The sequence below is a fragment of the Lactuca serriola genome, chromosome 1, assembly GCF_051521515.1.
Source record: "Lactuca serriola cultivar US96UC23 chromosome 1, Lser_US96UC23_V15, whole genome shotgun sequence".
Lineage (NCBI taxonomy): Eukaryota > Viridiplantae > Streptophyta > Magnoliopsida > Asterales > Asteraceae > Lactuca > Lactuca serriola.
The window spans coordinates 40,460,083-40,532,171 of NC_136408.1; the positions used below are offsets into that span (position 1 = coordinate 40,460,083).

At 39.0% G+C, this 72,089-nt stretch overlaps 2 protein-coding genes, 2 long non-coding RNA genes and 1 pseudogene across 4 annotated transcripts; all 5 read right to left on the bottom strand.

Moving 5' to 3' along the window:
* Nucleotides 1-8,545: 8,545 nt before the first annotated feature.
* On the bottom strand, nucleotides 8,546-12,417 carry LOC145054056 (receptor-like protein 1; annotated as a pseudogene).
* A 446-nt stretch (nucleotides 12,418-12,863) lies between these two features.
* LOC145054065 (cuscuta receptor 1-like) lies at nucleotides 12,864-18,034 on the bottom strand. Its single transcript, XM_079002198.1, has 9 exons — nucleotides 17,547-18,034; nucleotides 17,146-17,308; nucleotides 16,980-17,086; nucleotides 16,498-16,653; nucleotides 16,163-16,237; nucleotides 15,877-16,035; nucleotides 15,726-15,765; nucleotides 15,308-15,480; nucleotides 12,864-15,171 (listed from the first exon to the last, which is right to left on the bottom strand). The coding sequence occupies exons 1-9, from the start codon at nucleotides 17,986-17,988 to the stop codon at nucleotides 12,953-12,955; spliced, it is 3,534 nt and encodes a 1,177-aa protein (XP_078858324.1). The 5' UTR covers nucleotides 17,989-18,034; the 3' UTR covers nucleotides 12,864-12,952.
* Nucleotides 18,035-19,303: 1,269 nt separating this feature from the next.
* Nucleotides 19,304-22,768, bottom strand: LOC145084809 (uncharacterized). Its single transcript, XR_013699243.1, has 4 exons — nucleotides 22,491-22,768; nucleotides 19,856-20,206; nucleotides 19,607-19,762; nucleotides 19,304-19,534 (listed from the first exon to the last, which is right to left on the bottom strand). It is a non-coding gene; the product is annotated as an uncharacterized LOC145084809 (long non-coding RNA).
* A 5,025-nt stretch (nucleotides 22,769-27,793) lies between these two features.
* Nucleotides 27,794-29,585, bottom strand: LOC145068122 (uncharacterized). The gene is made up of 3 exons (XR_013688931.1): nucleotides 29,225-29,585; nucleotides 28,640-28,710; nucleotides 27,794-28,539 (listed from the first exon to the last, which is right to left on the bottom strand). It is a non-coding gene; the product is annotated as an uncharacterized LOC145068122 (long non-coding RNA).
* Nucleotides 29,586-31,553: 1,968 nt separating this feature from the next.
* Nucleotides 31,554-36,476, bottom strand: LOC145054071 (receptor-like protein 1). The gene is given in 7 exon segments (XM_079002207.1): nucleotides 31,554-33,256; nucleotides 33,259-33,789; nucleotides 33,940-34,086; nucleotides 34,327-34,459; nucleotides 34,492-34,721; nucleotides 35,282-35,479; nucleotides 35,979-36,476. Coding segments are annotated over 7 exon segments (3,384 nt in total). The 5' UTR covers nucleotides 36,448-36,476; the 3' UTR covers nucleotides 31,554-31,580.
* Nucleotides 36,477-72,089: the final 35,613 nt, after the last annotated feature.

Here is a 72,089-nt window from a genome sequence, read left to right on the forward strand (position 1 = left end):
GGTTCTGTGTTATGGCGGTTGCCGCCAGAGTCTGTAATGCATATCAGGGAAAGTGTGTGTGTAACTATCTATGATTGTCTTCGGTGCAGGAGTAGTGAGCTTAGTATGGCATTGTAATGAGAATGAGAGTATATGGTAAAGCTACGGGGAGTCGTAGTATTCACCAGTCAGAGGGAGTTGTGATGCTACGGGGAGCCATAGTACTCACACGTCAGAGAGAGAGAGAGAGAGAGAGAGAGTAGTGATGTTACGAGGAGCCGTAGTATTCACCCGTCAGAGCGTGTTGTGATGCTACGGGGAGCCGTAGTACTCACAAGTCAGAGGGAGGGAGTCGTGGTACTACGGGGAGCCGTAGTACTCACTAGTTAGTTGGCGATGTGATACTACGGGGAGCCGTATTATCACTAGTCAGAGGTTGTCGTAATGTTGCGGGAAGCCATAGTGCCCACTAGTTGGCTAGAGATTATGATGATGGAGTGTTCTCTGATGAGTGCATGATGCAGAAAAGTTTTAGGCTTGAGTAGCCCTAGTGTTGAGTTTATGGAGCCAGTGGTTAAACTAGGGCGAGACTGGGGTCTCCGTCTCTGTCAGGAAGGGTCAGCAAGGCGCGCGGGAGAATATGTGCAGCAGACGCCAGAGGTTAGAGCTGAGTCGATCTTCGGTTGGATTGTACTTTTATGAGAAAAAGGGAATTTCGTGACTTGCGTGTTTCTGGGCCGTGATAGTAGTCACGGGGAGGAAGTTAGTGAGATATTTTGGATCATGTGATGTGTGATCCTTGGGGGTTCAGCTGTGGGGCCAACAGCTGACCTGGTGATCAGTATCGAAGATGAATATGAGAAATGAGCTAGAGTTTGCCTTAGGTGATGTCTGTGGACACTTCGGAACGAGCGAACGATTCAGACGCTCGAGGATATGCTTCAGGCATGTGTATTAGATTTCGGGGGGGGGGGGGGGGGGATTGTGGCCTGTAATTGCTCTTGGCAGAGTTTTCCTACAACAACAGCCATCATTAGTGCATCGGTATGCCACCCTTTGTGTTGTTGTAGGGAAGGAGGTATCAGACCCCATTTGCTGGGGAGAGGTAGGGCAACGTGTGATGGGAAGTACAGAGATCGTGCTTCAGACGTCAGAGCAGATATAGCAGGTCATCCAGAGGTTGTTGACCGCTCAGAGTCGCTAGAAGAGTTATGCGAACAGGCGTCGATCCTAGCTTGAGTTCCAAGTCGGCGGCTTTGTGCTCCTGAAGGTCTCTCCTTGGAAAGGAGTGATTCGATTCAGGAAGAGGGGCAAGTTGGGGCCCCGATATATTGGTCCATTCCGGGTGGTCGCGAGGGTAGGCAGGGTAGCCTATCGTTTGGAATTGCCAGTAGAGTTGGGGCAGATTCACGACACTTTCCATGTGTCGCAATTGCGGAAGTGTATAGCTGACGAGTCGGTGGTAGTGCCATTAGAGGACATTCAGGTGGATGCAAGCTTTAACTACGCAGAGAGACCAGTCGCAATTGTGGACCGGAAGGTCAAGGTTCTGAGGAGCAAGGAGGTACCCTTGGTTTTGGCTTAGTGGCAACATCGGAAGGGGTCCGAGATGACTTGGGAACCAGAGCGTGAGATGCGTGAGCAGCATCCGAAGTTATTTGCAGAGCGAGACTTCGAGGGCGAAGTCTAGTTCTAGTGGGGGAGAATTATAACAGCCCGGATTCCCAGGTATTAGTTATTTTGTATCTTGTTGGTGATTTGTGAGGAGACTCGGCGAGTTGGAGCCCAGACTCGCCGAGTATGATCGCGGTTATGGGTGCGGGTTCGCGTCCGGACTCGGCGAGTCCAAAAGTGGACTCAGCGAGTCCACGCTGTTTAATGAAACCCTAATTTCCAGGGTATGAGACTTATTTAAAGCGGCTTATGGCCGTCATTTGCGGCCACCAACCCCAGAAAGAACCCTAAAGAGTCTTTGAGCGTTTTGTGAGAGAGAAGAAGAAGATCCTTGATTATTTGTGGGTGTTTTGCTTATAGAAGAGGACTAAGGCAAGAGGAGACCAAAGAAGGTGCTAATCCAGTGATTTCTGAGCTCAGAGACTTCATTTGAGGTAATCATTCGTTCCTTTCTCAGTCCTTGGTGTAAATCTTAGAGATAGGGTTTCTTTGTGGCCTTTTTGGAATGATCCATGGAGTAAATGGCCTCTTCTCGTGTTGATGCTTTAGATCTGGACCCGAAGAGGTCCAGAGACCCTTTTCCCTTAAGCTTTATGAGTGTTAATGGAGGCCATGAGCTTAGAATAGCATTCTAGAGACCATATCTTCAAATAAGGCCTTTGAACCTTTGCATGAGCATCAAGATAGTAACTTTACATGATGTATGAGCTTGGAAGGACTGGATCTATGAGTTATTGGAACGGATCTGACCTCAGGAGTGAGTTTGACTTGATGCATGGCATAGACTCGCCGAGTCTGAAGAACAGACTCAACGAGTAGCATGAAGATTATCCATAACCACTCAGCGAGTGGTCTTGCCGAGTTAAGGGGTTGACTCAGTGAGTCAGGGAGAGTCAGAGAGGGTTGACGGGTGGACTGAGTCAAGCCGGAACTCGCCGAGTTGTTCTTGAGACTCGGCGAGTTAAGTCGTGGTGGCCCCGCGACTCATGCTAGGTGGAACCCGTCGAGTTAGGAAAACACTCGACGTGTCGAGAGAGGATCCCAGGGAATCAGTGGACACGTGTAGACTCGTCGAGTCACCCTAGTGTACTCGCCGAGTCCGGTTAAAGTTGACTGTTGACCATGTTGACCTTTAGGGTTGAGTTCAGTTGTATTTATGGGTGTATTATCTTGTGTGATTAGGCGGAGGCTAGATCACATTTGTTACGAGGCAGATATTTACCGAGAGACGCGAGGTGAGTCTTCTCACTATACTTTACCTTGAGTAGGTAACCAGAGTTATGTGATAGAGTATTGGTATGCTATGTATGTTATGTGTTGCACTGCATTATTTCTATGTGATTTATGCTATGCATGCCATCAGAGTATAACCTGAGGGTTCACAGAGCTTGGGTGCACGGACCCACAGAGTTATAGCCTTGAGTGGCTAATATGTGTTATATGTGGTATTTTGGGGAACTCACTAAGCTTCGTGCTTACAGTGTTTTGTGTTATGTGTTTCAGGTTTCTCACAGGATCACGGGACGACACCGGCTTGATTGTACACACCAGCGAAAGAGTTATATTTCGAGGATCCTGGTTTATTATGCAAGTGAAAATGGAGTTATGTTTTGTAATTTGATCATGAATGAGATTTTAAGAAAAGTGTTTTTTAAGAATTAAACCATTATATTTAAATGAAAAATTGTTTTGAAATTTACGGCATTACAGAAATATATCAATTGCAATTTAATATCATATTTATGATATTTAATACTTTACATATATAAATATATGAATATTATGTGGTTTTTTAATTTTAAAATTTGAAAAACCTAAGAATTTGACATGTAAATATTATTTATTTCAAAAATATCACAAAATGATAAGTGTTAAAACTCATGAGAGATTGATATGTGGGAAAATGGATCTTCATTTATTATAGATAATGATGATGATGGTGGTAGTTTTTTTTGTCATGTGTCATCATTTTATGTCTTGTAATTAATATCATGTCACTAGTCAATCTATTGATTTTCATTTTAAATTTTAAAATTTCTCATTTTAATTACATTAAATTAATAACATTAGAATAAAACATAAAAAAATTATACAAATTACAATAAAATAAATTTTATACAAATTATAGGATGATATAATTTTACGTATTTATTTGAATCAACGATTATAATTTTATATATAACTAATAAAATATATCTTAATTAATAAGTTATTTAAAATAATTAATTAATAGTTTTGAGATTTTATTTGTAATCGTGGTTCTCACGGGTTATAAACTAGTTTATTATATAAAAATGCAATAAACTTTGTTTTTTAATTTTGAAAAAATTGTAAAGTTAAATTATATGGTTTTGATCTAATAATATTTTACGATGCAAAAATGGTCCAATTTTAGATATCTTGTGTAATTTTTATCCAAAAATGTAAACTTTAACATTTTGTTTGTTAACTTTTTTAAATCAAAATTTTAATATGCTAGATAATCGATTTATCAAACACAAGTAAAAACCAAGCAAAATAATCCACTAATATCGAAATCCACACATAGTATCAAGGATCATCTATGCTAAACAAAAGTCTGAGGTTATTAACCTATAACAAGAACAAAAAAAACAGCTAAAAGCGATATAAACTTTACTAAACATGTTTAGTGAAGTACAACAATTCCTACACTTCAAGTCTCAAATATGTATGACTGCCTTTTATGGAACAACGTTAAACCATGTCAAAGCACAACAATTCCTACACTTCAAGTCTCAAATATGTATCTCGGGTCTAAGAATACAATGATACAACCTTGATCAAAACATCACTCATGAATATGATCCATAAAGTGATTTTGATGAAGGTCTGGTTAAATACTTATTTTACTAATCAAGTACCTACGAAGTTGGTAGCAACTCTTGCTATTCTCATCTCCATGATAATCAACCAGTCCACTCATATTAGTCTTACCTCATAGATGCTCTGTAATGCCCGCAGATTCAGGCTAGTCAATTTAAATATAATAAGCGTAAAAATGATTATAATAGAAGATTATTTAGGATAAATAATATTAACCAAGTTAAATTATATGTCATAAGGATTATGTCCATATAAAGAACGCTAAAATCTGACTTTGTATGAAGAAGTTATGCTTCTTCGAAGTTTCATGATTAAACCGATACGACTCTGCGTATCGTAAAAAGTAAGATTTTAATAAATTACTGTTTAGCCTTAGTGATCTAAATGAAAGTCGTAGTAGTCGTTAAACCGAGAGCATGCAGATAGAGAACGTCTAAATCTGACTTCAATAGAGGAAGTTATGATTTTTCTAAGATTTAACATAACAGTATACAACTCAGAAATCGAATTTTAGATTGATCGATTTTTAGCCGAAACAATCTAAACGAAAATTAAAGATATCACTAATAGGAGTTCAATGATATAAAGACAGTCGAAAACGGACGCCGGATGAGAGAGTTACTCATTTTATACAGGCTTTAACAATCTAAGCCTGTGTGAAATAAATAAAGTCAAAATTAGTTGATGAAGTCTAAATAAAAGTTGTAGATCCCATCGATAGCTGCACATGGATATAAAGAACGTCAAAAACAAAGTCCATATGAAGAAGTTATAAAAATTTGAAGTTTTTAAATTCGTTGCGCGCATGTACGCCTCGTACACATTGTTCTAGAAGCCAGTCACGCCGCCCCAATAGAAAGCCGCCACGTGCTAAGCCCTTAGAGGAGGAGTAGCGACTAAGCCAGTGTGCGGCATGCATGAACCTTTGCACGGTACGCAAGGTCGTTTCTCATCCTATAAACAGCGGCGTAGCCAAGATTTTGTTTTAGGGTATGCCAAATATTATACAAAATAAGAACGAGTGGAAAAATTCTTCAAACAATAACCAAATGTAAGCATATATGAATTTTTAACTAAATTGTTTATTTTAAGTTTCACATGATGTCGTCTTACATCATTAAAATAATCTAAAATGGAGTCTAATAAACGTAGCCAACAATGTATTCTCTTCTACTAATTTAAAGTTTTGAATGGAATAGGCTATATCACAATCCTAATTCCTTTTATTTAACAAAAATATATATTGTACATACCATATATATGTGACCTTAATTTCGTATGGGTGGACCAAGGTCCACTCTTGCCCTATATTAGCTATACCCCTGCCTATAAATAGCTGATCTGAGTTCATTCATTCCACACACCAATCTTATTCTCTCCCTCCCTCTCTCCCTCCCTCTTTCTTTCTTTCTTTCTTTCTTTCTCTCTCTCTCTCTCTCTCTCTCTCTCTATATATATATATATATATATATATATATATATCACTACATTTTGGTCAGAATTTTCTTAGATTTAGGGTATTTTGGCAAGTTCTAAGGTCCCTAGGAGCCTGATGTCTAGTAGCTATCAGGTCGGAGCTCTACCAGTGCAATTTCCAGGTTTTCACTTAAAAGGTCTATAAGTTAAGCTACACTCCATCGTTTTTAGTGTAACTTATATTTATGGACACAAGTCGTTATTATGAACCTATAAATACGATTTATCAATAATTCCAAGTTGTTATACTGATTGATCTACTTACGAGAGAGGTGTCTAGAATAGTCACGTTAGCTTGGTTGTTGGATTTCAGAAAAGCTATTATGTTGAAACGGTGCTGTCTCCCAACTATCCTGTCTGGCTGATCCTTACTTGATAGATCTTGATGTAGACATTAGGATTAGTGAGTGGTCTAGACTATAATTATTATGATCACCGGGATTACGAAACTAGACTAAAACTTAGTACTTTATGTATCTAGGTCTTTTCAAAGTACGAAGCGAAGCGTTGCCGAAACCGTCTGTCACTTTTATCAAGTGAGGGCATAGTCCATTTCATGAACATGATTTTAATACAAGTATTAATTAAAGTATTAAATATATGTTAAAGTGTTTATATGTGAGCTATATTCTTATTGTTTGGAATATGTGTTAAGAACATATTTGATAATATATGATATGTGAACCAAGTATGGTTCTATATACGTTAAGATAAACATATTATTGCATGATAATAATAATAATATAAGTATTAGGAGTAGAGCATCATACTCTTACCAAAGATAAAATAAGACTAACATAAACTACCTAAGTTAATATTAAGTAGTATCTCCTTAAGAATACGTGTGAGATATACACGAAGAGTAGAGCTCTGACATTCGTCCCTGGTCTGAGAGTATGGATTAGGTATAGTCATGTGTCACTGGTCCGAGAGTATGGATTAGGCATAATCATTTGTTCCTTGTCGAAGAGCATGGATTAGATATAGTCTCTCGTCCCTAATTCTAGAGTATAGATTGGGCATAGTCATTTGCCACTGATCCGAGAGCATGGATTAAACATAGTCCTTCAATCCTGATCCAGGAATATGGATTAGTTGAAACCATTCATTTTTGAATTCGAGAGTATGGATTATGTTGTTGTATAGGACAAAATGTATGGATCGACATGATAAGGTAGATTGCTTATATGAGAGATATTTATATATTGCGAATTTGATATATATATATATATATATATATATATATATATATATATATATATATATATATATATCCCTATGTACTCACTAGGTTTCCCATATGACATAATCAGTTTATTTGAATCACAGCTTATTAAATAAAGATACTCAGATAATGAGGTATGAGGGATTCAAGGAGATGTAGACCTTTAGTATATTGAGACATTGTAAGTCTCCGTTTATGATTATGTTTTTGTATTGACAATGACATCTTGAATTTTATAAGTAAAATACATTTCTTTGATAATATTATTATCATGTTTTGTGACAAATTCTGCATTATTAATCTTTTAAAAATAATACTCTGATTTAATAAGCGTTAGAAAATCAGTCTTTTCTGGCCGTAAAAATAAAGATGTGTGTCTATCATATTATAGGTAATACACCTGAATTGACACAAGTACTATTACATTTTAGGATAAGATGTCTAATTTGTTTTTTATGTGCTAAATGATTCATAACATGCTTTAAGTTGCCTAAATTGCAATTTTAGATTTAAGATCTGCTTTTGATCTAGGATTAGGTTTATATGTCCAGGTTTCTAAACATTTAATTAAGGTATTAGAATGACATAACTTTTTGGAGTAATAAGAAGGATTACCCATCTAAACATTTCCTATCTATATTCTCGTCTCGATACACTGAACATTTGCTTTGGTATACAAGTCATCATGGGGAGAAGTCATAGTAGATTAGGAAATGGTAATGGAAATCAACAACCTAAGCCTCCTGTAATTTCAATTTTTAACCTGAAAATTTTTTAAATCCTAAAACTACAGCTAACAAATTTCATCAAAAGTAACTTAAGATTTATAAGTTGTCTTCATATTACAGCAACCTGTTGCAAAAATTAGAATACTAATTTGTCGAAAGTTATTATAAACAAAAACTTGAATACAAATTACCAATCTTAACTTAATTTTATAGGCACTTGGTTTCTAATTGTTATAGTTATGTATATGTATCTTAAATATTTTCCGACTCATGGAAATAAAACCAAGTTAAAGCTATAAACCTATTGTAGAACTATGGATGGGCAGTGACATCTTCACTAATTCTCTCAAAGATAGTGGATTCAACAAAATATAAGAGAAACCCGGTGTTTATGCAATTATATCTCAAGGTTGAGGGAGGATGTATCATCCAAAATGCAGAAAATATGTTGTCTAAGTTACTGGAAATTGGCAGACTATACAAAATGGAGCAGAAACATAACACAAAATCCATGTGCACAATGAAGCATAAATAAAACAGGAAAATCATATGTACAATAGAAACATAACTGAAAGTGAAGAAGGAACAGGTATGAAAGGAGATTTGCATAAAGGAGGTCCTACACGTACTTATGAATGGTCGGGGAAGGCTTCCTCACTAGAACAAAAAGGAAGTAATAACATGTAAACATACAGTCTTCAACCAAGTCTAGCCACCATTTGCGCCAATAAGGATTGACGTAAAGAAGCACAACAAAGCCCAACAAAAACACAACATACGTCGAACCAGAACTTCTATAGAAAAATGTCATGTCGATATCATACTATTTCTTATTGTCTTCTTCATCATCTGATGGATTGGTCACATGTGAATTAGTAGTTGTGCATTCCTTCCCCAGTGGAGGTCCACAAAGAAGTGGATTCCCTTCATAGCTTGCCAATGTAAAAGTACCAAACTGTGCTTTCATATCTGGGAGTCTGCCTGAGAGATTGTTGTGAGAAACATTGAAAGTAGATAGAGATGTAAGCTTAATGAGGTGTGATGGAACTTTTCCGGTCAAACCATTAGAAGAAAGGTCCAAGCTCTCTATTTTTGCAAGATTTAGAAGCTCACAGTCCAGTCAGCTGATTGTGAGACAGGTTTAAAGCACGAAGTTGGGTTAAGAATCCGAGTTCTTGTAGGATTTCACCTATAAGTTTGTTACAGGAAAAATCCAATCCTGCCATGTAATCAAGGATGTCACCCTTGTAGTTGAGAAAAAGCCTTTTTGTTGTGTATTGAACTTCATCTTCTGTTTCCAATGCCATGTAATCAATGCCGACCGTATATTGTGACAATAGATTACCCCCATAGCTGTAAGAGGAATCAAGGGAATACCAGCTTATCACACCTTTTAGGAAAGCAAGGTGAGTTGGGCTAGTAATATTTTGAAGGCAGCTAGGTACTGAACCAGAAAGTGAGTTACCAGATAAGTCTAACAAACTCACTTTACTTAATTGACACAACTGCTTCGGGATGGAATCACTCAAGTTGTTTTTTCTTAAAAGAAGAATCCTTAAAGTGGATAGTTCACCAAGAAATGTAGGAATCCTGCCTGACAAGGAGTTGTCGCCAATGTCCAAAGTCAAAACCCGAGTCAAATTACGAAAGGATTTGGGTATTGATCCAATGAATTCGTTGGAACCCAAAAGAAGATGCTCCATGTCTTGCAAATTCAAACAGGACGGGATGGGTCCGGAGAAAGAATTATGGGAGATATCAAGAAATGAAAATGGAGCTGCTCCACAAGGAAACCTGCCTTCAAAACTATTATTTCTCACAAGATGTTCAAACAACATACTCATGTTGCTTATCCAATCAGGGATCATACCTGTGAACAAGTTATTGCTAATATCCAGAACTCTCAGATATTCATGAGTTTCCTTGCTGCTATTAATTCCAATCTTCCCTGTGAAATGGTTGCTATCTAAGTAAACCGAATGGAGGTTACCCAGGTTTACTAAGTTTCCTGAGAGTACCTCGCCGTGCAATTTGTTGTTTGATAGTTTTAAGAAATCCAACTGAGAGACATTTGTAAACAACCCCTTTGGTACTTCTCCTGATAACTCATTGTCAGATAGACCCAATATCCATAATTAACTCAATTCACCAATTGAGGATGAGATAACACCACTTAAACTATTCATGGACAAATTCAAATATCGTATGTTAGGAAAGAACTTTGGTATATCATCAGGAATAGTACCTATCATTCCATTTCCATACATGTCCAACCACTTCATATTGGCATTCCTATACAGTGGCATACCGCCAAACAAGTTGTTCCTTAGAACAAGACGTTCCAGATACGTGTTGTTTTTAACCAACCAATTTGGGAAGTGTCCTTCCAACGAGTTTCTAGACATGTCTACTTGCCGTAAATTGTGCTGTTGAAGTAGAAATCCGGGAGGCATTTTCATATTACAATTAGATAGCTCAAGAATTTCCAACTAGAACATTGGAATCCAGCCTACAGGCTCTTCTGTTTCCACCTCAAATTTGTCATTGTCACTTCTGAATCGAATGGATTGAAGCTTTATATGATTGGATAAGGAGCTGAAGGAGAATGAACCTTCAAATAAGTTATGACTAAAATCAATGTACTCAAGAGATGTAAGATTAGCAACGAGTGATAACGGAAGTATTCCCCTGAATCGATTTAAAGAAATATCCAAAAACTTAAGAGATGACAGATTTTTCAAACACTGAGGCAGAGTTCCATGGAGCATGTTGTTACTAAGGTCTAACTCATGGAGGTTCTTCAACTCACACAACCCTGTGAAACGAGAAAAAAAATGTTCTGCCTAAGCCATGAAACTGAAAAGGTAATTAAGTTACAAAAGATTAACCTTCAAGAAATATATAATATGGCTTGCATTTGCATGTTCATACGGCTTCAAAAAGACTAATCATCGAGGAAAGGTAAGGTTACAAAATAATCACAACAGTGCAATGTGCATCATGCTTTAGATAACTTACCATGATCTAATAATGAGCCATCAAGATTATTTTCAGAAAATGAGAGAGCTCTTAGGGAAGATAATGCCTGTATTGCTAATGGGATGCTGCCAACAAAACTGTTCCAATTCAAATCTAAGACCTCCAGATGCTGGAAAGATGCAAAAGCTGGATGACAACAAATTAAAAGAGGGTTACTAAATGAAAACCCTGAAGATGGATATGTTACAAGTCATTTATGATTGCAATAATAATTATGTTAATTAAGTAACAACGAAACAACTTTACCTTCAATTGGTATTGTTCCATTGAAACCATTACTGCTCAAGAGGAGGACTTCCAAATTAGACAAATTAAGAAATTATGAGAGAGAGAGAGAGAGAGAGTTTGATAAAAACAATTAGCATAAACTGAAATGAATAAATAATATTTGTATTTAATTTCTTTTAAGATAAACATGCCTTGGACAGGAAAGGAACTTTCCATTATTAAAGAAGATGAAAGATGAAGAATCTTGAGGGATGGGAGGACAGCTAGACATGATATGATGCTCTTGTTGAAACTGATACCAGAAAGATCTAAACTCTTTAGCCTTTTCAATCTCGATAGGGTCTTACAATTTCTTTGATAAATGTATATGTAGATACATGAAGTAAAGGAAATACCTACGTAATTATGAATTGTAGCTGCATTTCAAGAGGTTGGAGGCTTGACCTTGATACAGTCATGATAGGATTAGAATACACAACTTTATAGTAGTGTCAAGTTGTATTTTGCTAGAAAGTTCAATAAACTAGTATGTATTTTATCTTCAGGTATTCAGTTGGGTTGAAGGGTTCAATTCTTAGAACACCCTGATTCTCGAGTATTTGAAATGTGTAAGATACTAAGATGAGAACTTAGTCATTTCGAGATTTTCCTTTATGTACTGCTTTGATTTGTTTAGATTAATGTTATGTTATTTTGTGGGTTAAACTAAAATGAAAGAGGATTGTTGGTGATTTTAGTGTAACCATGCATATTGTATAGTTGGAACTAACATGTGAGTTAAAAAGTTTATAATTTTTACTCTATATTATATGTTTGGAGAGTGTGGAGTGCATACATATATAAGATTGTATTATAAGTTGGTACGACAAAATGGTAGGGGTCAAGGGGGTCGTAGCAGGTCCAAGGGGTAGAGCCTCTGTCTTTGGAAATTTGAATTAGTATCATAGTGAAATATCTGAATTCTAGTGGGTGATTATGGTAAAATTGGCAAATCTCGTCAGTTTTGAAAACCATTGATTATGTCATTAATTTTGGGATTTACTTAACTAATTTAGAAGACAGAAACTCTAATTGTCATGTACAAATACGACTCTTCTCTTTGAGCCGGACATACCCTTTTCTCAGCTCTTCTTCTTCTTCTCTAACGAACTCATAAATCTTCTTGCAATTTGGCTTACATTGCCAAGATTCGTAAGTATCTTTTAGGATTATCCTAGACCTCATTTTTGATAACCCGAGCATATGGTAGAAATATCACTTCAGAAAGCGAACCTACGCTATGCATTGGGAATCCGGTTCTCCACTATAAACCCTAGCGTATTTCAGATTTAACATGCTTTTCTTTTATATCCATATCATTAAATACAGTGTACGTACCAACCAAAGTCCAAAAAGATAGGCATCTTTGGTTGGAAACCTTCGGACACAAATCTCAATTTATCTGAAATACAATACTTACTAGTGAGTTATTAAAACATTAGCCTATTCTATGTGTCATATGTGCGGACAATGTAGTAATAGATTGTGTAGAGTATCTTCTTTGTTACGTGTAGAGTCTCTTGTTTGTTGCACAAACACACTAAAACATATGTTATGTAGCAATAGATGGCTTGTAAGCAGAACCAACATTGCAATTTGCATATACTCTCAAAATTACTAGCCTATTTATACCATCATCCATATATCAAAACAAACACCAATAAATACATACAAAAGCAAGTTTGAGTATATTCTATTTGACATTAACGTTAAGGAGTACCTATTTGTGAAAGGGAGTGGCAAGCTTGCTTACTAATTTATGAAAGAAGTAATAACATGTGAACATACAATCTTCAACCCAGTCCAACCACCTTCTACGCCAGTGAGGATTGATGTAAAGAAGTGCAAAAAATCCAAATAATACCACAATACATGTGGAACTAGAACTTCCATAGAAAGATGTCATGTTGATGTCATACCATTTGTCATTGTCTTCTTCAACTGATGGATGGGTCACCTGTGAATTAGTCGTGCATTTCTTCTCTAGTGGCGGTCCACAAAGAAGTGGATTCCCTTCATAGCTTGCCTCTGTGAATGTACCAAATTGTGATTTCATTTCTGGGAGTCTGCCTGATAGATTGTTGTGAGAAACATTGAAAATAGACAGAGAAGTCAGCTTAATAAGTTCTAATGGAAGTTTTCCAGTCAAACCATTTGAAGAAAGGTCCAAGCTCTCTATATTTGCAAGATTTGAAAAGTTTACTGGAATAGGTCCAATCAGTTGATTGTGAGACAGGTTCAAAGCACGAATCTGTGTTAACAACCCCAATTCTTCTGGAATTTCACTTGTAAGTTTGTTACATGATAGATCCAATCCCGACATGATATCAAGAATGTCACCTTTGTAGGGGAGAGAGAGACTTTTTGTTGTAAACCGAACTTCGTCTTGTGTTTCAAACATCCAATTGAGCCTTTGGGGATAAAACATCTTATTTAGAACACTACTGTGAGTATAAAATGACATAATACTGTAAGTCATAAGGCTTTTTTCTATGAAAGCGAGGTGGATAGGACCAGTAATATTTTGTAGGCAGCTAGGTATTGAACCAAAGAGCGAGTTATAAGATACATCTATCAAGCTTGCATTACTTAATTTGCACAACTGCTTCGGAATCACACCACTAAAGTTATTTTTTCTCAAAAGAAGAATCCTTAATTTGGATAGTTCTCCAAGAAATTCGGGAATCATGCCTGATAAGTTATTGTTGCCTATGTCCAAAGTCAAAACATTAGTCAAATTGCGGAAGGCATTAGGCACCGATCCTGTGAATCTATTAGAACCCAAATGAAGATGCTCCATATATTGCAAATCTAAGCAAGATGGGATGGGCCCAGAGAAAGAATTTTGTGAGATATCCAGAAACGAGAATTGAGCTGTTCCACATGGAAAGCTGCCTTCTAAACTATTATTTCTTGCCAGGAGTTCGCACCTGACATCAACTCCTCTCATGTTGCTAATCCAAGCAGGGATCATGCCAGTAAAAAAGTTATTGCTAATATCCAGAACACTCAGACCTTCATAAATTTCCGTGCTCTTAGTTCCAATTTCCCCTGTGAAATTATTGCTATCTAAGTGAATTCTACGGAAGTTACCCAAGCGTAAGTTTCCTGATAGTACCTGACCATGCAATTTGTTCCTTGATAATTTTAATATACTTATCTGAGAGTGGTTTGTAAGGAATTCCTTTGGGACTTCTCCTGATAACTCATTGTCAGATAAATCCATTATCAATAATTCACTCAAATTACATATTGAAGACGGGATAACACCACTTAAGGCATTCCTAGACAAATTTAAAACAGATATGTAAGGAAGGAACTTTTGCATTTCTTCCGGAATAGTACCATTCATGTGATTTTCAGAGATATCCAAACCGTTCATATTAGAATTCGTAAGTAATGGCATAAGAATAATACCACCAAAGGAGTTGTTCCTTAGATTAAGAATTTGTAGATTCACATTATTATCAATCAACCAATTTGGAAACTGTCCCTCCAAGGAGTTGTGAGATACGTCTACCAATATTAACTCTCGTTGGTGAAGTAGAAACCTAGGAACAACTTGTCCTTTACGCCTGTTCACATTGCAATTGGATAGCGCTAAAATTTTCAACTGGAACTTTGGAATCCAACCAATAGGCTCTTCTGTTTCCACCTCAAATTTGTTGTTGTCGCTGCTAAATACAACTACCTCAAGCTTTGTATGATTGGAGAACGAGCTGAACGAGAATGAACCTTCAAATTTGTTATGACTAAAATCAACGTACTCAAGAGACGTGAGATTAGCAATGAGTGATGGCAGAAGTTTGCCTGTGAATTGATTTGAAGAAATATCCAACAACTTAAGAGATGATAGACTACTGAAACATTGAGGCAGACTTCCATCGAACATGTTGTCACTAAGATCCAACTCACGGAGGTTCTTCAATTCACAGAAGCCTGCCAAAAGGGAAAAAATGTGGTTCAAGTTGTCACTTACATTGTTAGAAAGATTAACTACGCAGGAAAGGTAATGTTGACCATTCCATTAAAACAGTGTATTTATACTTTTGTTTTAAACAATCCAAACACTTACCATCTGGTAATGAGCCGTTGAGCTTATTGTTAGCGAATGAGACAACTCTTAGGGAAGATAATGCCTGTATTGCTGATGGGATGATCCCAACAAAATTGTTCTCCCTCAAATCTAAGACCTCCAGATTGTGTAAAGATGTGAAAGCTAGATGAAAGCAAGAGAAGGTTACATATCTAGGTTACTAAACAAAATACCTGAAAAGAATTTGTTACAAATCATGTATCATTGACTATTGAAGCTAGATAAGCGGTTGGGGCCACCTGCCCATGTGTTTAAGCGTTCATCATTCTGATGAGTTTAATAAGTACTTCACCAATTTTCTTAAAGAAATTATAATGTTGAAAATTAAGGAATGATAAAAGAAAAGGCACAACCTTCCATTGGTAGTGTTCCACGGAAACCATTAGTTTTCAGGAACAGGGCTTCCAAAGTAGGCAACATATCGAATTCTGAATTAGCTGGATAAGAAAATGTGTCAAACAATTAAATAAAGTGATTTGAGAACAAATTGAAATTAAAAAGTACCAACTAATGAAGATAAAAAAACAATTATTTTAAGATAAACATGCCTTGGAAGGGAAAGGAACTTCCCCATAGGAAAGAAACTGAAAGATCAAGGATCTTCAGGGATGGGAGGGAACTTAGGCAGGATATGATGCTCTTGTTGAAATTGTTAGAGGGAAGAACTATACTCTCCAGCCTTTTCAATCTTGATAATTGCTTACAAGCTGTAAAAAAGGGGGAATTCGATCTTAGAGAAATCATGGTCTTATATAATTAAAGTTTGCAGTTGCCAAATAATTTTAGCATTGATCAACTTTCAAATAGGCTAGGAGAAGCTAATTCTTTGTTTACCTTCGATATTTGGTATTCCTTTCAGCCCAGTAAAACTCAAATCCAACTTCTCGAGGTTAGTCAGATGAGCTAATTCTGTCATATTGAAAAAAAAAACATATATCATGTATTATGAAGACTATTTTTGGATACCCATTTTGATCGGAGCTAGTTTCATGCAATTTTGCATTAGCCTCTTTTCATCATCATCAGTAGGTAGCCTGTAGCCTTGTTTAAAGTGCAAAGATGTTTTAAGATTTCACATTACAATGAGGTGCAAATAAGATTAAGTCTATTATGTTCATTTTGCGAGGAACAAACTTATTTTAAGTAATCGGTTGTGAAAGCATGCATACCTTGAGCTGGAAATGATCGAGATAGTGCGATACCATGAAGATCTAGGGTTTTAAGTGATGGAATGAAACGTAAAGATGTAATAAGGCTGTCATTGAAGTTATTGCCCCCAAGGTTCAAAATCTCTAACTTATTCAATATTGAAACCCTCTCAGAACCTGCAATAACGATTCAATGATTCCATATTACATTGAGGTGTAGTTTGGTGGAAAAAAATTATTTAAATACATATCTATATCCATTCAATATTGTCAATAAACATAATTCATAAAGAATTCTTGGAAGTTGGCTTGTTAGTTGACTAATTCCACCATGGAGATGGAATACTCCACTTCACAAAAAATAATTATATAGCATACCAATTGATATTGATTGTATATATGGTATTTTGGTAGAATACTATCTTTATCCTAAAAATAAATCTTCATTGCAATTTTCTTTGTCCTAAGAAAAGGGTAATATTTTCAACTCCTGTATTCATTACCTTGTATTTGGAATGTACCACTAAAGTGGCAGCCAGTTAGATCCAACATCTCCAAGTTTTCTAAAGCTGCAAATTCTGCAATATACGTAAAAAAAGGGTGCAAACTTCTTCAGAACTTTGTATCACGTATGATAAGTAAAATGAGCAAATGGTAACACTATAAAACTTTCCATTAGTAGGGAAGTATCCCTCCAAGTCAGTTGTGCTAAGATCCAAAATTTTGAGTGAAGTGAGTGCACCCAATGATGGAATGATGCCATTGTCAATATCAAAATTCCTGCTGAGGTCTAGTATCTCTAGCTTTTTCAAACTTTTCAACTTTCCAAGTTCTGCAATAGAGAAAAGTTTAATTTACCACTATCATATTCTTTCGATATTTATAAGGTAAATTTTGAGCATGTTTACAAAAGTAATTACCAACCACTCAGTAAGTATAACCATCTTTGGGTTCAAGAACTAATCGGATGATCGTGTGTGTTCATAAATTGAGCTGATTTACTTGGAATTGGTCAACTATTGAATATTAATTTCAAAATTATACTTAAAGATTAAAACATACAGTGATACCTGTTTTCATGATCGCACCATCAAGATAATTATTTGACAAATTGAGACTTGTTAGCTCTTCAAAATGAAGAAAGAGGGAAACATTCAATGGCCAATATCCCCTGAACCCATAGCTTACATGTTGGTTTGATATTTCATTCACGTTACACAAAGAAAGCTCTGTGACATGGCCTGTGGTTGTGTTGCACTTGACCCTCTCCCAATCACAACACTCGCTGCCATTGCCATAATCAATCCATGTGGGGAGAAGATGTTCTGGATTTGAATCATATGAGTTAATAAAAGAGGATTTGATGTCCAGCAAGGCTCTTCTCTCCTCTTCTATGCAACCTCCTTGTGTAGGTCGGAATATTAAAATAGCAATCATCATCATTAACAACCACCAAATACTCGAAGCCCAACGCTCAATTTTAGTAGCTACAGTGCTCATACTCAAATTCATGGCTTACTGAAGGTGTAAATAATGCTTAATTTCTGCTCTTTAATGATATTCGTCTCAGAAATTGCCAGCACTTCTCTATTCTTTTGTTGTCTTCAAAAGAATCATCATTTTATCTTTGATAATATTTTAATTTAATTTGACTTTTTTGCCAATTAGCAATTTACTAATTAACAGTGACAAGTGACAACTTTTTTTTTTATTATCAACAAATATCCTTTATTGTGTCACTTTTTTGGCATTTACATATTTAGTAACAAATAAAAAAAACAAAAAGCTATATATTAAATCAAACATTTCTTACTTACAAGACAAATGGAGCGATTATATGTTACGTACTTTGTCTTGTTTAAGGAAAAGATGCCTTGTGAAGAAACATTATTCAATGGTGTTAAAATTTTGTATTTATAGATATCTGCAGACGTTTGTAATCTTTTTTGGACTCATTTAGGTGTAGAGGTCTATTATGACTTGTTCTCCTTCGCTAGTTTCTTGTTGGTATTCAATAAAAGTCTCTTTTGTTCGGGTATTTAATTGAAAACCCATCCTGATGGTTAGGATTTATTGTGAATAACATATTGATGTTTGCATTTTTTTTTTTTATTGTTTTATCATGCATTTTTACTCTTCATTTATTTTTACGGCTATTCTAATGGCTTTTATCACTTAACCACTAGCTTATACCACTTTAATAACAACAATTATCCAATATTAACCGGCTAAATTGAACAGTATGTATATGTGCTATGATGCGTACATTCCTACAAACTGTGTACGCTTTTGAGGACAAGAGCCAAAAACAAAAGACTCTTGGAACAACAATTGACCCAAAAGTCATTAACTGCTAATAATAAATGGGAAATGATAACAATCTCGTGAATTATGTATATCTAAATATTTAATATGATTATATAAATTGTGTCACGAGACAATTAGGCTTTTACGAAGAAATCATTATTTCAGAAAGACAAATATTCGATTAAACATTAATAAATAAATCGATTGACACTTCCGCAATTCACACTACTACAAAAAAGAGCATTACCGACTGCCAAAACCGTCGGTAATCCGTCAATGCTCTTTACCGACGGAATTGTAGCACACCAAAACTCGTCGGACTATTCTTGTTAATTTTTCCTTCGGTAATCCGTTGCAAACAAATTCCGTCGGTAATCCGTTGCAAAATAAATTTTGTTTGTAACGGATTTCCAACGGCTATGGCTAATATTTAGTAACGGATTTTTCCGTTGGAAATGGTAACGGATTACCAACAAAATCTGAAATAACTTACTAACGGATTACCAATGGAATCCCGAAATGACTACAATTTTTTTTGTAACAGATTAGCAACGGATTTTGGCATTACAAAAAAATTTACAAATTAATGAAGAAATTAAAATCTATATTTTAAAACAAACAAATATAAAAGTAAATCCATAAATTTCAATCATTTCACATACATTAAACCTATAAGTTTCAATCCATAGTCAAATATTGTCAACAACCGATAGAGACTTCCTTCTTGATTAGCAGCTCGTGGATTCCACACCTATCATTGAGAGATGTTAGCTAGAGAGATATTTGTATATTGTCAAATACCATATATGCCCTCAAATTTTACCTTTTATCTTCCGGTGAATTGCTTCAAAAGATCATTCATTTTTTCAAAAAGACGGCTTTCCATGTCCTCTCATAACTTCACCTCACTATCAAAATTGGCTTCTATTTCCTCCCGTTTCTTCACTTCTCGTTCCAACATGCTCTCTAATTCATTTATCTAAAATATGGTCCAACAAACATATAATTAGTATAAAATAGAGAAGGAAATAGCAACATACTTTACTATTTTTATCATAATATAGACACATACCTTCTTTTGAGATAAGGCATAATCATGGGATGATGAGCTCACACTCATAAGGTGTCCCCAACACGACGTTTCCCGGATCTGATGATCCTACCCCGTAAACTCGCCCCTTCTTTCTCCCGCCAACACAATGCTCCCATATTTCAACATCACCCAACGGATGTTGACTAGGGTCGGGGCCATATTTCTCACACATTGCCTTCTCATATTTGTCCTATAATTTACCAAAACATAAAAAGGATAAAGATAACTTACAAATATGGTCCAAGACTTCTCATTAACCCAGTGCTCAGGTTGGCTCCCAATCAACTCTCCAGATGCCAACTTCATCTTTGCACTCTTTTCTAGGTGAGTCTGCTTAAATTTTTTGAGTAATACAGGGTGAAGAAATTTATAATAAGAATCATTAAGAAACAACGAAATAGCGACGAAAAATGCTTATTTTTTTTTTCTTGGACTATATCCAAAAAAACGATATTTTACAGGGACCAAAAGTGTAAATTAGGTCCTTTTGAGTAATACAGGGTGAAGAAATAACATCTTTGTTTCCTTATGTTCGTATTATACAACATATTGTTCTTTTTGAATTTTAACAAGACTAAATGCAGTCAAATACAATACTAACTGTTGGGACAACTAATTGCAATTAGTTTTTGTCCCACTTATACTAAGTCTAATATTATTATGTTTAAGAACACTGTTTAGAATCATAACAACACCAAATCAACAAGATTGCATTTTAAAAGTGAAACCAGAATCATACATGACTTCAACGTTCTTGAAGGAAAACATGAAGCGATAGGGGCAAAATGATCATCTTCATTATCTTAACAGATGAGATGATGACTTAAAGACTCTGAAGTTAAACTATTAATTAGACGATATCCATATGAATCAAAGGACAAAAACGTAATTTCCTTAAAAAATGAGTTGGATTATATTGTCAAGTGTCATCTGGATATTTATTTATAATAAAGGAAAGAAAGTTTGTAATTGGTTTTTGATTTCTTGAAGTATGTTACTATACAAATTCACACATTGATGATTTTTGGTTTCCTAATCTTATTCTATGCATTTGATTTTTTTTTCTTTTGAGTTGGTAATGACAAAAATTTAGTATAGTTTTTCTGGTTCAATGGTTATTTAGCCAATTGTATACTAGGAATTCATTTTTTTTTCAAGTCAAAAGCAGCTTTCTTTACAGATTTTGTAAATGATCAGTAATTGTCTTCATGTTTTCAATTTCTAATATTGTCTAATAAAAAACAGTAACATTGCTACAGTTAAGTAGGATGTTATAATAAACAAATAAATGAAAGTAGATTACTATTTCCCGTATTTAGCAAAACAGGTGGACAGGATTTTATTATATATGGTATTTCAAGTATAAAACCATCTTATATCTGATTAGGTGATGGCTTCAAAGCCTTTAACTTCTAAAAATAGTTCAAAGTCAAGTCACTAGCATTGTCTCATTATGAAGGATTAAACTATTAGTATTTAGTAGAAACAAATACCAAATAAGGAGACTAACAAAGAGACGAAGGAGCTTTTGGTACAGGAGAACCTACAACATGATGGTAAGATTCAACTACAGGTCTACAACAATAAATAGATAGATTTGTTGGTTATTTGCATCATGGAAATTATAGTAGAGGGCATTATCAACATTGACTTTCAGGTGCATATTAGTCAATATGTTAATGGCATATTTCCTCTCAGAATGTGAGACCAAAAGTGATCATGCTTAAGATGATCATATACAGGGCCGGTCCAGACGGTGGGCAACCCGGGCGACCGCCCAGGGCCCACGTCTCCAGGGGGCCCAAAAATTTTAGGCTATATAGTTTGTATATATAAAAAAAAATATTACCTAAATAACTTTTAGTGCTTAAAGTTTGTTCAAACTCAAATTAGCTTAAAAGATAAACAATTTGGCTTACTTGTTATTGCCAATTGAACGTTTTTATAGTGAAGAATAAATGACTGTTTTTTTTTGGAATATTTATTATATTTGCCGTTAAGGGGCCCCTTTTTTTCTTCTCGCTCTGGGCCCCATATACGTTTGGACCGGCCCTGATCATATAGTCATAACTCATAAGTCGTTTGCATTCCAAACCTCTTTCAAAGCTTTAGAAAACTAAACATGTTCTCATAATTGAACATTTAATTGAAACTAAATATTTATCCTATCTTTTTAAGGCACTTTTGTATGACCATTATACCCCCTCCAGCAGAAAGGAACACATGTCATCTAACTATGCAATCCCATTTTCACATTGTGAAAACAGGGGACCTACAAAGTTGGGAACACGAGTTTATTTTACTGCACTTAACTAAGCATCAGGTCCCTCACCTAATTTCCTTTGGGTATTAAGCCCCACAATTCTTAAGACTTAATAAGACTCCACTATCATAATTTTGGCCTCTGAAAGTTGGATGAAGAATTTATAGGTTTCTCATATAAGTTCACAACGTAACAATTTTGTTAGGTTTGTTTATCTTTAATTGAATAAACTAACATAAATGATCAAACAGTGACAAAAACACTAAGGGCATAACAATTTGTGATATATAAAATGTGAATCATCTTAATCATGTAATAGAAAAAATAAGTTAGGGTTTTTTTTTTTTTTACCAAAACTTGAGTGAAAAAAATATGAAATCGGATTCAATGGTAAGGTCCACTAGCTACAGCAACAACTTCGACGATGGTGGCGGCAAGAGACTGAGGCGATGCTGGTTGTCGTTGATGGGTTGTAGGTCGGACAGGCAGTAGGACGGAGAAGTATGTTGCGTCGATGACTTTGGAGGAGCTGGAGGGCTTTGCTTCCGACGGCGATGGCGGAGGCAGTCGCCGGTTGGTTGCAGATCGGAGATACTGGGAAGAGCTAGAAATCGCAGATTGGGGGAAGAGAAGAAGGAAAGTGAGACTAGGGCAACGCGTGTTCTTATTTTTAGTTCAGATAACATATTTACAAAAGTGCCCCAAGTATTTAAAAAATAAATAAAAAAAAGAAAATCGAATTTCACTAACGGATTTCTGACGAAACTTCAAATTTGTTGATTTCCGTCGGTAAATCGTCATTACACTGTTACGGATTACAGACCAATTTCATTATGTCGCAAAAGTGTTGCTATATCCTAATAATTCATCTGACAGAAATCCGTTGCTTTTTCCGACATATTTTTCCGTCGCTAAAATTCCATTGCTATTACTCTGTTTTCTAGTAGTGTCACCGGTAATTCGCAAACTGGATTAAGAAAGTTCTCGATTTGATGTTGAATCGTTGCTCTTGGTGCTAGGATTCTCACCAAAGGTGAAGGTTTATTGGTCTACAATCTACGATGGTGTTTTTTTTCTGGAAAAAAGCTCTTCTTGAACTCTTTTGCCGGTGAGCGGAAAGATATTTGAGGAAAATATTGTTTGTTTTTTCAGAAGACTAAAGACAGAAAAATGTCTTTTTGATCTTTTTTTCAAAATACAAAAAAATAGTTTTTAATTTTGGAAGACGTTTTCTAAGTTCTAACCCTAATATAATATTATTTTTCCACCATAATCATTCTCATCGCTATCATTGTGACTGTTACCGTTGTCGTACCACCACCACCACCTCTACCAGCACCACCACCCCCATACCCACCATACTTTACTATCATCTAGGAATCAATATGATTAATGGGTGGTGTACATCTAGTTTGTTTGCTTAGTATCATTCACAATCAATGTGGTTTAGTAATATTTATGTAGATGCAAATTTTAAAAAACAAACAGTCTTTTTTTTACGAATACCAAAAACATGTAAAAAGACTTTTGGTCCACACATGGAAAAAGACCGAAGACACTTTACCTCCTCAAAAACAAATACCATCTAACTCTCTTAACCGTTTTTATTGAACTTGTATAACTTATTTGTAGATTTGGAATAGATTACGAATTGACGACAAATAAAGTGATTTATTAATAAAATTTAATGCTTTTGTTGATTCTTAGTTTGTTTACATCGGTTTAGATCTGTTATATGTTTATGTATAGTCTAGTTTTAATGATGGAATTGATAATTTATACTATGTTTTATGTTTACAGAAAAGCATGGCATTTATGAAGGGAGAACTTAGCCACCATAACTTATGTGTTATAGATTCAACCATTGGAGTATGTACTTTTGTAAATCTCTGGATTCTTGATGTTTTAATAACTGTCCGTTTCTGTTTTTGCATCAACGCATCTTAGGATTGTAAATTGATGATTTATAAACAATGACTGATGTTCTCCAACTGGAAATTGGCAGATTATACAAAGGCAGATAATGAAGCAGAAACATAAAGTAAAAGCTACACACACAACACATAATGTTGCAGTTAATAGTTATAGTAGTTTGGGTAGTTGATTGACATAATTTATGTGAAACAATTGTCAAATTCACTTATAGAAAGAGAATACCTTTCATCTCAATTTTCAGAAGTTGCGCCTTCAATTTGTATTCTCCGGAAGACGTGTGGTCTAGAATTCCATTAGACTATTCTAAATGTCTCTTGCGTGTTGACAATGTAGCAATAGATGGTCTAGAATTTCTTCTTTGTTGTAGCACACCCACACATGACATCATAAATGTAGCATATATCACTTGTAAGTAGCGACACTTTCAACTTTGCAACCTATTGAAAATCAAATTCTTTTGCAAAAATGAGATATAGAAACTCACAAGGGTAATTGATATGATAGGTAATTTGATCTGGCCAGCATGTCGTAAGATTTTCTACTGGCGATCATTGAAAACACAAGGGCATATAACATACTGAAACAATCTCCTTTCCTGGTGCCATTTACAAGCAGAGTCAAATTATTCACAGTAATAATATACTAGAAGATGCTTTTAACCAGTTGAGCACATTACTAGACGAGGATCTTCGCTGATCAGTTGGTTGGGTCTCCTGTTGCAATTGTGTTAGGTAAATGGGTCTGAACATGTCTTAATTGGAGATAATGTTTTGTTAGGGGAATTGATATGATATGATGAAAAAGTTAATATATTAAATTTATTTAGCATTGGAATGATTATTTGTATCTGGCATACTATATATTCTGACTTCTTTTCTTTCCATTTTATAATTAAGGTTTGAGTTACTTTATATTAAGTTGTAGTGTGGTTTTTAGGTTATATGTTAAGATTTTGAAAAATTTTACTAACTATTTTTGCTAATATAAAGTGTGTGTGTGCGTGTGTTTGTGTGTGTGTGTGTATATATAAATATATATATATATATATATATATATATATATATATATATATATATCACTACTTTGTTTTAATTTTTAGTTTGAATTCTCATTATATTTTGGATTAATTAACCGATCATTTTGTAAAATTTGTATTTCTTTTGTACAAGTTCTAGCTCCGGTCACCACAAGGCACTTGATATGCGCAGAAGTGGACAGGAATACTACATAAATCAATCGGTAGTGTTCATTTTCTATGCAAAACCTATACTAAGAATTCCAGCCACACCATTTCCTATCTTGGAGAGAAGGTAACATGGGAACAACAATCACTCTGATGCTGATTGAATAAACTTCCAAATTCTTCACTTTTCAACAAATTGTAAAGTTTCTGTTTGCTTTTAGTAAACCAAATATATCAATTAATTTTTAAAGAATTTTATTAAAAATATTGTAGAAAGCTATTTAATGTTGTTCGGGAAAATGCTACTGTAGCACAACGAAGTTCGGCGAATTTACTCAAGTTTTTATGATATGGCGTACAGTTCACATCAATCTTAACAGTGGAACCTGGATTTGATCTCCTAATCTCTTTTGCATATAACCACAACTTTGCATAGAGGTCAACAAGGGTACAATTTATTAGTTGCAAAGCATATTTCTTAGTTCAACTACATTGACCAATACTTAAATGAATACCAAACTTCCGACACGGCTAATCTTAGATTTCTAACACTCATCTTTTGTCTAAGTAAAAACTCTCTTGTATAATAACTTTGTATCCAAGCATAAGTGACCATTGAGCCTGACTTGTAGTTCCTTGCAAAGTTGTAATATGGCTTTAAAAACTTGATTCAGAAGCTTTTTTCATCACTCATCCAAGATGCCCACAACTTGAATGTGCACTCACATTACAACACTTAATTAACAATCTTTTTCTATTATTTTTCTCAAAGCAAAGCTAGTACCCATTGGCAACAGCATAATTGCATAGCATAGATTTTAATTGAGTTGGATCTTGGAATCTCATACCAAGTATTGGGCACTGTTTGTTCCATGGCATTTACTCATTAAAACCTGAATGTTCTTGATTCACAACAACTGCTTCACCCTCATCATCTTCATCATCTCTATTGTTATCATTTGCCTCCTCTTCACTACATAATTTACTCAAAAACTCATCACCCTTTGTTTTGTTCATAGTGACTATATCCTCATTAAAGTCCACATCCATATCTCTAAGGTTATTAATTTCCTCTTCATTTTCCCCATCATCAATGCATAAATCATCATCTTCTTCTTTTATCTCAGAAACCACCTCTATTCCTTCACCCACATGGTTCCCATAGAGGGAAATTATACCATCGGTTCCATAATCATCAAAAATGAAACCAATATAGTCTCTATAATTAACAATACCAGTTATCCCAGACAATAAGGGCTTACCTAGTTCACAACCACAGTAGTATAACTTCTTTATACTTTCTTGCATTGCCCGTTAGAGAAAGATGACACACTCATAGTATATCATTCCAAAAAAAATTGTAATCATTGAATGTGAATTTGATACCATGATTATACAAGAAAAGATTTCAAAGAAAAACACCTCTACACTAAAGGATACAATCCATCAGGATTTGTTATCAAGGTTGACATTATCGAATGATTGGTTGCTCCCTGACTTCAATCGAAGAACACAAGTTTGAATCCTAGGTTTTTTTCATTGTTTGAACCCCTAGCTTTTTTTCGTTGTTTGAACCCTGGCTTTTTTTTTGTTGTTCTTGGTCACTTAGAGATGAGAAAAAATGAAGACGAGTGTAGTTTTGTGTGATTTAATGTGATGTGTTTGACTTCATTTACTTATGTGGATTTAACAAGGTTAATATCTAACTTATTGTAATGCCACATCAGGAATACAACCGGTTGTCGTGCATAACGGTTTAATTAGACGGTAATTGGTTACTTTAAGGACTAATTATGCAAAAAAAAAAAAAAAAAACCCTTGAGTAATCGTTAAGTTTCATCACCAAAATCTTCAATATTTCATAATCCTTGAGTTTCATCACCAAAATCTTCAATATTGCATAATCCTTGAGTTTCATCACCAAAATATTCAATATTGCATAATCCTTGAGTAACCAATAAGACAGTAAGTGGTTACTTTGATGAACACCCCCTACTTACATAATCCTTTAGTTTCATCACCAAAATCTTCAATATTGTATTCATCGCAGAATCATCAATCTTTCTAGAGTGTTTAATGAGAGGAAACTATGTGCCGCCTTGAATTGATCATTACAATCACATATTCTTAAAATCCCTCAAGTTTTATTGTTTCGGCTTTTTGGGTTTAATGATTTCCATTACCAAATTAAGATATACTTTGGTTGTCCCTTCCTCAAATACAGTTTCCTCTTTCTTATCTCATCTAATCCTCTAGTCCGTCTACTTCTTGTAAGGAAAGGATGATACTCAATTCACGTTTGTTGCACCTATGACCCACTTGAGGCAAAGTACATGATAGAAACAGAAGTATGCAAAGAATGAAAGAATTATTTTGCAAAACTACAAATACTAGTTATAGAACAAATTCATATAATTACAAAAAGAGTTTTACAGAATATATACAGAGTAATTACATATTATATCAATAATCACCTTATTTTCTAATAAATTTCCAAGTATTTTGGTTTATTTTCTTCCTTTCATGGTTATAGTCATCAACTTTAGCAATAGAAGAAGTGTTGGATAATTGTATGCACTTGAAGCCAAAAACCAAAACAAAGAGTATTTGATTCTATCATTCTAACAATTAAGGCCATCTAGAAACGACACAATTGTTGAGCAAAAGAAAGAGAGTGCTTGTGTTCTTACACTTATGAAGAAGTAACAATACCCTGACATTCAAATATAGAAGGCCTTCTAAACAATTTAATGAAAAAATATATAAATTAGAATTCAACAAGACTTGACCAGAACTAACAAGCAAAGTAAGATTATATATAATACTTCCTTGTCCTGGGACAAGATTAGACCGGATAAGTTTTCTAGGGCTATTTCTCATCATGAGCATGTGGAGGGTATTTTAAGGGGTAAATACAATAGAGTATACATAGTTATGTGTTAAATGAGGTTATGCACTTTCTTTGTTGCCACCATACGAACTACATATTATGCAATAACCAATGATGATGTCCACAAGATTCAAATGTTTATTGCATAAAACAATAGGAAACTGGATATTAGAAAAAGAAATTATAAGATAGAAGCTTTTGTTACCTGGGGACATACTGTGCGGACATTGTTGGAGGCAAAGGAGAGATTTCAGCAGTGGGACTTGATTCATCAGATGGAGGAGGAGAGGACTGGGAAGGGGGCGCCAGAAATGTGATGTTCTCCCCATATATCAGAACAATTTATTTACCAAAATCCAATCTTTTCATCTTCACGATCCTACACAACAAACCTATTGGAGACAATGATGAGTGCAGTGAATTTATCAAAACATTACTCACTGATAAATAACAATAAAGATGAATCAATGATGATGAAGAGTGTGAAAATACCTCCTAAAGAGTAGTCACATCCTTTCCATTCTGAAAATTTCCCAGGAATATGATCCAATACCCCTCAAGTGCTTCACATATCAAAAGAACAGACACAGGAAAAGCATAGCAATAAGTTTCAGTCAGAGCTATCTTGAACACGGTTATCAAATGACTAGGTGTATTAAATGCTATCCTGAACAAATAGTTCTCTGAGATTTTAGGTTTTACTGTAGTACCTACGATCATGACTCAACTAAAGTACCTACGATCAAAAGTTAACAACTGTTATCTACTCAGGTCAAGCCTAAAGTACTTCACTACCTCGACAACAATTGACAAGATATCTATGTGCACGATATACTTATTAAAACTCAAGTTTGTTCTTCTAGACTGAACAATGATTATCAGACATAACACATAAAATAAAAATGATAATATAATGTAAAGTACTGGTAAGAGAAAGCTTTTGGAAAAATCATATAAGAAGTTAAGGAAGCATCAGTTGTTAAAACCGTATCAACACCTTACAAAAATGCTCCTCCTACCAACATACGTTCGAAAACAATAAGCAATGTCTAGAATCAAGTCGAATGTTTAACATACCGGTAACAGAAACTTCTGAGTTCCTCGACGGGGATTTCCTTCCCTGAATCCCGATTTTCCTCATTAGAAAACGGTGGGTCGCTTTATGAGTATAAATCCCTAATAGGTCTCTGTCGTAACACAAAGGAACTCGGGCGGTTGATAGTCGTGCAAGATAGTCGGCCCTAGGTGGTGACCCGGTGGTGGTGAGGTTCTGATGGCGTTGTATGAGAGGAATTTTCACGAAATGAAATTAGAGGTGGCGTACGTTATGGTGAGGTGGTTTCTGTTTCAAAAGACGGGCAGGGGAATATGACGCCCTATTTTTCAGAACTTTTCAAACTCGAAAAACCCTGCTGATTTTGGGATCGTACACTTCTAGTTTTATTTTATTTCGAGTTAACTATAGTTTTGATCCTATGGTTTGATCAAATTCATATTTTGGTCCTGATCGAAAAAAATTGATAGGTTGTATTATTATGGTTTTAAATAAATTGAAATTTTGGTTTTTTTTTCTATATAAAAAAGACTATTGTAAACTTTATGATTTCCTTTTTCTTTTACTTTTTACTTTTTACTTTTTAATAATATAAAAACAATAAGACCGATTCATCCTATTCCGCCCCAACTCCCAACTCCCATCCCCACCGCACCCAACCCCACTCACCCTCTTCTTGTTGTCCTCCCTTTCCCAACTCTCATCCTTGCCTCGTTCCTGAGTTTAGCAAAAGAAAAGAAGAGAAGAGAAAAGAAAGCCATGAGAGAAAAGAAGAGAAATGAAAAGAAAACAAAATTTTCTTTTGTGTTCCCGAGTTGAAGAGAAGTAGAAGGAAAATGAATCATTTTGTTCTTTCTTTCCAAATCCTCCCAAATCTGAAGGAAAGTTAGGAGGGAAAATGATCCTCTCATTTCCTTCCACTTCTCTTCTTTAATGAAACTCAGGAACACCAATTTCTTGTATTTTCTTCTCATTTCCATCCATCTCCTTTCCTTTCTCTAGTTAAGTTTAACTCGGGAACAGCGTGTAGATGCTCCCAACCCTTCCCCAAACCATTTCCATCTCCAACAAGACACCACCACCACCACCCACTCCACCAACATAAACTACTCTTCTCTCCCCTCTATTCTCTACGCTACTCCTGGCGCCACTCCACATCATATAACGAGCTTAGATAACGATCTTTTTGTTTGGTGATAAAGAAACAACCTTATTTAGTTTGGTGGCTAACAAAAACTAGATGTTGGATTACAAAGGTTAATTAGGTCATGTAAGGGAATCAAATCACTCATTTCTCATTTCAAAGCGTTGAAAATGATCAAAGAATTGAATGAACCAGTTGGTATCATTTAACACCAGTGAAGTCACCCAATCTTTGTTTCAAAGGTACAAACATGGAACCTTAACCCCAGTGTGGATCAATTAGGGATTGCAATTGTCGCTACACATAAAAATGTTTGTTCATATGCCAATGTGGTTCTTTTTGTGATTGTCTTCATATATTGACTTTTGTTATCTATTAGAGAATTACTTGTAAGCAAATTGTATATAGATATAAAAGAAAACGGATAGTAAAGAGCTTATACGTAGGAAGGGTTATTCTTTAAGAATCATTGAATTTAATTTTTTAGCTAACTAACAACCGAGAGGTAGGACACCAATCGGTCATTGTCATTGTAATAGTTGAGAGTCTTTAGTAGGATATGTGATGGGAGACAAAATGTGGTGTGATATGGTGGGATGGAATGGGCAACAGTAAGCAGAGAGATGGTGGGAGAGTTGGTGGTAGCTGGTGATGGCTATAGTGTCAGCAATGAGTAAATGATGGAAATGGTAAGAAGAAGAAAGACAAGGGAGAAATGGAGTGGTGTTGGGATTTTGTTATTTTCAAATTATTAAAATTTAAATTGATTAAAAGTTAGAAATGCCTAAAAGAAAAACAGAAAATATATTAAAATGGACCGCTGTATAATTTCTTTAAACCATAGGGTCCATTTCTTGTAGTGTCTAGGAACATTGACAACTTTAACCATCGCAAGTGACTGAAAGGCGTCTTTTATACAATAACGAGATTCAAAATCTACCTGACTAGCTGTAAAGTAATGATAGGTGACTAGAACGACTCTGCAATGTTGAGTGATAATGGGGGAGTTTGATTGTCTCTAGACCTGATTGCTGCTGCTACTACTACTAAGCAATATATGGTCCCCGCTCCGAAGAGCGGGTGTGGGTCAATGGGACAGATATTCCCTTCTTATTGAATCATAAAGGAAGTAAAACTGACAATCTTCTTATACATTATCATTCATATATCAAAATAGAGCAAAGACAGACATAAATATATACGGAATGTATACAATCACACTTCTCAGGCAGGTCCTATTTATGGAAGGGTACAGAGAGCTTGTGTATTGAATCATAAAGGAGGTAATAACATGTTAACAAACAATCTTCAACCCAATCCAGCCACCTTCTACGCCATTGAGGATTGGTGTAAAGAAGTCCAGCAAATCCCAATAAGAACACAACACATGTTGAACTAGAACTTCCATAGAAGCATGACATATCGATATCATACCATTTCTCATTGTCTTCTTCTTCATCTGATTGATTGGTCACCTGTGAATTAGTAGTTGTGCATTTCTTCACGAGTGGTGGTCCACAAAGAAGTGGATTCCCTTCATAGCTTGCCTCTGTGAAGGTACCAAACTGTGATTTCATTTCTGGGAGTCTTCCTGATAGATTGTTTTGAGAAACATTGAAAACAGATAAAGAAGTAAGCTTAATCAGTTCTGATGGAACGCTGCCAGTTAAACCATTTGAAGAAAGGTCCAAGCTCTCTATCTTTGCAAGATTTGAGAAGGTCACTGGAATTGGTCCAGTCAGCTGATTGTGTGACAGGTTCAAAGCACGAATCTGTGTTAACAACCCCAATTCTTCTGGAATTTCACCTGTTAGTTTGTTACACGATAGATCCAATCCCGACATGATATCAAGGGCATCACCCTTGTATGGGAGAGAGAGGCTTTTTGTAGTAAACTGAACTTCATCTTGTATTTCAAACATATGATTGTGGTCCTCTGTATAAAATGTTTTATCTAGAACACTCCTATAATTATACAACATATGACTAGGGTATACCCTAACACTTTGTTTCATAAAAGCAAGGTCACTTGGGCCTGTAATATTTTGTAGGCAACTTGGTATTGAACCAGAAAGGGAGTTGTCGGATAAATCTATTAAACTCACATTACTTAATTGGCACAGCTGCTTTGGAATAGAGCCACTAAAGTTGTTTTTTCTCAAAAGAAGAATCCTTAAATTGGTTAGTTCGCCAAGAAATTTAGGAATCCTCCCTGACAAGTTGTTGTCGCCTATGTCCAAAGTCAAAACGTTAGTCAGATTGCGAAAGTAATTGGGTATTGATCCTGTGAATCTGTTGGAACCCAAATGAAGATGCTCCATATGTTGTAAATCTAAGCAGGATGGGATGGGCCCAGAGAAAGAATTATGTGAAATATCAAGAAATGAGAATGGAGCTGCTCCACAAGGATACTGGCCTTCAAATGTATTATTTCTCATCACAAGTTGAGACAGCCTACTCATGTTGCTTATCCAAACAGGGATCATACCTTCAAACAAGTTATTGCTAATATCTAGAACAGTCAGAAGTTCAAGCAATATTTCCTTACTCCTAAGTCCAAATTTCCCTGTGAAACGGTTGTTATCTAAGTGAACCCTTTCCATGTTACCCAAACTTAAGTTTCCTGAGAGTACCTGACCATGAAATTTGTTATTTGATAGTTTTAATACCCTCAACTGAGAGAGGTTTGTAAACAATCCCTTTGGTACTTCTCCTGATAACTCGTTATGAGATAAATCCAGTACCCCTAATATGCTCAGATCACCAACCGAAGATGGGATAGCACCACTTAAAGCATTCCTCGACAAATTTAAATAATAAAAGTTCGGAAAGATTTTGTGTATATCCTCAGGAATAATACCTATCATGTGATTTCCAGAAATATCCAACCCTTGCATATTAGCATTTCTATCAGCAGCATACTGCCAAAAGAGTTGTTCCTTAGATTAAGAACATTCAGATTCGTATTATTTTTTATCAACCAATCTGGAAACTGACCCTTCAAGGAGTTATCAGACATGTCTACTACACGCAACTTGTGCTGGTGAAGTAAAAACCCAGGAACAACACGTCCTTTATGCCTATTTATATTGCAATTAGATAGCTCAATAACTTCCAATTGGAACAATGGAATCCAACCGATAGGCTCTTCTGTTTCAACCTCAAATTTGTCATTGTCACTTCTAAATCCAACTACCTCAAGCTTTGTAAGATTGAAGAATGAGCTAAGCAAGAATGAACCTTCAAATTTGTTATGACTAAAAGCAATGTACTTGAGAGATGTGAGATTAGCAATGAGTGATGGCACAAGTTTCCCTGTGAATCGATTTGAAGAGATATCCAACAACTTAAGACTAGATAAATTGTTGAAACATTGAGGCAGAATTCCATCGAGCATGTTGTGACTAAGATCCATCTCATGGAGGTTATTCAACTCACACAACCCTGCCAAAGAGAAAAAAAAATGTAGTTCACCCTGTAATAATTACAATGAATTGCACTTGCATGGTCATATGGCATTAGAAAGATTAACCACGTGAAATTTAATGTTAGAAAAGGCATGAACCATGGTCTGGTATGGTTAAGATAACTTACCATGGTCTGGTAGTGAGCCGTTGAGTTGATTGTAATCAAATGAGACAACTCTCAGGAAAGATAATGCATGTATTGTTGATGGGATACTCCCAACAAACTTGTTGTGACTCAAATCTAAGACCTCCAGATGGTGGGAAGATGCAAAAGCTGGATGACAACAAGAGAGGGTTACATATGTAGGTTACTAAACGAAAACCACGAAAAAGAACTTGTTACAAGTCATGTACTTCTATAGTTGAAGCTGGACAAGCTCTTGCCACAAGCCCACATGTTTAGTCTTTCATCTTTTTGATGAGTTGGTATTTGGTAGGTACTTGACAATTTATCTTAACTTATATACCAATATATAATAATTTGTAAATGAGGATGATCGAAGAAAAGGCACACCTTCCATTTGTAGTGTCCCACTGAAACCATTACCTCTGAAAAGGAGGACTTTCATATCAGACAGATTATGAATTTCTGTTAGATGAAGAGACGTGTCAAACAATTCGATAAAACAATTAGCAAAATATGGAAACTGATAAATGATAAGCAAGATGAATTCTAGTATTTTAGTGTCTTTAATGATGAGTCTTTTAAGATAAACATGCCTTTGACTGGAAAGGGGCCTCCCAATGAAGAAGAATATGAAAGATTAAGAATCTTGAGGGATGGGAGGGCACTTAGGCATGATATGATGCTCTTGTTGAGAGTGTTTTCTGAAAGAGCTAGACTCTCCAGCCTTTTCAATCTCGATAAGCTTTTACAAGCTGTAAACAAAATGGTATTCTTAGATAAACCATGGTTTTATAAAGTTTGTAGTTATTGGATCAAGAACTTAATTAGGATTTTTAGAATGGTTAAGGTGAAGCTAATTAATCTTCCTTTACCTTGGATATTTGGTGTGCCGTTGACCCCGCTATCACTTAAATCTAGCTCTTTTAAGTTAGTCAGATGTGATAATTCTGTCATATAGGGAAAATATATATATATATATATATATATATATATATATATATATATATATATATATATATATATATATCATGTATTGTATATATGCATGCTGATTTCAGATGTACATTTTTGCAAAATGCATAGGTGAAGGGATTAAGAGAGGACCAATCTCCTTGTTATGTTAAACGATCAAGTCTCATGAGAGCTATTTTAATATGTACATTTTTAAGCTAGTTTGATGCAAATTTTCATTAGTCATCATCATCACCACATAGCCTTATATCGCACAAAGCATAGTCAACTGTATTCGCATAGGGCCATCCTTTATCTTGTTCTGTTATGATTATGCCCATAATGATACTGTTATAATAGGACTAAACATATAAACCACCTAACTAAATGCAAGGAAGTTGAAAGAGAATGAAAACAACAGAAAACTTGCCATTAGCAGGAAAACATCCGTTCATGCTAGTCCTGCCAAGATCTAAACTTATGAGTGAAGTGAGTCCACTCAATGATGGAAGGATGTCACTGTTAATATCAGAATTCCAACTGAGGTCTAGTATTTCTAACATCTTCAAACTCGAGAGCCTTTCAAGTTCTGCAAATTACAAAAAGTTTAAACACGGGTATCTTGTTCTTTCAACATTTAAAAAGTAACTTTTACACTGTTAATTAAGTAAGCACTCGAAGAAAAAAGCAAGAAATCGACACAAAGAATTTATCTTGTTCTTTCAACATTTATGTGTTTCAAGTCATACATGGGAAACACTAGCTACGAATAATTATAACTGAAAAAAACCCTAGCAACTACAGCTATAGGTCAAGGAGGCTCTCCAAACACTTAAAACCGGGTCGGGTCATAAATCCATTGGGACCCCCAAATTCTTAGTCAGGATATATACATCCCACCTAAATCCTACATATAAGTCCAGGGCTTTTCTTTGTCAACTAATAATACCCGACCACTCACGTAACCATAAAGCAGCTTTTATAGTACCAAAATTAGGTGGATGGTGTTTTCATGAATACAAATTTACAAGTATGTTTTGGTCAAACACGTAATACTAATTTCAAAATAATACTCAACAATTACGGACCTGTTTTCATGATTCCGCCATCAAGATGATTACTTGACAAATCGAGACTTGTTAGCTCTTCAAAATGAAGAAAGAGGGAAACATTCAATGGCCAAACCTTTTCATCCATGTAACGTCCATCTTCGTATGAAAAGCCATTCAAATAGAACAAAGAAAGCTCCGTGACATGGCCTGTGGTTGTGTTGCACTTGACTCTCTCCCAATCGCAACAATCGCTGCCACTGCCATATTCAATCCAAGTGGAGAGAATATCTTCTCTTTTTGAATCATATAAGTTGATAAGGGAGAACTTGATGTCCAGTAATGCCCTTCTCTCCACATCTATGCAACCTCCTTGCGTTGATCGTCGGAACATCAAAATAGCAAGCATAATAAACAACCACCAGTTACTCCAAGGCAAATACTCCATATTAGTAGTTGTGGCACTCTTATGACGTCTTTTAAGAGACAGACAAATAATGCTTAACATAAAGCCACTACATATTTGGTTAGACTAGAGATATATAATGGGGCATACAAAATTCACTCACGGAGCCTCTTTCAGTTTTTTGTTGATTAATAGAGATATTTATAAGTTTCTATCTTATTTTTTTAAATTTATTCTTGTTTGTGTACATGTATAACTAGAAATCAATAAGACGTCAAAAAATGTCATTAAATAACGTATTCAAACAACACATTAAAATAAAATAATTAAAACATAAAAATAAATTAAATGTCAAAAAAACAACATTATATTCGAAAAAACATCAACTTAATAAAAAACCAACACAGATAATAAGATTATGTTAAATAATTAAAATAAAAATTATATTACATCTTACTTTAAGATAAAGAATATATATATATATATATATATATATATATATATATATATATATATATATATTGCAACACACGAATCCCGAGGTAATTCGAATTTCCAATTTTTAAGCATTTTAAGGTTGCCACAGTGTGGGGAAAGGCACCACGACGTGGCACTTCGAGGAAACTGTGGGTTCATTTTGGGCCGCACGGCATGGCAGTATGTTGCCATAGCGTGGCAGCTGGCAAATGATCAAAACCATATTTTCGAGTTTTGCTTTCTATTTAAAAGAATGAGTAGGCTAGGGTTTGCTCATCATCAGCCTCCATCAGCCTCTCTTGAGAATTGTGAAACCCTAATCTTTCCCTCCTTTGTTTCACCTTGTTTTGGGTGTTCCTTTGAAGCCATTGAAAGAAGAAGAAGAATAAGAAGATGGGAGTTAAGTTCTAGCAAGCAACTCTTACCATTTACCTTGAGCACTTTCCTGGACTCTTGTAAGTCATCAAAATCGAATCTTTATGCTTTATATGGCTAGATCTAGCTATTTTGTCCCTAAATCTTCATGTTCTTAATTATTGGGTGGTGAGATCTCATAAAGTTTGCAACTTTATAAATCTCCATGCCATTTAAGGCATTTGGTGCATTGGATCTGAATTATTGGGGAGTTTTGATGCCATGCATGGCTCCTTGGGTCAAAAGAAAATGACTTAATCTATTAAGTTGTGAGATCTCATAAAGTTGGAAACTTTACTCACTTGGACCTTAGAATGGACCAGATATGAGCTTTGGAAGCCTTAGGATCAAAGAAAACGACTTAATCTATTAAGTTGTTAGGAGCCCAATGCCTACATCGTGGCGACTGGGCTAAGACTCATTTTTTTGTCATTTAGTGGCTACGACGTGGCGACCAGCTGGAGTTGACTTTGACCAAGTTTGACTTTAGGTCATCTTGGGTACTTTGAGTAGTAGATTGAAGCTTGAGTCGCTATTATTGTATGCGTGATCAATATAGGCAATGTTCAGAGTGATGATTTGTTCAACTATCATTTCAGACTGTGAGGTGAGTTTTCCTCACTATACTTGTGGGTCAAAGGCACCAATGTCGAGCCACTGGATTATGTATCTTAGAATATTGGATTAAGGTCATGTTGGTAATATGATAGATTGGTAGATCTATATGATTACCTGTGTATACTGAGTATGTTTTAGACGGGTATATTTGTATGATTACCAGTACTTTTTGGTTATTAATTGTTACTGTATATGTCGACATGTTATGGTTTATTGGGTTGAGGCAGTCTTGCTTTGTGTTGAAGACCAAGATATCTGGGGCGGTCCGGATAAACTAAAGGCCCGAAAGGCAGTCCAGTCAGGCCGAAGGCCCGGAGAGCGGTCTAGATAGGTTGCAGGCCCTGTGAAGCAGTCCAGTCAGGATGAAGGCTCATATATACATGTTGTTATATGTATGTTTATATGTGGTACTTTGGAGGAACTTGTTATATTTTGTGTCTAACCCCATAACTATAACTGGGATGTACTTGACCCGATTGTAGCATGGTCATTTTTGGGTTGCCTTTACCAGTGCAATTTGATAAGATGGATTTTGAGAATAAGGTTATTTATGGTTTATCAATATATTACAAGTATAATATATTAATATGAAATCATATTATTTAATTGGTATTGATCAAGAATTAATTTGGAATTAATTTTGTGGTTAAAAGAGACTAATTAAATGTATGGGGATTGATTATGTAAATCAATGATTCTTGTAGTGTGGGCCAATGATCCATGGTTATTTAGGATGGGCTAAACCAATGAGATAATCCAGGGATAGTCCATGGAGGTTAACCCATGGATCCTAAGTATATGAAAGGTCATTAGGGTTTACAAAGTGCAACCCTAGCATTTGTCACACTATAAATAGAGTCCCCAAGAGCCAAAATCGGTTGCCCCATCATTCCAAGAGAGTGATACACGATTTTGAGTTTGCTAACCTATTCTCTTAATCCTCCTCTTACATATGGTGTTTGTGAACCAATAGAGGCATCACACTTGAGGTGCTAAAGCTTTCAAAGGTCCAAAACTCTACCCTACTGAAGAGGTAAACATCCAAACTAATTTTATATTGTATAGCTTCAATTGTAAGCTAGCTAGGGAGAATGCTTTGAAAAAAAAATTGAAAATGCATGTATAATTAGAGAAAACATAGATCCAAAGCATTTAGGGTTGTATGTGCACCATAGGAGTGTTATAGTGCTCAAAACCCAACAGTGGTATCAGAGCCTAGGATTGTTTTCGATTATATTTGATGCTTACTACTTTTTCAAAGCTAAAAAAGTCGAAATTTTGGCCTCTGACTGGTGAACTCGCCGAGTCCATGAACAGACTTGACGAGTGTAACATCCCGAAATATCAAGAGTAGAGTGGAAGGGCTAAAAGAGTAAATTGGGAAAGAGTGACTCGGCGAGTCCATGGATGGACTCGGCGAGTAGAGTCGCGATTTGGTCATGTGTTAAGTAGCCGACTCGGCGAGTCAATGAGGTGGACTCGGCGAGTAGGCGCTGAGTGGAGAAAACCCTAATTCTTGGGGTTGAGCCCTATATAAAGAACATTATGTTTTCCTCCCAGCCTCTTTATCCCCCTTGAGTTCCAGAAACCCTAAAATCGTGGAGAAGCACCATTGTTGAGCAAATTAGAGCTTGGAGAGGTGGTTGTTGAAGAGATTCTAAAGAAGAAGAGGCTTGGATCAAAGGGCTTTGCAAGGATTCGGGATAATCTTCTCTTGGAGCTTCCTTTTGAGGTATCTTTCCATTGTTTGAGCTGCTATTGTCTAGATTCTTCATTTTGGGGGTGTTGAGATCTTATCTTTTGGTGTTTTGGTATTTAGAGATTAGATCTGAGGTTGCTAGCTCAGGGTCGTGCTTATCAGCTTGCAGCAGAGGAGGTCAGATCAGTGCCGGATGCAGCTTCAGGTATGTTTCTTTCTTGATATCTTGTTATCTTGTGATATTGTGGTGTATTGTTTATGAGCTGGTATTTTGTTTGGTTTTCGATGTGGTATTCGTCGTTTTGCGGGTTGTGGTTTTGGTTATGGGTTATTGTTTTGGGAATTCCGTTGGTTATCATTCATGAGGGTTATTAGTGGAAACCCGGCATTAGGTTGCAGGTTGGGTAGCATCTGCTTTCTGAGGAGTGGTTGGTGCAGATTGAGTTTCTTTCGAGCAGGTTGATTGGTGTTGATGTGAGATCCCGTTGAGGTTGTTTATGCTTGTGAGAAGCGGTCCGCGTGTAAGTGTTTTCTTTGTGCGAGAGTTGTTCTGGGAGGTCGGTGATGGTGACCGGTGGTTGATAGTTAGTGCCCAAGTGGGGGAGAATTGGAGAATTCTCCGGGAGATCGATGAGTAGTTGAAAGTGCTTAGCTGTTGGGATTCAGCTAGTGTTCTGTCAGCCCAGAGTATAGGCTGATAGGAGTAAGTGTCGGGCATGCGGGGTGGGATACAGACCTAGGGCATTTGATTGAGAAGGGCTTGGGAGCAGGCCGGGATCGAGTATGTATGATGGAGTTAGAGTTCGGAACCCCTTGAGGGCTAGAACGGTATGCATGGGAGGACTTCCGGGGGGGATAGCTCGGAATGTTGAATGCTAGTTGGGCGGTCCAGATAGACTGAAGGTCGGAAGGCGTACTAGTCAGGCCGAAGGCTCGGAGAACGGTCCAGCCAAACCGAAGGCAATGAGAGCGATCCAGATTGGCTGAAGGTTCTGAGAGTGGTCCAGATGGACTGAAGGCCTGGTGAGGCGGTCCAGTCATGCTGAAGACTCTGCAGGTATTGTTGGATCAGTTTGAGGTTATGGATTGTGTATGATGCAGTGTGATTGCATTAAAAGGTTTGGCCCCGGGTAGTGATCTTGATTAGTGGAGATAGTGCAGGGGCTTGAGAGTCCTGCGATGAAAGTCAGAGTATGTGTGTTGGATGGATAGCGGATACGCTAAAAAAAAGGGTGGTGTAGCGTTGGGCGAGCACCGTGGCACTTGTTGGAGTGGCAATATGGCCAAGTGGATTCCTTGGAAAAGGAAGTGAGAGAGGTGTGTAACTCCAAGAGGGATTGCAAGTTCACGGGAGTGAAAGCGGCAGAGCAGAGTTATGATTAGAGTAATTCAAGTATGGTTTTTAAGCAGCGTGTTTGCGGCAGTGGATTAGAAGCTCATCCGGTTTGGGATGTCTGCTGAGGTTGCGGAGGAATTCCGCAGATGTAGAGCCAAGAGATTCGGAAGGGATGCAGGGAGAGAGTCTTGGGCTCTCAGTGTGAGCCTGATCAGGGTATTGGATATGTATTAGTGGTTCATCCTGGGGGATGTTGGAGGATATCATCAGTGTATCAGGTTTTCCCAACCTGAGGGTGCTGGAGAAAGTTCAGCATGTGTATGTGATTGCAAGAGGAGAACTCGTGGGAGTTGCTCTGAGATTGAGAATGGGTCTTTCCGTCGTCACGGAATGGATAGAGTGGGATTCGGATCGGGGATCCGATGGTTCATGGATTTCTAGCCCTTATGGGTTGAGTGATTGTTGGGATTTGGGGCAGTGATGCTTCATGGGTAATTCTCGGTTGTCGAGTGTGATTATCAGAGGGTACAGCCGGTGCCCGGCTCGAGACGGTGGTCAGGACACCGTAAGGAAAGAGAAAGTGTGTTTGAGCATCGATGGGTATGCCTTGAGGGATTTGGCCCGGTTAAGGCCAGGTGGCGCGTTGTGGGAGTATCTTTGGGGTTGAATTGTTGTAGACTTCGAGGACGAAGCCTAATTTAAGTGGGGGAGAATTGTAACATCCCGAAATATCAAGAGTAGAGTGGAAGGGCTAAAAGAGTAAATTGGGAAAGAGTGACTCGGCGAGTCCATGGATGGACTCGGCGAGTAGAGTCGCGATTTGGTCGTGTGTTAAGTAGCCGACTCGGCGAGTCAATGAGGTGGACTCGACGAGTAGGCGCTGAGTGGAGAAAACCCTAATTCTCGGGGTTGAGCCCTATATAAAGAACATTATGTTTTCCTCCCAGCCTCTTTATCCCCCTTGAGTTCCAGAAACCCTAAAATCGTGGAGAAGCACCATTGTTGAGCAAATTAGAGCTTGGAGAGGTGGTTGTTGAAGAGATTCTAAAGAATAAGAGGCTTGGATCAAAGGGCTTTGCAAGGATTCGGGATAATCTTCTCTTGGAGCTTCCTTTTGAGGTATCTTTCCATTGTTTGAGCTGCTATTGTCTAGATTCTTCATTTTGGGGGTGTTGAGATCTTATCTTTTGGTGTTTTGGTGTTTAGAGATTAGATTTGAGGTTGCTACCTCAGATCTTGAATGGAAAGGAATTGGAATGCATGAAAGTCCCTGTGTTGAGTGTTGGATGAAGCTATCATGTCCCAAACCTTAGCCCTAATGTGCAAAATGCATAGATCTCTTTGGATTCACGTAAAGTTTGCCACTTTACGTGATGGATGAGTTGTAGGAGGCTAGATCTATGTTTTGGAGCATTTGCATGGCCTGGAATGCTTCTAAATGGATTCAGACCAGTGGTACTCGGCGAGTCACATGGGTGTACTCGACGAGTTGCTTGAAGATGAGCTGGAACTCGACGAGTTGGAAGAACAGCTCAGCGAGTTGGATGAAGATGGCCTGGAACTCGGTGAGTTGTATGAACAACTCGGCGAGTAGGTTGAAGATAGCCTTAGACTCAGCGAGTCTGTTCTTGGACTCGGCGAGTCTTGTCGAAGAGTTCCAATATTTTCTGGTTAAGTCGAGAATCGGCGAGTCAAGGGATGACTCGGTGAGTTGTGGGCGAGTGGACTCAGAGTTGTTGAACTCGACGAGTCTCGGGGTGACTCGGCGAGTTAGGTCGCGGATTAAGGGAAGTTCTGAGTATGGGGACTCGGCGAGTCATCGGGTTGACTCGGCGAGTAGAGTTAGTCAGGGGTTGACTTTGACCTTGTCTTTGACCAAGGGTTGACCAGTGGTTTCCAGAGGCATTTTGGTAATTGTTGATTATTGTTTTGAGTTCAGTGCATTGGTGGTTGTCCAGTGGTGGAGATCGTATCTGTGATCGGAGCAGCTTTGGGTTATCTGTTCAGTCGGCAGTTTCGAGGTGAGTTATCCTCACTATATCAACAGGGTCTAAGGCACCAAGGCCGGCCCTTATCGGATTGAGATCCGGGTAGTTGTTATGTTGTTACTGCTTTGATATGTTTTCATCCTGTGAGCTAGGATGGTTTATGTTAGAGACCGGATTGAGATCGGTATCCTGAGAGATAGGGAGATGCTATGCTAGTGACCTGTTAGGTCGGTATCCTGGTTAGGATGGTGGTATGTTATGTGATTTGTTTGATCTGCTTGTTGACTGTGAATTGCTATATGATTGTATGTATATGTGCACATGGTTGTTGGACTAGAGTTGGGTTGAGGCGGGTCCTGCTGTGTGCTGTAAGCCAAGATACCTAGGGCGGACTGGTTGTCCCGAAGGCCCAGCGAGCGGTCCGAATAGGCTGTAGGCCCCGAAAGGGCGGACCAGACGTGTCGAAGGCTCGGAGAGTGGACCAGATAGACTGAAGGCCCGGTGCGGGCAGACCAGTCATACTGTAGACTCAGAGAGTGGACCAGGTGGATTGAAGGCCCGGGAGCGGGCGGACCAATCACACTGCAGACTCGATGTATGTGGATAGACTCAGAGGGTGGACCAGGTGGACTGTAGGCCGGTGCGGCGGACCAGTCACACAGTAGACCCGAAGTGCATGGCTGTTCTGTGATCGGATATGTTATGGCATGTTATGCGTGTATGGTATTTGTGGTTAGTATTTTGGGGATATCTCACTAAGTTTTCGGGCTTACAGTTGTGGTTTCATGTTTTTCAGGTTCTTCAGGAGACTGTGGCAAGGCAAAGGCGTGATCGTACCGCTCCTCGTGATTTCGTAGTATTGTGATTCTAGGAACACGTTAAATGTTTTGTATTGAAAACCTTTTTGTAAAGATTTAATGGAATCGAGATGTTTTTGAAAAATTTAAAATTGGTTGTATTTTTCGGTCGTTACAACGAGTCCACTCAGTAACAGAGTAACTCACCGAGTCCAGTTCATGCGCTCGACGAGTTGAAGGCTCTGTTTGCAGAATTTCGAGTTTCTTGTCCTGGTTTGGACTGGGAACACTACCACAAACTATTTTGGATCATTGTAAATGTTTTTTTATGATATAGTAGTGTTTGTACTCATCCAACCACAAGATAATTGTCAAAGTTTTAAAATAATTGTTGTTTTTATATGATAAACAAAATTGCTTTCCAATTGTTGACTTGAAATTATCTTGTTTATGAGTTTAGTTAGATCTTGAATTATGTTATAATTTTAGTTGTTAGGAAATTGATCTAAATGAATTTTAATGACCTCCATAACTTGCTCATGTTATGGAAAATGAAAAGTCTCATACATTAAAATGGCATGAAACTCATATGTTATGAAAATGAAAGGACAATTGTCAAATATTAAGATAAAAGGTTAATTATTTGTATTATTTGATATGAATTGCCTTGCTACATGAGTTAGATTAGATCAATAGAATATTATATGATAATTTTTCCTTGTTAGAATTGATTTAAATGTTCTTTAATAAGTTCCATAACTTGTCCTCAAGTTATGGAACATGAAAAGTGTTTTCATAAATGTTTTTAATGAACTCCATAACTTGTCCTCAAGTTATGGATTATCAATAGTCTTTTCATAAAACACACATTAAACCCATAAGTTATGGATATGAAGAGCTTTGACAAGTTTCAAAACTTGCCCTCAAGTTTTGGAATTTATAAAGTTTCACTTTTGAAATATTTATTTAAATTCCAAACCTTAGAATTTTAAAAGTTATAATTCAACCCTTATACTTTATAATATTATAAGTTTATTAATATATATATATATATATATATATATATATATATATATATATATATATATATATATATATATAGAGAGAGAGAGAGAGAGAGGAGGAGAGAGAGAATTTTAGTTTCATATATAAACCTTAATTATTGTATGAATGTATGGCTAATTCTGAACCAATCATTTGATATGGATAATTTTGGAATTTGGCTAATTAAATTAATTATTCTATAATATTAAATCCCTATAATTTTGGTAACTAGTTACAATTTGAAGCCTATAATTATAGCGTCCAGGTAACTACACTAAGAACCCTGGAATTTGACCAAATCATTCAAAGACAACACGTCAGGTGTGTATTTCCTACATTCTTATGATATATCCTTATTAGTGTCCTTTCTTTTCCCCTTTTTTATTCGATTCATCTAAACTCTAAAATAGTCGAAACATAACCTTACAGCTCCATTTTTCCTTCTCTTAAATCGTTGATCAAGGGTTTTTCCTCCCATCCCTTCGTGAATCGGGCACTTGATAATCGTAGCTAAGAAACCCTTTGCCTCTTCATTATTCACCTTCACGATGGTTGGCAATAGATCCATGCACAGGTTCAACTCCTTCTTCTTCTTTTTCTCTACGCAGTTCGAAATCAAGAAAAAATTGACAATAACCACTCATCCTCTTATGTCTAAATCACAACCACCCTTCTCTTAAAACCAATCATAACTTATTCTCTCTATTGAAATGAAATTATAGGTCGCTTCTCGAAATTATGATTTTTGGTGGTCGCTTCAGATCAGGATGATTATAAGTGTTGGGGTGTATTTATTGTTCTCATAAAGGGTAGTCATTGGCTTGGTTACATGGGATGCAATTTCATACTTTTTAGTTTGGGTGTATTCTTTCTCATGTGGTCTTAACAGGTGGGTTTTCTTTTGGTGTTTATCTTTATTGTAACCAGATTCTTTTAGATGTATTTGCTTTCAATTCATCTACAAGCAGTTATTCTTAGTTACAAAGAAGTATGCTTAGAGTAAACAGGAGTGGCATCATCCCTTTGTAGGTTCAATTTAGAATATGTTGGTGTGTTTTGGTATAATCTATTTTGCAGCCAAGGGTTTCGATGGATCTAAGTATTATTTTCCGACTCCAATGGAAGATCTAGCATATAATGTTGTCACAAAGTCCAATTAAAGTTCGAGCATCTAACCTAATCTATTCAGTTGCTACTGAACTCTCTCTTAATGCATTCGAATTTTGAAGACCATGATATAAGCAAGTACTAAAAGTTTAGGTTCACGATATAGTGTTTGCTGCCAAAAATTTGGCTGCCAGAATGCTCTATAAATATATCACATGTTTAGTTCTGGTTCAAGTTGTGATGTTGCTGCTTGGAAGAATAACCAAACCTAATTTTTGCCTAAAGTCTTGTTGTTGATCAACTGTGTTTATAGGTGGTGTTGCTGTTATTCTTTTTTTCCCTGTCATTTTGGTATTCTTTTGTTTAGAAATCAAACCTATTTATCTTAAATTTCTTTCCTTTGTTATGTACATTGTATGTGGGATTTATTTAATTTTTAATTTCTTGTTATTCAAAAAAGGCTTTTACCATAAAGAAGGAAAAGACTATTCAGAGAGGAGAACACTGTAATCAATTGGGGAAGAAAAGACAAATTTTATATTTTCCAAAATCTTTAAGAATGTTTTTTGCTGTAAAAGAAGTTAAAATATTCCTCAAGAATATCTATTATTCTTTTAGCATGGATTATAATGTATTGATTTTTTAGTTTAATTTTGTTGTTTTTACCAATCAATGCATTATTCTTCTAGAATGTATAGAATGTATTAGACTCTCAAAATAAAAACACACATGTCTAGGACTAACTATGTATTGTTTTTCTCATAAAAGTAGTAGTTCAGAAACATTTATTAATCAATGCATTCTTAAAGAATTAACCTTGATTCTTAAAGAATGAATTGTAATTCTTCAAGAATGGTTTACGATAATGTCATTCTTAACATTCTCGTCAACAAGCATGAAGCTTTAACTAAAAAAGTCGATTCTTAACCATTCTCAAAATAAAAAATGCATATTAACTAGAAAGTCAATTCTTAATCATTTTCAAAACCGATATCTAATATTCTTTAAGAATATTTCTAATAACCGGTGAATTTAAACTTTTTAGGAACTGAACTAGTTTAATTTTCAAAAATGGTTTTTGGGTATTTAAATGTTTGATTTTTTATTAAATGATTTGACTCATTTACCTAAAATTTAGTTAATTTAATTTCTCTCTCTTAATAATAGGATATATTTACCCTTATAATTAATAAAGTGTAATTGTACATTAACTACAAGTCCATGTTAATAACATGTAACCTATGATCATATTCTTTCATTTTTTTTCAAATTCAATGGCCAGAATTTGGTTACACGTTCACACAATACTTATGATTCACATTTGATTCAAGCCTATATATATATATATATATATATATATATATATATATATATATATATATAAGACTAGTCAGTCTTACCGTTAGTAGGCCTCATTCACGAAGTCAATCTATAAGGGGGGTATAAGGTTATTGCCTATAAAATGGTGGTTTAATGGTTGTCCACTCTCACCCACCGCTTCCTTGACTGGTGAATGGTCGTTAGCCGAACGGGTAGGATAGGGCATTAATTCTCCCTCATTAAAAGTATAATGATAAATATAAAGTAACTAAACTTTTGTTAAATTCTCAATCTTAGTTACATTAGGAAAAATGTGAAAATGGTGCTAATCCATGAAATTACACTTTTGCACCTTGTTAAGTTGTTAGTGGAGCATGTGTGGTTAACTGGAACACTAATTTGGAGCTGACAATGTGTGGCAAAGGGTAGCTTGGTGTTAATCATAGATCAATGGAGCGTGTGTGGTTAACAGGCACATTGATTAGGTGATCTGTAACATTAGGTGTACCAAGTTAAGTTGTATGGTTATTCACACCTTGTTTGTGATCCTTGGCATCCCAGTCACAAACTTGAATGACACAATCGATATTTAAACATGCCATTGAAAAGTTCAATGAATCTCAAAGGATTTAGGAATTTCAAATCCAATTAAAACATAATAATCTATTTTGTTTTTCATGGTGGAAATTGGTAAATCATCATTTACCTACCTTCAATATTTTACAATTGGATTACGACATCCCTCTTCGTAATTGTAAAATATGGTGTTGGGTCCTAGCCTTAATATTTCGTTTTGGGTGTTATATTAAGGACTTAAATCAACTAACTTGAATTTCTCCCTTTATAGATGTCTAGGTCAGACAACTATGGTCTTCCCGAATCTGTTGGAAAAGGCTTTCCACATGAAGATGATATTCCACAATATCATACTTCACTTCCTCCACCCCCTCCAATTATTATCCCTAACCCACAAGTTCAAAGACTTGAAAATTTCAAGGTCACTCAAGCCCTATTTGCTAGCAAATACCTAGATGGAAGGTATATGTGTGCATATGTCTTGGGGAGAAAGTTACACATTGATAGGCTGGGAATGTTAGGAGTCATTGTGTCGAGGAAGTTGGCTGTTGACTTGGTTCTTCAGTCACTTCCCAAGTCATATAGTCAATTTGTTAAAGACTACGATATGACAAACCTCGATATGTCCCTTATCGATCTTACACATTTTCTAATGGTTGTTGAATCAGTAATGATTTGGTGCATTGGTAATGCAAATTTGATTGGACGATCTACTTCCCAAACTTCCATGGACATTTACAATGGAAACATTGGAAGTCCAGTAAGATTTCTCGTTCCAAGGGAAAAGGAAAGGCTAAGTATGAGATTGTCCCGTGTACCATTCCTAAAGAGTCCATATGTTTCTATTTCCAAGAGAAGGGGCATTGGTTGCGAAGCTTCCCTAACTACATGAGAGTTCTAAGAGCTGGTAAAGTCAAAAAGTTTGACTCTCCTTCAGGTAAGTCCACTATCTAACTCTATTTAGTTCCTAATGGTAGATTCTTAATACATGATGTAATAAGATTATATTTTGATGTTTTGTAGGATCAAAGAAGCTTAAAGGAAAAGCATGTTGAATCTGATCGCGAAGAGATGGATTTCAATCGCATGGTTCGATGATCAGATTTTTGAGCTGCTTAAGAGTTATGATAGATTGCTTAAAAATTTGTAATAACATAGTTTTCATATGTAATTGCATTGTAAGGAAAAGTTTTTCCGCATTTTATAAATAAATAAAATTTTTGATTTTATCTTATCTTATATCTCCTTACAATGGCATTTGTGGAAAATTTATGTTTGTATTTTTAGCAATATGGATTTGATTCTTTTGTTTGTGGTAGTGTCTAAATTTACCAAATAAGGAAAGATTCTCGTCACCCAAGTTTCAGTTGGATAGAAACTCGGAATCATGCAACTTGTATTGTATGATGAATGAGAATCTTCATCTTTGGTAAATTAAGACTAATTCCTTGTTCACATGTATATGTGAATCATGTGAAGGACTAGGGGATCGGGTACACTTTGTTGTGCACTGGTTAGGTCCACCACAAAGAACAATAAGAGTATTCGTCATGATTTACTAAAGTTCAGTAAATATGGTTTCGCTTACAAGTTTAGGTATAATTCTGAATCATTGAAAAAGTTTCAAGGTACAGTCGGACGAATAAGAAGAATCAAATTAGGCAGAAAGATAAAAGTTTCTCCAATCTGAAAAGATGGAGAGTACTTGAGTATCGTGTTTTATAATCATCTTAATGATTATGAAAACCATATCACAATTTGATCATCTAAGGACACCTTAGTGCATTTGTTTGGCTAATAAGAGGAATTAGGAATTGTTGAAATGGTTAAATCAATTAAGATGATTCATACTCCGTTCCAAAATCAAATCTTAGAGTCATACTCCAAGATTATACATTGAGTGACATATCAGCAAATGTAGAGTTAAATGTTTTTCTACTCTTGTGCATTTGAAATCAGTAATTTGTAATGTTTTGTATAAAACAAAGATCAACTAAGACCGATTGTCAAAAGTGTTTGTCTTGATAAGAAATCGCACTAACTCTTGAATACTTGTTTGTGAAGTAATGTTTCTTGATAGAGAGAAACTTATATATCAAGAGGTCAGTGGGAGTCTTAAAGATCTTGAAAATTTTTAAGAACTAATCAAGAGTCAACCTATTGTTAATCACTAGCACACGACTTGAGGTTTGTAACCTATCGTGTTGACATGTTCTCATTTTTGTGCCCATTCCAGTTGATTGACTATGCATGTGAGTTCTATGAGTTCTCAGTTGTCTGCATTACAACCTAGAAGCAATGGTAGGCCTTGGTGCTGCCAAGTGGCATGGAATTAACATTGAACAAGTTTAGTTCATATGAGTTTGGATTTGTCGCTAACCTTGTCTTGCAATTATGGTTTTGACAAATTCACATGGATAGGAACACATACACCATAAAAAATCTAAGTGTCATAAGGTTTCTCTCCGATTCATGAAAATGATTGTGAGAAAATGATTTCACTAAGTAGATTTTAAATAATTAGCAATTGTGACATTTTCATTCTCAAATTCGATTATGACTACGACATCCCTGTTCATAGTTCGAATTGTGAGAAATGCAAAAAGGTATAAACATTTGAGACTTATTGATGTAAGTTCTAAAATTGGTTAGACACGCATATGAGCTTTCTAATAAAAGGTGTGTGAGCTTAGATAAAGGCTTATGAAGCATCTCATGTCAGAAATCTGAACTTTGGTAAGGAAGTCAATAAAGTATTAATTTCTAAAAGTCCAGCTACTTTCTGGATTTATGTCACAGCTAGTGGGAGCATAAATGTTATCCAAGTAACAAATAATTGTCATGCTAGTGGGAGCATAATTATTATGGTAAGTGTTGCAAGTTAGCAATGTTAATTATAGAAAACAAAGTTTTCAATTTCCAAAGTTGCAGGGATGAAAAGTTGTTTTGCTATAATTAAGGGAGATGAACTTATACTTCATGTCAATTCTAAAAGTTTAGATTGATATTTTAATCAAATTTAGTCAAGGATATATATATATATATATATATATATATATATATATATATATATATATATGAATATTATTATGTTGAAAAGATTCGACATAAGAAAATTCTATATATGGAAATGTTATAGCAAGAGACTGGTAAAGTATCAGGTCTTTATGTAAGACATTATGAATTGTATCCCATATGCTTCGGGTATAGGATCAATTGCATATACTATAATATCCATGTGTTCTAATTTTCCAAATGCCTAGGGCATTAAGAGGGAAAAAGGAATAGAACCGAGTATGATTAAAGTGGTTAAACAACTGTTAAGGACAATCTAAGGTTCACCAAGGATTGGTCGCTTAAGGTAAGTTGGAAGTATAATAATGAATGGACCATATTGACATTATTATGAATAGACAAGATTCTATTAACAATGAGTTGTCATATGGCAAATATGGAAATGTTTCCATATTGGGAGTTGAATATTAAGAATCTATGTGTAGGTTAGAAACTTTTATGAAAGAAGGATGTTTAAAGGAATGTGCTTTGAATATGAGACTTCGGATCTATGGAATTGTCTTATAACAATCTCGAATGGAAAGTTTTGTAATTGACAAAGTCTTTGTAACTTGTGTACTTAATCATTACAAAAGGATCACTGCATATAAGTCTAGAATCTAACACATTTCAGTAAGTGGAAGAACCTGGTATTCTTACACTTACGATAAGGATTTGGAATTGTGAAATGAGTATCATTGGAAATGTTTACAATTGATCTATTTCACAAAGTAAGGACCATAGGTAAACATAGTATGCATGCTTGGAGCATGGGGTAATTATTGTTTTAATTCAAGTATTAGTTAATAAATCGAAACAATACACAATGAATAGTGAGTAATCAATATGGTGATTAAATAAAAGGTGTTTTATTTACACTCACAAGTTTTAGGGCCATATAGGATTGGTATTATTCTTGTGTTTCACTTTGCATGTTTTGACTTCCAAAATAATAAGATTTATTAAAACTTTCCACAGTCGAAAATACGTTCGAAGTAAGTATGAAAGAAGACTGTCATGAATTGGTTTGTAGATTGTCTAAGGCGTTAGGCATAACAACAATTTGCTACACCATTCATGAGTACTTCTAAAATAAGATTTGAGTATTGGATCAACCCGCGCTCACTTGAGTCACTTCATGGAATTTATCACGAGTGAATGTGAGACGATACTATCATATAAGTCTTCAAACCTAGATATATGAGTTGTTGACTATGAATTAGTTGTGCATTGATGATACAAAAACTCATCAGTAACTTGATGTTCTAAAACGTATCATTGTGCATGATTTAATTAGTAGTTACTACAAGCATATAATTTCGAAGTTTATCTGTTCCCTTTTATCCTAAGAGGATTAAAAGTGATATCCTGGGCCCCTTGATGATTCTGTTTTGACTTATGTGTCGAGCCCGATCAGAACTAAATTGATGTGTTCAATTATGTTCTATATTAGACGAATCAGAAATTGGGAAACAAACTGTTAGACAATAAGTATGACATTGTTCCATGTATTTGTCCACATGATATCTTGAGAACATAGGATTATATGATCCCTTATCTAAAGGATGCGTCACTGACTGGGTCAGAGTTGACAGCGGCTTTTGAAAGCTTATGATTGCTAACTTGGATCCTAGAGTTACATTGGCAGTTATAGTTATTAGACTTATCCAAGTGGGAGACTGTTGGATTTGGTGTCTAAGCCTATAACTATAACTGGGATGTACTTGACCCGATTGTAGCATGATCCTTTTTGGGTTGCCTTCACCAGTGCAATTTGATAGGATAGATTTTGAGAACTTGGCATACAAGCTCGCGCAACCAAAACTCAACCAAAACTCACACTTGGAGAACTTGATAGGTGTCCCAGGAATTGATAGGTGTCCCAGGAATTGCACCTCGCGCAACCAAAACTCACACTTGGAGAACTTGGCATACAAGCTCTCCCTCCTCAGGGTCTCTAACACCTCTCTCAAATGCTCCTCATGTTCCTCCCGGGTCTTGGAATAAACCAAGATATCATCGATAAAGACTATCACAGACCGGTCCAGCATCGGTCTGCATACACGGTTCATGAGGTCCATGAACGCGGCAGGAGCATTGGTGAGCCCAAACGGCATCACCACAAACTCGTAATGGCCATAGCGCGTCCGAAACGCGGTCTTCTGCATATCCTCCTCCCTGACCCTCATCTGATGATAACCCGAACGCAAATCAATCTTGGAGAACCAAGATGCGCCCTGAAGCTGGTCAAAGAGGTCATCAATCCTCGGGAGCGGGTAACGGTTCTTCACCGTTACCTTGTTCAGCTCCCGATAATCTATACACATCCGATGCGACCCATCCTTCTTCTTCACAAACAGAATCGGGGCTCCCCAGGGCGAACTGCTCGGCCGAATAAATCCCTTGTCCAGCAGCTCCTGCAGCTGCGTAGACAACTCCTGCATCTCGGGAGGAGCCAACCGATACGGTGCTTTGGCTATCGGAGCCGCACCGGGAACGAGGTCAATCCTGAACTCCACCTGTCGCTCCGGAGGTATCCCAGGTAGTTCCTCCGGAAAAACATCAGCAAAATCTCGAACCACCGGGACCTCGCTCACGGTTGCCTTACCCGCCTCCCGGGTGTCCATCACGTACGCGACATAACCCGCGCATCCCTGCTGAAGGTAGCGCCTAGCCCTCGCTGCTGAACATACAGTGGGTCCACACTGCGGCCGCTCTCCATGAATCACTAACTCTCCCCCGCTTGGGGTCTTGACTCGCACTAGCTGCTGTGCGCAATCTATCACTGCCCCATTAGGGCTCAACCAATCCATACCAATAATCACCTTGTTCCCACGCAATGGAATGGGAACCAAGTCTACCAGGTAACACTCCTCAAACAGTCGCAGGACACAATCTCGAAACACCATCGATGCTCGCACCGATCGATCATCGGCAATCTCTACCTCTAACGGGTAATCTAATTCGCCTGAAGTCTCATGAAATCTCTTGCTAAGAGCAAGAGAAACGAACGATCGGGATGCACCCGAGTCGAACAATACCTGAACCGGGATGCCGTTCACATGGAACGATCCTAATACACATGTATACACACGGAGCACATATCAATATCATAACAATGTAAAATAAAAGATAGAAGGAAGGAATCATACCCGTCACCACGTCGGGCGCGGCGCGTGCCTCCTCGGCAGTCAACTGAAATGCCCGACTTCTCACCACTGGAGCCTCTGCCTTGCCCTGACGGCCATCCGTGATCCGCAGGGTTGCTGGAGCTGGCGCCTTCACTGGCGCTGAAGCTGTCAACATGGGGCAATTGGCCTTCTTGTGGCCCCTCTGGTTGCAGTGGAAACACAGCAACTCCGATGTCTGAATAACGGTCGCAGGAGCAGTGCAATCCCTGCTGATATGCCCAAACTTGCCGCACTTGTAGCAGCCTGACGATCCCATCCTGCACGCCCCCTCGTGCGGCCTGCCGCACCTCCCGCAGCGGCTCGGTCCCGACTGGCCTTTCGGCCTCCCATCTGATCCCTTGGGCTTCTTCCCCGAAGCCCCCGATGACTGACCATTCTCAAGTTTCCGTTTCCGGATGTGCTCCAAATCTATCTCCCTCTCCCTAGCCCTGGCAATCATGGAGTCCAGGGTAGGGCAAGCCGAAAAACTAACATGCTCCCGAATGTCAGCTCGTAGCATATCATGGTAACGGGTCCTCCTCATATCCTCGTCACCTGCATACTGGGGCACCAATAAAGCCCTCTCCCGAAACTTGGCGGTGATCTCCGCCACGGTCTCTGTCGTCTGCCTCATGTCTAAGAACTCCCTGGCCAGCTGCTGAAGCTCGACCGCTGGCGCAAACTCTGCCCTGAACCTAGCCACAAAGTCCGACCAGGTCATTGCCTCGATAGCCGAGGCTCCCATCGAGTCACCCACTGACTCCCACCAATCTCGGGCCCGGTCCCGTAAACATCCTGCTGCGTACCTCACCTTCGACCCCTCGGGGCAGAAGCTGATCAACTGGGCAGACTCGATATCCGCAATCCACCGCCTGGCGACAATGGGGTCCTTCACCCCATGGAAATCCGGCGCACCACTGCTCCTGAAGTCCTTGAAGGACAGTGTGCGAGATCCTGACTGGCTAGAGGCCAAGTCGCTCCTGAATGCCCGTAGGCGATCTTCCATCATCTCCACGATCCCTTCCTTGATCGACCCAAAGATGATGGGGGTCGACTCAAGGATGCCCCTAGTGATCTCCGACGTGATGAACTCACGTAGCCTCTCCTCAATCGGCTCGGTGCCAGATCCCGAACCTGACCCCTCTCCTGACCCGCCATCTGTCGATCTCGGTCGAAGTACCACCATTCTGCAAAACATCAATAATAATCATTAGTGGTACTGCTACTTTCTGAGGGATCTCAACTACTTACAGGTTCCTTGGTCTCGTCTTGGCCTTCCTCGGCTCGGGTACGGATCCTCTGCTTTCAGTAGTACGGGCCCATACTACCTTCCACATCTATCCGTACCTTCTCCGAGGAATCCCTTGACTCCACCAACTCCCCTCTACTACTGCTACTCTCCGATATTCTCACCCTAGGCTTGCCCTAGGGAGAACTCAAGTTCAACACAACTGGTCCTCAGCTGCTGTAGGTCTCCTCATAATGCCAGTTAGCCACCACCTAAACACCACCACCTGTGATGAGGATTAGATCATCCTTCAAGTAAAAGGCCCGTCCCTACAACGGTTGGACTCAAACAAGAGCTGCGCAATAGGGCCAGTTCCAACACTTTGGGATTATTCAACCCCGATTACATGTGGTGTGACGTGTTTACCTAGTGGCTCACTCCCATTACTCTGAATCCCACCGAGCACGAAGCAAGCAGCATTCGGATAAGGAAAAACAGACTCAAGCCAAAACTGTTCTTAAAACAAGAAACGACACTTAACATAGGATGCTAAGCTCATACTATCAGGCATAACCTGAACAGGCTACCCTACTGCTGTCTACTCAATTCTAGCATGCAATATTCAATAAGCTGCAACAAATAAACAGGCACATAAGGCATCACTCCTAGATCCTTAGCCTATTCTAGCATGCAATATTCATAAAGCTGATAAACATAACATAAACTTGTATGGGTACTATGGGGAATACTTACTTGAGCTCGGCCGGTTGCGCACGTCACACACTTTACTCTTTCTCGTGACTCTTTTCCGGGTTTTAAAGAATAATTGCTTTTGGGAAAATCTTTCAATCCCTCGGTTTGAGTCCAAACACTCCCGAAGGCGTGTCCGAATCCCTCAAACCAGGGCTCTGATACCAACTTGTAACGACCCAAAAATTTTTATTTATTTATTTATTTTTTGATAATACTTTAGAAAAACATTGATAAATAAAACATTGTCTAAATAAGAAGAAACATTGTTTGTTCACTCCATAACACATTGCAACCATGTTCTCAAAAGCCAAACCGTACATCCCATCAAAATATCAGAGTACAATCCCAGTAAATCTCATAAATGCGGAAACCGAAGAGTGTGTGTATGACGTGCCGCTACCGCGTCGGCTCCTTCCCCTTCGATGCAGAGGTACCTGAAAACAAAACTGAAAACGTAAGCACAAAGCTTAGTGAGTTCCCCCAACGTACCGCATACCATACAAACACATAACATATATACTGCCAGGCTATTCTGGGGTGCCTGACTACCCGGTACGGCCATTCTGGGGTGCCGACCTACCCATACGGCCATTCTGGGGTGCCGTCTTACCCGTGTCAAGCCATTCTGGGGTGCTGACTACCCATGTCAAGCCATTCTGGGGTGCTGACTACCCGTCGGCCCTAACAACCGACCACAGGGACTGGTCCCCTCATACTACCTCTATCGCATATAACATAACAAGCCAGCATGCAAACATATAATCATATACTGTCAGACGTATCTGGGGTGTCTGACTACCCTTCGGTCCTAACAACCGAACTCGACTACTATCACATACAGCATATCATGCTAGCATATAACATGTCAGGTACTAGCGAACTTAGATGATATCACAAAGACAATCATCTATCATACAACTCCTACTGGTGGGTCGGCATTGTGGCCTTAGACCCACCGCTACTGGAAGGTAACTCACCTCGAAGTAGCTGCTGAACTGATCGGGAACTAACTGACTACTGCTGCTCCGGGAGTCCTCCGGCTGCAATTTCCACGACATACTCAATCAAACACTGCTAACTGTCCTTTAGGTAAAATGACCATTTTACCCCTGGATTAACTCTAAGCCAAAGCTGGAGTCAACTTTCAGTTGACCCGACTCGCCGAGTGGATCACCACTCGCCGAGTCCCTAGCAAACCAATGTCCTGGGTCCCTGGTTCTACTCGTCGAGTCGGGCTATGACTCGACGAGTTCACCTTCTAACTGCCATTCAACACCTTCATCCTACTCGCCGAGTTGTATGAACAACTCGTCGAGTTCATCTTCATCCGATGAACACCTTTATGCTAAGACTCGCCGAGTTGTATGAACAACTCGCCGAGTCTGTTCTTGAGCTATGAAGATTGCCTTGGACTCGCCGAGTCAGGGCATTGACTCGCCGAGTCCTAACATGGGTGAGTTCAGCTCCCAACTCACCGAGTCACCCCCTGTGACTCAAGGCTCAACTCGACACATGAAGAAGGGACCAATTCGGTGACTCGCGACCAGACTCGCCGAGTCACCTATGCGACTCGCCGAGTCGTCGCCATGCACTCCTTAAATATACCGATTTGCTCGGTTCCAGACCATGCCATTCATAGATCTGGACTTCTAGGACACGAATCACACGTAAAGTTTCCAACTTTACGTGTGGATATTCACCAATATGGATTATAAGGCTCAAAATGTCTCAAAATGGTAGATCTAGGGCTAACAAGCCTCATGAGGCCAAAAAGCTAACAGATCTGAGCTCCAGGAGCTCAATCTTACATAGATCCAAAGGCCAAACGCCTTATTACAACATATAATGAACATGCAAACTTGGGGAATTGACCAAGAAGGACCCAAATGAAGTTTTAAGCATAGAAACAAGGGGAAAACGGGTTATACCTCAAAGGAAAAGTTGAAATGACACAAGGATGGATGATCTCCTTCTCCTCTTCTTGATCTACTCCTCTTACTCTTCAAAACCTTCAAGAACACACCAAGAATACCTCAAACTCTCAAGGAAACAAGGGAAAACGATGTAGGGGGAGTTCTGGGGGTGAATGGGGACGAGTTGGGGCGGAATGAGAGTTTAAATAGGGTGCAAACCCTTGAAACTTAGGGTTTCATCCCGCAGCGGTGACTCGCCGAGTCCAGGATATGGACTCGTCGAGTCGCCTACTTAAAACGCGTCCTGAGTCTCGTCCCTACTCGGCGAGTCGGACCCTATGACTCGCCGAGTCTAAGGCTAAATTAGGGCAATGCTCAAATAAAATTCACATACCGGAAACCAGGTGCTACAAATCTCCCCCACTTATTTTAGACTTCGTCCTCGAAGTCTGCCGCCTGATCCTGAAACAGCTCGGGGTAGTGCTCCATCATCTCGTCTACCGGCTCCCAAGTCCACTCTGAACCCTTGCGGTGCTGCCATTGCACCTTCACTAGCTCCACCCTCTTGTTCCTTAAATCCTTCGACTTCCTGTCGAGGATTGCGACTGGGCGCTCGATGTAGTTCAGGCTGTCATCAACCTGAATATCCTCCAAAGGTACTACTGCAGAATCGTCCACTAGGCACTTCCGCAACTGCGAAACATGGAAAGTGTTGTGGATCTGGCTAAGCTCGGCTGGCAGATCCAGCCTATATGCTACCTTGCCCACCCGGGCTAAGACCCTGAACGGTCCGATGAATCGCGGGCCCAACTTACCCCGCTTCCTGAATCGGATGACGCCTTTCCACGGTGACACCTTCAGGAGGACCATATCCCCGACCTGGAACTCTAAATCGGATCGACGCTTGTCGGCATAACTTTTCTGTCGACTCTGAGCAGTCTGAAGCCTGCTCCGGACCTGCTGTATCCTCTCAGTCGTCTTGAGCACCACTTCGGTGCTTCCCAAAACTCTCTGGCCAACCTCACCCCAGCATATCGGGGTCCAACACCTCCGTCCGTACAACATCTCGAAGGGAGGGCGGTCGATACTCGCGTGATAGCTGTTGTTGTAGGAGAACTCAGCCAAAGGAAGATAGGTATCCCAGCTACCACCGAAATCCAGAACACACGCCCGCAACATGTCCTCCAAAGTCTGGATGGTCCGCTCACTCTGTCCATCTGTCTGCGGGTGAAAGGCGGTGCTGAAATGCAGACGAGTGCCCAACTCGTCATGGAATCTCTTCCAAAACCTGGAAGTAAAACGCACATCCCTGTCCGAGATCACCGATACTGGCACCCCATGTCGTGCCACAATCTCCCTGATATAGATGTCAGCCAATTTCTCGGCCGATATGCTCTCCGGAATCGGAATAAAGTGAGCACTCTTGGTCAATCTATCCACGATGACCCAAATCAAATCCACTCCACGCGCGGTCCTGGGAAGCTTCGTGATAAAATCCATCGTGATATCTTCCCACTTCCACAGTGGAATGTCCAACGGCTGCATCTTGCCATGCGGCCTCTGATGTTCGGCCTTGACCTTCCTGCAGGTCAAGCACCGCTCGACGTACCATGCCACATCCCGCTTCATGCAGGGCCACCAATAGTCTAAACGAAGATCCCTATACATCTTCGTCGCCCCGGGATGAATAGAGAATCGGGACTTGTGCGCCTCCTCCATCAAAATCTGGCGCACGCCCCCATGATACGGCACCCACACCCTACGGTGTAGTGTCAATAACCCTCGGCTATCATAATCGAAGGAGGAAACTTGACCTACTACGCGCTCGTTCTTCCGATGCTCCTCCTTGATAGCCTCCTGTTGAGCTTCCCGAATCTCCAACAGGGGAGTCACCACAGTCATCCTCAAACAGGCGTCCCTGATCGGCGCCGTCTTGCGGCTAAGCGCATCGGCCACCACATTGGCCTTTCCCGGGTGGTAAAGAATCTCGCAATCATAATCCTTCACCACATCCAACCACCGACGCTGCCTCATGTTCAGATTCGGCTGGTCCATGAGGTACCTCAAGCTCTTGTGGTCCGTGTAGATGGTACACCGAACCCCATAGAGGTAATGTCGCCAAATCTTGAGGGAAAATACCACCGCCCCCAACTCCAAATCGTGCGTCGGGTAGTTCGCCTCGTGAGGCTTGAGCTGCCTCGAAGCGTAAGCAATGACATGCCCCCTTTGCATCAGCACCGCGCCCAACCCAGAAATGGACGCATCGCAATAAACCACGAAATCCTCTACGCCCTCCGGCAGGGCTAAGGTCAGCGCCTCACACAATCTCTGTCTCAGCGTCTCAAATGCAGCCTGCTGCTCGGGTCCCCACCGAAAGACCACGGCTTTCTTCGTCAGCCGCGTCAGGGGCACGGGTATCTTGGAGAAATCCTGGATAAATCTCCGATAGTAGCCTGCCAATCCTAGGAAGCTCCGAATCTCAGATGGGGACTTCGGAACCTCCCATCTCATCACGGCCTCAACCTTGGCCGGATCGACCAGAATCCCGTTCTGGTTGACGAGGTGTCCCAGGAATTGCACCTCGCGTAACCAAAACTCACACTTGGAGAACTTGGCATACAAGCTCTCCCTCCTCAGGGTCTCTAACACCTCTCTCAAATGCTCCTCATGTTCCTCCCGGGTCTTGGAATAAACCAAGATATCATCGATAAAGACTATCACAGACCGGTCCAGCATCGGTCTGCATACACGGTTCATGAGGTCCATGAACGCGGCAGGAGCATTGGTGAGCCCAAACGGCATCACCACAAACTCGTAATGGCCATAGCGCGTCCGAAACGCGGTCTTCTGCATATCCTCCTCCCTGACCCTCATCTGATGATAACCCGAACGCAAATCAATCTTGGAGAACCAAGATGCGCCCTGAAGCTGGTCAAAGAGGTCATCAATCCTCGGGAGCGGGTAACGGTTCTTCACCGTTACCTTGTTCAGCTCCCGATAATCTATACACATCCGATGCGACCCATCCTTCTTCTTCACAAACAGAATCGGGGCTCCCCAGGGCGAACTGCTCGGCCGAATAAATCCCTTGTCCAGCAGCTCCTGCAGCTGCGTAGACAACTCCTGCATCTCGGGAGGAGCCAACCGATACGGTGCTTTGGCTATCGGAGCCGCACCGGGAACGAGGTCAATCCTGAACTCCACCTGTCGCTCCGGAGGTATCCCAGGTAGTTCCTCCGGAAAAACATCAGCAAAATCTCGAACCACCGGGACCTCGCTCACGGTTGCCTTACCCGCCTCCCGGGTGTCCATCACGTACGCGACATAACCCGCGCATCCCTGCTGAAGGTAGCGCCTAGCCCTCGCTGCTGAACATACAGTGGGTCCACACTGCGGCCGCTCTCCATGAATCACTAACTCTCCCCCGCTTGGGGTCTTGACTCGCACTAGCTGCTGTGCGCAATCTATCACTGCCCCATTAGGGCTCAACCAATCCATACCAATAATCACCTTGTTCCCACGCAATGGAATGGGAACCAAGTCTACCAGGTAACACTCCTCAAACAGTCGCAGGACACAATCTCGAAACACCATCGATGCTCGCACCGATCGATCATCGGCAATCTCTACCTCTAACGGGCAATCTAATTCGCCTGAAGTCTCATGAAATCTCTTGCTAAGAGCAAGAGAAACGAACGATCGGGATGCACCCGAGTCGAACAATACCTGAACCGGGATGCCGTTCACATGGAACGATCCTAATACACATGTATACACACGGAGCACATATCAATATCATAACAATGTAAAATAAAAGATAGAAGGAAGGAATCATACCCGTCACCACGTCGGGCGCGGCGCGTGCCTCCTCGGCAGTCAACTGAAATGCCCGACTTCTCACCACTGGAGCCTCTGCCTTGCCCTGACGGCCATCCGTGATCCGCAGGGTTGCTGGAGCTGGCGCCTTCACTGGCGCTGAAGCTGTCAACATGGGGCAATTGGCCTTCTTGTGGCCCCTCTGGTTGCAGTGGAAACACAGCAACTCCGATGTCTGAATAACGGTCGCAGGAGCAGTGCAATCCCTGCTGATATGCCCAAACTTGCCGCACTTGTAGCAGCCTGACGATCCCATCCTGCACGCCCCCTCGTGCGGCCTGCCGCACCTCCCGCAGCGGCTCGGTCCCGACTGGCCTTTCGGCCTCCCATCTGATCCCTTGGGCTTCTTCCCCGAAGCCCCCGATGACTGACCATTCTCAAGTTTCCGTTTCCGGATGTGCTCCAAATCTATCTCCCTCTCCCTAGCCCTGGCAATCATGGAGTCCAGGGTAGGGCAAGCCGAAAAACTAACATGCTCCCGAATGTCAGCTCGTAGCATATCATGGTAACGGGTCCTCCTCATATCCTCGTCACCTGCATACTGGGGCACCAATAAAGCCCTCTCCCGAAACTTGGCGGTGATCTCCGCCACGGTCTCTGTCGTCTGCCTCATGTCTAAGAACTCCCTGGCCAGCTGCTGAAGCTCGACCGCTGGCGCAAACTCTGCCCTGAACCTAGCCACAAAGTCCGACCAGGTCATTGCCTCGATAGCCGAGGCTCCCATCGAGTCACCCACTGACTCCCACCAATCTCGGGCCCGGTCCCGTAAACATCCTGCTGCGTACCTCACCTTCGACCCCTCGGGGCAGAAGCTGATCAACTGGGCAGACTCGATATCCGCAATCCACCGCCTGGCGACAATAGGGTCCTTCACCCCATGGAAATCCGGCGCACCACTGCTCCTGAAGTCCTTGAAGGACAGTGTGCGAGATCCTGACTGGCTAGAGGCCAAGTCGCTCCTGAATGCCCGTAGGCGATCTTCCATCATCTCCACGATCCCTTCCTTGATCGACCCAAAGATGATGGGGGTCGACTCAAGGATGCCCCTAGTGATCTCCGACGTGATGAACTCACGTAGCCTCTCCTCAATCGGCTCGGTGCCAGATCCCGAACCTGACCCCTCTCCTGACCCGCCATCTGTCGATCTCGGTCGAAGTACCACCATTCTGCAAAACATCAATAATAATCATTAGTGGTACTGCTACTTTCTGAGGGATCTCAACTACTTACAGGTTCCTTGGTCTCGTCTTGGCCTTCCTCGGCTCGGGTACGGATCCTCTGCTTTCAGTAGTACGGGCCCATACTACCTTCCACATCTATCCGTACCTTCTCCGAGGAATCCCTTGACTCCACCAACTCCCCTCTACTACTGCTACTCTCCGATATTCTCACCCTAGGCTTGCCCTAGGGAGAACTCAAGTTCAACACAACTGGTCCTCAGCTGCTGTAGGTCTCCTCATAATGCCAGTTAGCCACCACCTAAACACCACCACCTGTGATGAGGATTAGATCATCCTTCAAGTAAAAGGCCCGTCCCTACAACGGTTGGACTCAAACAAGAGCTGCGCAATAGGGCCAGTTCCAACACTTTGGGATTATTCAACCCCGATTACATGTGGTGTGACGTGTTTACCTAGTGGCTCACTCCCATTACTCTGAATCCCACCGAGCACGAAGCAAGCAGCATTCGGATAAGGAAAAACAGACTCAAGCCAAAACTGTTCTTAAAACAAGAAACGACACTTAACATAGGATGCTAAGCTCATACTATCAGGCATAACCTGAACAGGCTACCCTACTGCTGTCTACTCAATTCTAGCATGCAATATTCAATAAGCTGCAACAAATAAACAGGCACATAAGGCATCACTCCTAGATCCTTAGCCTATTCTAGCATGCAATATTCATAAAGCTGATAAACATAACATAAACTTGTATGGGTACTATGGGGAATACTTACTTGAGCTCGGCCGGTTGCGCACGTCACACACTTTACTCTTTCTCGTGACTCTTTTCCGGGTTTTAAAGAATAATTGCTTTTGGGAAAATCTTTCAATCCCTCGGTTTGAGTCCAAACACTCCCGAAGGCGTGTCCGAATCCCTCAAACCAGGGCTCTGATACCAACTTGTAACGACCCAAAAATTTTTATTTATTTATTTATTTTTTGATAATACTTTAGAAAAACATTGATAAATAAAACATTGTCTAAATAAGAAGAAACATTGTTTGTTCACTCCATAACACATTGCAACCATGTTCTCAAAAGCCAAACCGTACATCCCATCAAAATATCAGAGTACAATCCCAGTAAATCTCATAAATGCGGAAACCGAAGAGTGTGTGTATGACGTGCCGCTACCGCGTCGGCTCCTTCCCCTTCGATGCAGAGGTACCTGAAAACAAAACTGAAAACGTAAGCACAAAGCTTAGTGAGTTCCCCCAACGTACCGCATACCATACAAACACATAACATATATACTGCCAGGCTATTCTGGGGTGCCTGACTACCCGGTACGGCCATTCTGGGGTGCCGACCTACCCATACGGCCATTCTGGGGTGCCGTCTTACCCGTGTCAAGCCATTCTGGGGTGCTGACTACCCATGTCAAGCCATTCTGGGGTGCTGACTACCCGTCGGCCCTAACAACCGACCACAGGGACTGGTCCCCTCATACTACCTCTATCGCATATAACATAACAAGCCAGCATGCAAACATATAATCATATACTGTCAGACGTATCTGGGGTGTCTGACTACCCTTCGGTCCTAACAACCGAACTCGACTACTATCACATACAGCATATCATGCTAGCATATAACATGTCAGGTACTAGCGAACTTAGATGATATCACAAAGACAATCATCTATCATACAACTCCTACTGGTGGGTCGGCATTGTGGCCTTAGACCCACCGCTACTGGAAGGTAACTCACCTCGAAGTAGCTGCTGAACTGATCGGGAACTAACTGACTACTGCTGCTCCGGGAGTCCTCCGGCTGCAATTTCCACGACATACTCAATCAAACACTGCTAACTGTCCTTTAGGTAAAATGACCATTTTACCCCTGGATTAACTCTAAGCCAAAGCTGGAGTCAACTTTCAGTTGACCCGACTCGCCGAGTGGATCACCACTCGCCGAGTCCCTAGCAAACCAATGTCCTGGGTCCCTGGTTCTACTCGTCGAGTCGGGCTATGACTCGACGAGTTCACCTTCTAACTGCCATTCAACACCTTCATCCTACTCGCCGAGTTGTATGAACAACTCGTCGAGTTCATCTTCATCCGATGAACACCTTTATGCTAAGACTCGCCGAGTTGTATGAACAACTCGCCGAGTCTGTTCTTGAGCTATGAAGATTGCCTTGGACTCGCCGAGTCAGGGCATTGACTCGCCGAGTCCTAACATGGGTGAGTTCAGCTCCCAACTCACCGAGTCACCCCCTGTGACTCAAGGCTCAACTCGACACATGAAGAAGGGACCAATTCGGTGACTCGCGACCAGACTCGCCGAGTCACCTATGCGACTCGCCGAGTCGTCGCCATGCACTCCTTAAATATACCGATTTGCTCGGTTCCAGACCATGCCATTCATAGATCTGGACTTCTAGGACACGAATCACACGTAAAGTTTCCAACTTTACGTGTGGATATTCACCAATATGGATTATAAGGCTCAAAATGTCTCAAAATGGTAGATCTAGGGCTAACAAGCCTCATGAGGCCAAAAAGCTAACAGATCTGAGCTCCAGGAGCTCAATCTTACATAGATCCAAAGGCCAAACGCCTTATTACAACATATAATGAACATGCAAACTTGGGGAATTGACCAAGAAGGACCCAAATGAAGTTTTAAGCATAGAAACAAGGGGAAAACGGGTTATACCTCAAAGGAAAAGTTGAAATGACACAAGGATGGCTGATCTCCTTCTCCTCTTCTTGATCTACTCCTCTTACTCTTCAAAACCTTCAAGAACACACCAAGAATACCTCAAACTCTCAAGGAAACAAGGGAAAACGATGTAGGGGGAGTTCTGGGGGTGAATGGGGACGAGTTGGGGCGGAATGAGAGTTTAAATAGGGTGCAAACCCTTGAAACTTAGGGTTTCATCCCGCAGCGGTGACTCGCCGAGTCCAGGATATGGACTCGTCGAGTCGCCTACTTAAAACGCGTCCTGAGTCTCGTCCCTACTCGGCGAGTCGGACCCTATGACTCGCCGAGTCTAAGGCTAAATTAGGGCAATGCTCAAATAAAATTCACATACCGGAAACCAGGTGCTACATATTTAGGATGGGCTAAACCAATGAGATAATCCACGGATAGTCCATGGAGGTTAACATATGGAGCCTAAGTATATGAAAGGTCAATAGGGTTTACAAAGTGTAATCCTAGCATTTTTCACACTATAAATAGAGTCCCCTAGAGCCAAAATCAGTTTCCCCATCATTCCAAGAGAGTGATACACGATTTTGAGCTTGCTAACCTATTCTCTCAAGTCTCCTCTTGCATATGGTGTTTGTGAACCAATAGAGACATCACACTTGAGGTGCTAAAGCTTTCAAAGGTCAAGAACTCTACCATACTCAAGAGATAAACACCCAAACTAAGTTTATATTGTATAGCATCAATTGTATGCTAGCTAGGGAGAATGCTTTGAAAAAATTAAAAATGCATGTATAATTAGAGAAAACATAGATCCAAAGCATTTAGGGTTGCATGTGCAACATAGGAGTTTTATAGTGCTCAAAACCCAACAGAACTCACTAAACTTTGGCTTACAATTTGATTGTTATGGTTTCAGGGACTTCAAAGGATAGGGGCAAGGCGAAGGCTTGATCGTGCACATCCTATAGATTTTATGAAACTTGATTTTGGGATACTCTGATTTATGATTTTGACATTTGGGAACTATATTTTGTAAACATTTATGGTTTGTGGTTTGGTTTTGAAAATGAAAAATTTACCTTGATTTTTGGGACATTACAAGTTGGTATCAAAGCCCTGGTATGAGCGAATTGGATGAGCATTCGTGTGAATCCAGACTCAAACTAAGGATCTATAAAAGTTTTCAAAAGCTTTTTTTAAATTGTTTCCAAAATGGTTTTCAAGGGTAACAAAAGAAGGATGAGAGGTGTATAATCAGCTGGAGCAAGAAAGTATACCCCACAATACCCACATTGTTATTTACTTATGATGATTATGATAGAGCTGCATGTTGGTTGATAGGCTAAGTATCTTCAAGAATTATATGATAGAATTGTCTGATGTATGCCTGGTAGCCTAGGAGAACTTCTTGTGTGATGTATTAAATTGACATCATTACTGTAGTTTGTTAGTGTGTGCATCATAGTTGTACATAACTAAGATTTTATATCCTGAGAATGTTTGATTTAGCCTTATTTCCTATTACTTGTATGGTTGTGGGCTTAGGGTGGAATCAAGTATTTGACTTTCTATGGAATCCAATGTTATGTATGATTAGCATGCAAGAGTAGCAGTAGGTTTGGTAGAAGTTTCATGAGTGAGTGTGGGTGTAGCAGGCCAGTGAGGGATGATTAGCCACTCTCGAGATAGTGAGAATAGGATGTATGTGTTGGAATAGTGTCTAAGGCTGTAACTATATTTGGTTGTGCATGGTCCTTTTGGGTTGCCTTCACCATAGCAACTTGATAGGATGATTTATTAAGAGAGAATAAATATTATTAATATATTATGGGAATAATATAATGAATAATATAGTTGTTATTTGATTAATATAAGTCATAAATTAATTGGTATTAATTTGGTGACTTAAAGAAGTTAATTAAATAAGAGGGTATAAACTGTCAATTGTTTGATAGTTACACTTTAGACTATAAATCCTTATCCTAGATAGGATGGACGATTTCTAGGGCTTGGATAAACCAAAATCGTCCATAGGGTTATCAAGGAAAGGATATGGATCAACTTAAAGTCTAAGTTATCCAATTAGGGTTAAAGCTGTAATCCTTAAGGAGTCTACAAGTATAAATAGACCCTAGGGGTGAGGGAATTCGACACACAACCTAAAGCAAGGAAACTCTGGTCGAATTCCTCCCCTCTCCTCTCTCCTAAATCATCTTGCTTGCTATTGGTGTTTGTAAGCCATTAGAGGAGTGACACTTGTGACTCTAAGAAGCTCCAAGACCTCAAGATCAACAAGGAACTCAAAGGTATGATTCTAGATCTGTTTCAATGTCCTTGTTTAACCTAATTAGTAATTAGAAGTCTTGGATTCAAAGCATGTTTATTAGAAAGCCTAGATCCAAGCATTAGGGTTTTGCATGCGCACATAGGAAAGTTCTTATGGCTAAAACCCATCAGTGGTATCAGAGCCTAGCTTGGTTTTCTGTAAATTGTTGCTTGATTAACTGAAACAAACCTGCAAAATTCGATTTTTTGGTTTCTGGGTCATGGACTCAGCGAGTCTCAAAGTGGACTCGGCGAGTAGGCCTGACTCGGCGAGTCCATTTGTGCACTCGGCGAGTCCAGGCGTCAGGAATGGCCAGATTCGGGATTTCTTTGTGTTTATCTTATCTTAACTTACCATAAACTAATTAGATCAACATTAATTCGTTTTTCTGATAAATATAACTATTATCTTGATCTAATTAAAGGTAATTATCAACTAATTAAATATTTAATTTCCTTATATGATAATTAATTAATTATTTTGATTATTTTGGTAATTATCTTAAAAAGAGATCTTGAATAAATCAAATATAGATAATTAGGATATTAATTGTTAATTGGAATTATTTGTTATTTGATCCTCCATGTTTTAAATGTTTAAAACCTACCCTCATGTTTTGAAATTTACTTTTGTGATTAAAAGCTTTAATTTAGACAACTTAAATTTCAAACCCTAGATTTTTTTTTTTTAAAAGTTTTAAAATACAACCTTATACTAATATGATATTACTAGAATAATATATATATGTATAACTAAATGCTAGTCTTACCGTTAGTAGGCCTCATTCACGAAGCCGATCTATAAGGTGGGTATAAGGTTGCGGCCTATAAAATGGCGCTTAATGGGTGTACACTCACACCCACCGCTTGCTTGATTGGTGGAGGGTCGTTAGCCGAACGGGTAGGATAGGGCAACCTCATCCTCTCATTAAAAGTATAATAAGAAATATAAAGTAACTACACATATTTTAAAATTTCCCAATCCTAGTTACTTTAGGAAAAGTGAATTGATGCAATCCCATGAAATTACACTTTGCACCTTGCTAAGATGTTGGTGGAGCGTGTGTGGTTTACCGGCACACTAATTGGTTCTAAGCGAAGGTGGCAAAGGGTGATTCATTGTTTATCATAGTTCAATGGAGCGTGTGTGGTTTACCGGCACATCGAATAGGTGATTGCTACAATGAAGGCGCCATGTGAATTTGCATGGTAATTCACACCCGCTTTGTGATCCTCGGCATCCCAGTCACAAACAAGAGGGGCATATCGAGATTTAAACATGCCATTGAATAGTTTCAATGAATCTCATCCGAACCTAGGAATTCTCAAAAACACTTAGGACTAATAGTTTAAGTTTCGTGATGGAGAATTAGTGAATCGTCATTCACTTACCTTCAATTTATTTGCATGTTAGATTACGGCATCCCTTTTCTAGTATGTAAATGTTATTGTTGGATCCTAGCCCTAATTTTCTTATTGGGTGATAATTAGGGATTCTTATTCTAATCTATCTTTGTCCTTGTCTAATTATAGATGTCGAACGCAAACAACGCTGCTGCTAGTTCTTTCACATTGATGAGCCTTTGCCAAAAGGTCACCTTTGATGGAACGAACTTTAGCGAATGGATAAGATACATTCGCACCATTGCTCGCTATGAGGACAAAGAGTATGTCCTTGATGAGAAGCTCGAGAAAATCAACACCGAAATCGCTACTCCAGCCGAAATCACCGCCTTTGAAACTCATGAGCGAGATGCAACGAAGGTACATTGCATCATGATCGCCACCATGAACTCCGAATTCCAAAAGTCCTACGAGGACATGTACCCGTACGAGATGCATCAAGACTTATTGGAGAGGTACCACCAAAACGCGAGACAAGAGAGGTACGAGATTTTCACTAACATGATTTCCGCAAAGATGGGTCATGGAGAATCTCTTACCGTGCACTTGCAAAAGATGCAAAGGTATGTCGACCGCCTTCGCAAGTTAAATGTTGACTTCGGTGAGGATTTGGCGATCGACATGGTGCTTCACTCTTTGCCTCCGATGTACAACCAATTTAGGATGACCTATCACATGAACAAAGAAGAGGTCACCCTAAGCAAGCTCCAAGGTCTCTTGAGGGTTGCTGAGAGCAACTTTAAAGACAAGTCTGTTGCACCTACTCCCAATCCGCCCGCTGCTCCTGTCTTGGCTATTGGACAAGGGAAGGGAAAGAAGAGGAAAGCTTCATCGAAGAACCATCGCAAGGTGAAAGCCCGAGATGGTGCCTCCTCTAGTGGGACCAAAGTCGATCCCGCCAAGCCCTGCTCTAACCCGAAGGAGGCAGAGTGTCACCACTGCCACAAGATAGGACATTGGAAGAGAAGCTGCCCGGATTACCTGCAAGCAATCAAAGAAGGAAAGATCAAGCCATCTTTCGCAGGTATATATACAATCAAATCTAACGATTCTAATCATGCTATTTCTTGGGTTCTTGATACCGGTTGTGGTTATCACATTTGTTCTAATGTGCAGGGACTAAGAAGAAGTAGGGATGTGGAGCAAGGAAGGATCAATCTAATCATGGGGAACAGAAGATCGTCGCCTGTAACCAAGATTGGAGTGTATTCCTTAGTGCTTAGGAATAGTTTAGTTTTAGATTTGAACAATTGTTGCTATTCGCCAGAAATGGCAAGAAACATCATTTCATTTCATGGTTTATTTAGACAAGGATTTAGATTTTCTTTTAATAATGAGAATGGTTCTATTTTGGCTTATCTAAATGGTGTCTTTTACTTTGAAGCTATACCATGTAATGGAATATATGAAACTGTTATGATTGTTGATGACTTTGGAAATGATGTTTTGAATATTGATTCTTCCACTAGTATGGATAAAGCTTCCTTGTGGCATTGTCGTCTTGGACATGTCAACAAGAAACGCATAGCCCAACTCCAAAAGGATGGAGTGTTGGAGTCATTCGACCTTAGGGAAGATGACACATGCGAGTCTTGTTTGCTTGGAAAGATGACTAAGTCACCCTTCACAAGTACTTGTGAAAGGGGCGAGGGTCTATTGGACCTAATACATACCGATGTATGTGGACCGTTTAGATCAACCACGAAGGATGGGAACCGCTTCTATGTGACTTTTACCGATGACTATAGTAGATATGGGTATATCTACTTAATGAAGCAAAAGTCAGACACCTTTGAAAAGTTCAAAGAGTTCAAGAATGAAGTGGAGAATCAATTGGGCAGGAAAATCAAGATGCTTCGATCCGATCGAGGAGGAGAGTACCTAAGTCTTGAATTCCACGATTATCTCAAGGAGTGTGGAATAGTTTCGCAATTGACGCCTCCTAGGACACCGCAGTTAAATGGTGTGGCAGAAAGGCGTAATCGAACCTTATTGGATATGGTTCGCTCTATGATGAGTCGTGCTTCACTACCGATCTCTTTTTGGGGGTATGCCTTAGAGACTGCCGCCCATATCCTTAACCGAGTCCCTACTAAGAAGGTTGCCAAAACACCTCACGAGATGTGGACAGGGAAAGCTCCCTCGTTGGCACATATCAAGGTTTGGGGTTGCGAGGCTTTCGTAAGACGAGATACTCACGACAAGCTTGAACCTCGAAGTGAGCGATGCATTTTCATCGGCTACCCGCAGACATCCTTTGGATATCTCTTCTATAGACCGAAGGACAATGTAGTCTTCGTTGCAAGGAGAGGAGTTTTCCGAGAGCGAGAACTCATAAGCCAAGGAGACAGTGGGAGGCAAATCGAACTTGAAGAGATTCAAGAGTCGATGGATGAAGGAACCTCTACCGCTGGCACTCAACCCGAGGAGGAAACTCCGGTTGAACCAATTGACGAATCCTTACCTCTTAGACGTTCCGATAGAGTTAGAGTTCATCCCCAGTTCTATGGCTTTCATATTACTACCGAAGGGGACACGTATATTAGTGATGGTACACTAGTAAATCTTGATGAACCTAATAGCTACAAGGAAGCCATGGCAGGCCCGGAGTCTGTAAAGTGGAAAGAGGCAATGGATAGCGAGATCCAATCCATGTATGATAACCAAGTTTGGAATTTGGTTAATTACGTGCCCGGACGTAAGACCGTTGGGTGCAAATGGATCTTCAAGAAGAAGACCGACGTGGATGGGAACGTA

What these genes read in the sequence shown, in the direction of transcription:
- LOC145054065 (XM_079002198.1), bottom strand. Translation starts at nt 17,988, where the DNA reads ATGAATTTGAGTATGAGCACTGTAGCTACTAAAATTGAGCGTTGGGCT. An exon ending in TGGTGCGATCATGAAAACAG is followed by an intron (nt 17,309 to 17,546) that starts GTATCACTGTAT and finishes TCTCTATTGCAG; the next exon opens with AACTTGGAAAGTTGAAAAGT. An exon ending in TACTTCCCTACTAATGGAAA is followed by an intron (nt 17,087 to 17,145) that starts GTTTTATAGTGT and finishes AAAGTTCTGAAG; the next exon opens with AAGTTTGCACCCTTTTTTTA.